This window comes from Silene latifolia, chromosome Y (genome assembly GCF_048544455.1).
Source record: "Silene latifolia isolate original U9 population chromosome Y, ASM4854445v1, whole genome shotgun sequence".
Classification (NCBI taxonomy): Eukaryota; Viridiplantae; Streptophyta; class Magnoliopsida; order Caryophyllales; family Caryophyllaceae; genus Silene; species Silene latifolia.
The window spans coordinates 54,946,290-55,018,378 of NC_133538.1; positions in this window are offsets into that span (position 1 = coordinate 54,946,290).

Consider the following 72,089-nt stretch of genomic DNA (forward strand, 5'->3'; position numbering starts at 1 on the left):
AATAATTATTCACATATTCAATATGTAAACAAATGAGATTAATGAATCCTAACATGTATCTCTAGGTGTTGAAATGTGAATATATTGTCCGCGGTGAGATTGATACTCTGGCCGAGGTATAACGAAATTGAATTTATTTTTCTTGTGGTTACATTAGCAGATTGAAATCGTCTTTTTGCTAGGAGTTTTATGTTAAAATTACTATAGATGAAATAATATATAGGTGATTAAATATGTTGGAAGAAGTTGTGGTGGTAAGAATGACAATTTGACTGAGCTATTTTTGTGTTCCTTACATTAGCTGATTGAGATCGTCTTGTTGCTAGAGGTTTGATGTTAGATTAGTATAGATGAAGTGCAGAGTTTGTTTGCGTCCCTCTCGGAGCTTTCGATCCTAAGCTTGTCAAATAATCAGTTGAAAGTGCCATTTCCAGATTTAATTGTTAAAATACACACTCAATACCATTATACTGTCAAATAACAAGATTTCGGGGTTCTTGCCTGCTCTAGGTACCTTAAGTGGGTTTAAAGTACATGACTTGAGGAGGAACGAGTTGGACTCGGAGCTAACCAGTTTTCGTTGAGGTTTATTCATGCCTTTGCTGAACAATAAACTAATTTAATGGAGAAATACCAAGAAGTTGTAATCGATTGATTCGACTAGAGCACCTAAACTTGTCATTGAATCATCTTAACGGAAGATGACCAATGTTCCTTTTCTCTATGCCTCGTATGTTCCATTTTTTCATTTAGATTTACTTTTGATTGTGTGCAACGGGAATGTTATATATGGCAATAATGTTATCATATAAAGCATATACAATTTGCTATCCAAGTTACCAATTACCATTCGACTAATGTGTAGTGATAATTTTCTCCCATTTGATGCTTATCATCATTAGTTAATAGTAAAATACATATATTGATTTGATTTTGGTCTCCTTATTATCCCAAGAATTAGTTATATTGAACTGAAATGCATATATGCATCAAATAGGTTGGCTGAGTTCTGGAATTTGCATTAGTCTTCATTTTCAAGTTGCAGGATAGTGACTGGTAAAGTTAATTACGGACACCACATGGTCTTGATCAGTAATACCTGTTGTGGGTGTAAAGTTTTGCGACCCAAATTAATAATTGGGCGGCAAGTTAAGGGAATCAAGGAAGAACATAATTGATTCTCATATAGGGTATCTGATAAGAGCAGTTACATGTTATCATTGACTTTCTTTTGAACTTTAAACTTACATTGTTCTTTGCTGCAGGTACACCTACTATGGAACCGTGTTCGTGATGCAAGCATAATACTACTGGCCTACCTGTATAAACTGCGTCAAGACATTTTCCCCCTAAATGTTCTGCTTGTTAAATCTTGTATCGATCTTGATGGAATTTGTTAGAGCTTGTGTCCTCCACAAATTAGTGTGATAACATTTATAAATCTCTTATAGGTTCACAAGGGTATACTTTGTATTTTATCAGTTGATTAACGATTACTTAATAACAGTTGGCTTCCTAGAAAGTTTGACGTTATTATCATACTGATGGTGGTAATCAACTGGTCCCTAAAAGTCACACCTAAAGGATGTGTTTGAGAGATGTGATTATGGAAATGTAATCACATTGATGCCTTATATGACTAAAAGGTTAGTTCATATAATTGACTAAACAGTTAGTCAACGTGTTGATGAGACGATTATTTAATGCCAATTAAATAATATTAGCTGAGACGAATTAACTGTCAATTCGTAAATTGAATAAAATATGTTATATTTAATTAATGTATATAATGTTACCTTGAACGAATTAAGTTGTTAATTCGTAATTAAATGTAACCTGTTATATTTAATTAGCTAATTATAAATATGCGATATTTATAGTTAAAGTATATATTATACGATATTGTCATAATAAATTATAACTGACCGGCATTGATAAGTCGACTGCAAGCTGTTGTGTGTAGACTAATTAATACGGAATAAATTAAATGACAATTTATAATTTACACACTTTGTATACATTTTGTAAAAGACCAAAAATAAGAAGATTTAATCACCTTATTTTTGGTAGGTGAAAAACCGAAAATAAGGAGATAATATCTCTTATTTTCGGTTAGGGTACAAAATAAAAAGGGAAGAAAATATCTCCCCTATATGACTCCTTTCACACGGTTTGGAGAGCAAGTAGAGAGATTATTTTCTAACCTAATTTTTCCTATCATTTCTCTCATAAAAAATCACACACATAAACCCTAATATTTACAGAAAATTGGGGATCTCATTCTAGCAATTTGAGGGGCATTTATCGGAGCATCTTGGGTGCAACTAATAGGCGAATATCATTGCGATATTGTTCTTAGGCCGAATTTGCTAGGACCGAAGGTTGATTCTTCATCCTCTACTATTTTGTTTATGTAATTTTCATTTATGACTAGTTATCATCTTTATAGTTTTGTTATAATCCTTATTATTAAAGGGAAGCATACAGATAATTCCCACAAGTGGTATCAGAGCAAGAACGGTAACGTTGAATGCCACCATTGTCACAAGTCTGGACATTGGAGGAGGAACTGTCCCGTTTACCGTGAGGATATAAAAGCAGGCCGCGTCACTCCTGTTGGTATGTCATCTTATATTCATATGATTGAGATTAACCATGCAAGTTTCGGAACTTGGGTACTTGATACTGGTTGTGGTTCTCATCTGTGTAATCATTTGCAGGGCCTAAAGAACATCACACCTCTCGCAAAGGGTGATGTTGACCTGCGAGTTGGGAATGGAGCACGTGTTGCTGCAGTCTCAAAAGGAACATACGTAATCCAGATCCCTAGTGGGTTTGAGTTATATTTATATAACTGTTACTATGTACCTAGTTTATCTAAGAACATTATTTCTGTTTCCGTACTCGATAAAGACGGATTTGCATTTTCAATAAAGGATAATAGCTGTATTTTCTCTTTCAATGAAATGATTTATGGCAAAGCAGTTTCCATGAATGGAATTTATATCTTAGATCAAACCACGGAAATATTACACGTGAATAATAAGAAATTAAATGTTGGTGACAAAGATCAAACCTATCTATGGCATTGTCGAATGGGACACATAAATGAAAAACGTGTAAAGAAACTCGTCGATAATGGGACTATTCCCGCATTCGATTTTTCTACTTTTGGCACGTGTGAATCATGTCTTATCGGCAAGATGACTCGAATTTCCTTCAAAGGTGTTGGAATGCGCACTAGTGACCTATTAGGACTCATACATACGGATGTTTGTGGACCTATGTCAATTACCGCTAGAGATGGCTATAGATATTTTATCACTTTCACGGACGATTTGAGTAGATACAGATATGTCTACTTGATGAAGCATAAAAGTGAGTCCTTTGAGAAATTCAAGGAATACCAGAATAAGGTTGAAAACCAACTGGGTAGAAAGGTTAAAGCACTTCGTTTAGATCGGGGTAGCGAATATATTTCAAATGAGTTTGATCAACACCTCAAAGACTGTGGAATCGTTTTACAGTTAACTCCACCTGAAACACCTCAATTAAATGATGTGTCCGAACGGAGAAATCGAACATTACTTGATATGGTTCGATCCATGATGAGTCACACGGTAGTACCTGATTCATTATGGGGCTTTGCTCTTTTGTCAGTTGCTCTTATACTTAACCGAAGTCCGACTAAAGCTGTAGACAAGACTCCATATGAAATGTGGAGGGGAATGGTCCCCAACTTGTCCTTTACTCGGGTTTGGGGCTGCGAGGCTTATGTCAAGTGGAGACACGAGGATAAGCTCGGCCCGCGATCGGTCAAGACATACTTTATTGGTTATCCAAAAGGAATGTTTGGTCATTACTTCTATTCGCCTACCGAACATCGAGTTTTTGTTGCGGCTAGTGCGACGTTCTTAGAGAAAGAATTTCTCGAGAACAAGACAAGTAATAGAACCTTCAAGCTATCGGAGATTCCAGAACCAACAACCGAGGAACAGATGGAGGAAGTTGTTCCTCCAACTGATGATAAGGTTAATATTCCTCAGAAACCTAGGAGGTCGGGTAGAGTCTCTAATCCTCCGGACAGATATATTGGTATGGTCGAGGAGAATGACGTTTTGCTCCTAGAGAGTAATGAACCCGCTACCTATAAAGGTGTCATGACCTGTTCCGACTCAAAGCTATGGCTCGAAGCCATGCAATCCGAGATGGAATCCATGGATGAGAATGACGTATGGGATCTTGTTGATTTACCTAATAAGGTAAAACTTCTACAGTGCAATTGGCTTTACAAAATAAAGCGTTCTGTAGACGGGCAACCAGACACCTATAAGGCACGACTAGTGGCAAAAGGTTTCACTCAAGTGCACGGATTGCATTATGATGAAATTTTTGCACCCGTAGTTATGCTGCGTTCCATTCGGATTATCTTAGCGATTGCCGCTTTTCATGACTATGAAATTTGGCAAATGGATGTGAAAATCGCCTTCTTAAACGGTTATTTGGAGGAAGAGTTGTACATGGTGCAACCCGAAGATTTCACAGATCCTGAGAATCCTAAGAAAGTGTGCAAGCTTAAGCGTTCTATTTATGGACTTAAGCAAGTTTCGCGGAGTTGGAATCATCGTTTCGACCAGGTGATAAAAGAGTATGGTTTCACTCGATCGGTCGAGGAACCATGCTTATATATCAACTCGAGTGGGAGCAAGATTGTTTTCTTGATATTGTATGTCGATGACATACTCTTGATTGGGAATGACATTCCTCTCTTATCTTCGGTTAAAGGATGGTTGACGATCCATTTCCAGATGAAAGATCTGGGTGAGGCACAACGCATTTTGGGAATCCGTATCTACCGAGATAGATGACGACGGACGTTATCACTGAGTCAGGAGTCTTATTTGGATAAGATTCTTGAAAGGTTCAGCATGACCAACTCCAAGAAGAGGAACCTTCCAATGACGTCTGGGATTCAGTTGAGCAAGTCTTAGTCACCCACGACGCCTGAAGGAATTGAGCGTATGAGTCGTGTTCCTTATGCATATGCAATAGGATCAATCATGTATGCCATGATATGCACACGTCTTGACGTGGCATATGCATTGAGTATGACGAGTCGGTACCAAAAGAATCCAGGTGAAACACACTGGATAGCTGTTAAAAACATCCTTAAGTACCTACGGAGGACTAAGGATAGGGTATTGACTTATGGAGGAGATACTAAGCTATGCGCAATCCGTTACGCAGATGCTATCTTCCAAACGGATCGAGATGATTCAAAATCTCAGTCCGGGTTTGTCTTCACTCTTAATGGTGTTGCGGTCAGCTGGAAGAGTTCCAAACAGAGTGTTGTAGCAGATTCTACCACTGAATCCGAGACTATGCCGCTTCGGAAGCAGCTAAGGAAGCTATATGGATGCGTCAATTCTTAAAAGGACTTACGATAGTTCCTAGTTCGAATGACCAGATCACCATCTAATGTGACAATAGAGGTGCCATCTTCCAGGCTAAGGAGCCAAAGTCTAGCAACAAGTCTAGACATGTACATCGGAAGGCTCACCTGATCCGTGATTACGTGGAGCAAGAGGAGATAGTGATTGACAAGATAGCTTCGGATGATATCATCGCGGACCCTCTCACTAAACCGTTGAATTATGATAAGCATGAAGGGCACGTTATTTCCATGGGAATTAAACGTGTTCCTGAGTTGTAGTTGTTGATTATGGATTTGATACATTATATTTTTCATATACTATTTATAACTTCATAGTTTTAATATAATATTTTGTTTTTCATGTGGATTGTACTGACAACATTGAACGCCAAAAAGTGAACTGAATTATATTTATTTTGGTCCGTAATCGCCCATATGAGTTGATAACTCTGGCTATTATATTGTACAGTCGATTGATGGTGGGTTCAACGAGCCATAAGTCAATCAGTTGGCTGATCGATCACAAATACGGGTTATAACGATACCTCGTAGGATAATTTTTGTGACAACGTAATGGAGTCCTAAATGTTTAAAAACATTCGGTGCCAGGTCGTGGATTGGACGTCCATTGTGTTCCTAGAGTCGATTCTTTTGACTATCGAATGTCTCTTGAGATTAAGGCAGTTTTTGGGTGACTTTGGTTTCTTTCTCACGGTCGACCGTAACTGGAGGCTAAGTAGATTTTTTCTGGGTCATTTCACACTGTGCTTGTAACTGCAGGATTCGAGTTGAAGAAAATATCCAACCTTTATCAGGTTTAGTTATTTCACAGGGCCACTCGAGGAGTTGTAACTGAAATGCATGGCCATGCTCGAATGATGATTCGTTTATCAGTTAAGTTACTCTCTAGTCGGGGAAACCACTCTTGATACAGATCACTTGTAAAATACGACCTTTGTGAATACGGATTTTGCAAATTGTTTTACATTGAGAGGGAGAAATTTTAGGATATGAGAATCGGTTATCGCACATACAATTGTGAGGACAAGTAGGAGTTTGTTGGAGTTTGTGTCCTCCACAAATTAGTGTGATAACATTTATAAATTTCTTATAGGTTCACAAGGGTATACTTCGTATTTTATCAGTTGATTAACGATTACTTAATAACGGTTGGCTTGCTAGAAAGTTTGACGTTATTATCATACTGATGGCGGTAATCAACTGGTCCCTAAAAGTCACACCTAAAGGATGTGTTTGAGAGATGTGATTATGGAAATGTAATCACAGTGATGCCTTATATGACTAAAAGGTTAGTTCATATAATTGACTAAACAGTTAGTCAACGTGTTGATGAGACGATTATTTAATGCCGATTAAATAATATTAGCTGAGACGAATTAACTGTCAATTCGTAAATTGAATATAATATGTTATATTTAATTAATGTATATAATGTTACCTTGAACGAATTAAGTTGTTAATTCGTAATTAAATGTAACATGTTATATTTAATTAGCAAATTATAAATATGCGATATTTATAGTTAAAGTATATATTATACGATATTGTCATAATAAATTATAACTGACTGGCATTGATAAGTCGACTGCAAGCTGTTGTGTGTAGAGTAATTAATACGGAATAAATTAAATGATAATTTATAATTTACACACTTTGTATACATTTTGTAAAAGAGCAAAAATAAGAAGATTTAATCACCTTATTTTTTGTAGGTGAAAAACCGAAAATAAGGAGATAATATCTCTTATTTTTGGTTAGGGTAAAAAATAAAAAGGGAAGAAAATATCTCCCCTATATGACTCCTTTCACACGGTTTGGAGAGCAAGTAGAGAGATTATTTTCTAACCTAATTTTTCCTATCATTTATCTCATCAAAAATCACACACATAAACCCTAATATTTACAGAAAATTGGGGATCTCATTCTAGCAATTTGAGGGGCATTTCTCGGAGCATCTTGGGTGCAACTAATAGGCGAATATCATTGCGATATTGTTCTTAGGCCGAATTTGCTAGGACCGAAGGTTGATTCTTCATCTTCTACTATTTTGTTTATGTAATTTTCATTTATGACTAGTTATCATCTTTATAATTTCGTTATAATCCTTATTATTAAAGGGAAGCATATAGATAATTCCCACAGAATTTGCATCCACAATAAAGTTTATTTTCAAAAACATTTAGATAAGCACAAATTCTCAGAAGGATGCTTTATGTGTTTGAGAATATACTCAACCTTTGTACTCCCTCCCAGTCTCAATATTGTTCCCATTTGATATGGGCACAATACTTAAGGAAAAGTATTAAAATAGGAGTAAAAGAGTTGTGTGGGGTTGGTGACATGAGATAGGGATGAATTATTAGTAGCTAAATAAAGAATTATGGGGCCAAAATATAAAGGAAAGTAATAAAATAGAAGTTAAAGAATTGTGTGGGGTTTGGTGATAAGAGAGATGAATGAATAAAATAAGAGTAAAAGTTACCAAAAAAGGAAATGTGAACATTAGTTGAATAATCCGTTTCGGGAAAGTGGGAACATTATAGTGACTCGGAGGGAGTATGACATAACTTTAATTTTCGAGAGAGCCTCTCTTTGTTTTACTATAAACTTGGTTTCTGGAATACTCACTTTTTCAATGTTTTCGGCTATAATACATTGAAGCTAAAATAGCGAACAACTTCTACGAAAGATATCACTATTTGCCAGTCCGAAATTTTGTATCAAAACAAGTCTTGTTTTTTAGGATTGTGAGGGCTCTTGTAACGTTTCATGTATCTTCACAAGGTAACAATGACCATTTCCGACGGAGAAGAAAAGGACCAAAAATGAAAACCAAATCTTCAAGTAGCGCAGTAATCTTAAATTAGGGCCAAAAACATATAGCCTAACCCATATCTAGAATAGTTCCGATGTTGGGATTAGTTGTGATTGTTCTGTTAAAGCACTATAGTTAATTGATTACAGGCATTTACAGCTTGAACATCGTCTTAGTATTATTTTGTCTAAATATGCGGGGAGGAAAAAAGGAAAAGGGGTCCATGGTCTACGCTTGATACTCAAAGCACTTACGACTTAAATATACATTCGAAGTAAACATGCCAAAGTGCAAAACCTTTACAATAGAGCCAAATGTTTATCATCGCCCCAAATTACAAGTTCTAAGTGAAAAAATTACCAGTAAATCATGTGCGTACTTATAAGTTAAGAAATTTTTCAGATGATATTTCATGTTCCGAAAAATATATAAGTTAGAATTATTTTTAGATTATGTGAATCATCGTAGGAAGCACTACACAAGTATCCATCACAAAAACAATTTTTCCTACGATATCCACTAATGTGGTACTATAAACGATTCACCGAATTGGGACACCGCGCCCAGTAGGGCGCGGAGCAGCAACTAGTATAAAAAAATGAGTAATTGTGTACCTTAGGATTAGTTCTAGTGAGGATTATAGCTGAAATTGGATCAAAATAACCCATACGTTAGACCCAAAAGTATCAAATTAGAGCAATTCCCAGTTGCTGACTGCAGTTTGAAGTCCAGATTCTTGAATATTCAAGTCAAATTGGGAAAGGGGAAAAAATTAGGGTTTGGTAGATAAAAAATTTTAAAAATTGAAAAGGTTGGGAATTTGGAAGGTAAAAGGTTGGAAGTACAGGGAAGACAGGTGGATTTGGATCGTCTTTGCCTGGTCGAAGCCGACAGCTTCTTTTCCACCCGTTCATCGATATTTTAACGGTTTTCTAACATGTGCTCTTTACAAATTATATTAGTAGAATTTTGTGCTTCGTACCGTCTTTTTTTTTTTAAGAAACATAAGTTAACTAGTTTTCAACCCGTGCAAAATTGCACGGATATATTTTTAATAACATTGTCGTAAATATTTAATATTTAAAATATATTAACCAAAATAGATGAATATTTTATACTCTCTATTTCTCTTATAATGATAATAGATTAAAACACTGCAAAAATGTAGTGTTAAAACATGGTATGAAGTATATTAAATGCAATGTATATAAAACAATATGCATATCATAAAGAAAAATTATATATGACTCAATATATTTATGAGATAATAGCTTCTCTTTTTATTTGTTAAAAAGAAATTTCTAGTATGTTGTTTCTTTAATTTCTTACTCTATTTACGGTTAATTTAAATTTAAATTTAGTATTTAGTATTTTTGTAACAATATTAATTGTTATCAGTTGATGTATTTTTTCTTAATTTATTTTAATTGTTATTGTAATTTATCATTGTAGTAAAAATTTGGACTTAATTTTTAACAGTTGGTGTAACTTATTAGTAAAACTTTATGCTGGATTATTTACGTTTTAAATTATTTATTTTACGTTATTATTCACTAATATTTACGTGTAGAAAATATAAACGTAAACATTACGTCTAAATCTTAAATACAATAGTTTTTCAGCAATTAATTCAAGATATTTTTCTGCGGGTCCCACATTTACTTACAAAAATAAAAATAAAAATATGTATGTGGTGATGTGGCTTAAGGAGAATGCTTGAAATGTTTTTGGTTTTATATAGATAAGATTGTTTGTTTTAATTTAATCTTTTCAAATATGCTTTTTTATTTTGGAGAAATAATAATTTGCACCATTTTCAGACCCACTATTTAATATTTGACGTAAAAGTATTTTTATTGGAATTATATAGCTAATAAATAATGTTGTGTTTATTTAATTAGTCTCCCTTAAGATGAATATAACCATCTTAACATAAAAATGGATCAAATATCATCACACTTCTACTTGAATGATAACATACACTCCCTCCAATTCGCTATAATGTTCCCTTTTTTCCCGAAACGGATTATTCAAGTAATGTTTCTCTTTACTTTTTTGGTAACTTTTACTCTAATTTTATTCATCCCTCCCTCCTATTACCAAACCCCACACAACTATTTTACTCTTATTTTATTAATTTCCTTAATGTTTTGGCCCCACAACTCCTTATTTTTAACTCCTAATAATTCATCTCCCTCTCCTATCAACAAATTTCACATTTGTCCTTTATTCATTTTTCTTAAGTATTGTGCCCATCTCAAATGGGATCATTATGATGAATTGGAGGAAGTATAACTTATTGTCCATATAATTGCGGTGCTCATTAACTTATTGTCCTTATAATTGTACTTTATAGTTTGTATCAAGATAATTTATCATCGGCTACTTTATATCATACTCATCTTACCAATTTGAAGAACACATATCTATTACTTTTTATATTCATCCAATGCATTGAAATATTTACATTTAAAAAGAACGCCATAAACGGATGTAGTATATCTAAGAGCAACTCCAATGGAGAGCTACGACCCCTTGTAGCTTGGCTTTCCGACTCAGCATTTCAAGCAACTCTTCTTTCCGGCTACAAAGCCCTCTAGTGGTAAGCTACAATACTTTGTAGCTTGTATGAGTCCCATAAATTAAATTAATATTTTAACTTTAATTTTTTTTATTTTTACATTAGATCATCCAAAGTATTCAATTTCAAGCATGTAGCTTGTTTAAGCTACATTAGCTTTCAAACATACCTTCATTTTTCTTCTCCAATGGTTGCATTGTAGCTAGATAATTTATATAAATTGCAAGCTAGTCGTAAAAATGTACCATTGGAGTTGCTCTAATCATATACTCTCTCCGTTCCAGTGATATGTTTACACTTCCTTTATTTTCACCTCACAAAATAAAGGAAGTGTAAACATATCACCGGAACAGAGGTTGTACTTCTCTCTAATGTAGTTGTCAATTCCGCTGATGTGTTATCTCAACTTTAATTGTCTGTCTGATATGGCAAGAAATTAGAGCAATTGGAAAAAAATTTGAACAAGTAAATTAACTGAGAAAAAACAAATATTATCTCATAATCAATTGGAATATTCCATATTCCAATGGATATGTAGAGTAAATACGAAATAGAATATAGGGTTATTTAACATGAATACTCCAAACTATTAGGGTTCTTCTTAAAATATTTCAACCTATATTAACTAGCAATATACCCAACTTTTACACTCCTTCCCTTTTAATAGAACTAGTATAACACCTGTGAAAATTCACGGGGTTGTTGATTAATTTGTTTTAAAAATATTATTAACTAAATTTGTAAATGAATGTTACACGGTATCCAATCATCCCCTATTTAAAAGAATAGGTGAAACTCCTATTTTTCTCGCCTAAAAATATTTCCTAAAATAGGCTTTGTATTTTTGGCATATAGTATAGATATGAATCATATGATGAGTTATACATATGCATAATATTTTAAATGTAAATATTTATAAGATTCAGTATTTTACATTTTACAAATTTATCTCCGATTGTCCGGTCTTTTTATGATAAAGAAGTTCTTTGTTTAAAAAAAAAGTACGATAAAATTTCATTCAAATTTTAAGAAGTTGCGGCAAAAAAATATGCTATAAGTAAAAAATTACAAAATAACATCATTATTTTCTCGGTAAAAGAAAAATTTTCATTAAAAATACTCAAATTTATGACTTCTTAAGATTTTAATTTATGTTTTTCAAATCAAAATATAATGAAATGAAACATGAAAAATAAATTGTCAATTTCAAATCTATAAATAATACTCTAAAAAACTAAAAAATTATATATACCGTGCATATATTGCACGGAGTCTATGCTAGTTATAAATATATATATACTTAATTCATTTATATATATGATTTTAGTTCCCTCGCCCGACATAATATGTTTACCTTTTAGATTTTATATTGTATGTAATAAAAATTGTGTTTATTTGTCTAAATCATTCATTTAGCATTTACGATACACATTTTTTACTACTATTATTTTTACTGTTAATATTGTTACTTTTATTCCGTATCATGTCTCAAATTCATTAGCACCGAGTTTTCATAACTTTTCATATATTACCTGTGTATATTTTTTGAAATTTAAGTTTTTAATTTTATATTCGGTCACTTTTTAAGATTCATTAATATATTTCGATATGAAAGATGCTCAAGCTCGATTCACATATGATGTCTGAAAGTCTAAAACCCTGCTTCGTGTTACTCTGCACCGTTAATTGAGGAGGTCGTCGTATGATAGATTATTGAGTTAACATGGGTTTCAATCTTGTACTTCCAATTCCTTGAATGGGCTACTTCGTATATGAGCTTTGTGTTTTTGAGTTGTGGTGATGATCTAATAGTCGGGGGTAAATTCTCTAAGATTCAATTACAGTATGAATAACACGTATATCTAGGGTTTACCCACTGCGCACCAAAGGTAGTGGCTGCGCGTCCCTGTCACTGAAAAAACGATTAATTATTACTTTTATCGGATTTTATTGTTAGAGAAGAAATCATCAAATATCGGATCATATACTTGTATCACAAATTCTTAGATATCAAACCTAGTATTTATACCAATTTAAGAATTAACGGTTATCTTAAGAGTGGTAAGAAAATAAGTTTGATCATGTGATTTATATACAGAGGGCTTGTATGTTTCCGCGGAATGAATTACATTTTCTAAGGAACTTGACATGTAATTTGGTATATAATTGATCCGTCTTAAGCCAGACTTATAAAATATCAAAATTCAAATCTTTCATTTGTGGCCCCACTTGTTGGCTTTTCTATTGGATAATTAAAAATTTACTACCGTTCTTACTAATGTCATTCAAATTGTGAGACAGTGAATAATAAAATACCTATAGAGCTTATATTTGAGTGGCATTAAATAAAATAGTAATGGCGTTATAACCGCTCTTTCTATTCTTGTTTTGCAATTCCTTCTATAGTTCTACCATATTTATGCTTATCATTTTGGTTTGTTTAAAAATTATTATATTGTCATTTTATCATTAGTACAAATTATAATATTAGTACGATATATAATAAATTACCTATGTTAGATGAGAAATTAAATGTGACAAAACCAAGAGAGTGGAAGGTATTGATTAGCTAAAAACTTGTCGTTTCATGTACATTGATACGTGCAATTTATATAGACTTTTTAGCCTCTTATTGCACGCATTTCTATACCTTTTTGTATCGCTTTGTATTGCAAAATGCCACGAATTGGCTACTTTGGTTTGTTTTGTCTTAATTGCAGAAATGGACCCAAAAGTAGCGGAATCGACCCTTATTCGTCCCATTTAGCATGCATTGTAAGGAGATTGGATATGAGATATTATTTTTAAAACAAATTAAACTCGATCGAGAGGATTGCCCAGCAAAAGAACTCGATCGAGTGATTCCAGACACTCGATCGAAATGTCAAAAAGGAGGAATACTCGATCGAGAAGAATGGTGTTCGATCGAGCAGAGTTGATGTTAAAGTCCTCGATCGAGTGATTTCAAATCACTCGATCGAGTGAATGGGCTTATAATACACAAGAAGACTTCTTTTCTTCTTCTATTTTTCATTCTAATTTATTTCTTTCTCTCTTGTGTCATATGTTGTGCGAAAAAACCCCAAATTCTCCCTTAATCTTCCCCTAATACCAAATCAATCACCCACATTATTTTTCTTGTGCATTTTTCGACATTAGCCCCCTAATTTACCCTTTAAATTCGTCCTTGTTGCTTTCAATTCGAGTTTTTGGTTGAAATCCGTCTTTTGCTTGGATTTTTGTCGATTTCTTGCTATTTCTTGTGGGTTAATCATCAAGTAAGTAATTCCCTTTATTCCTTTGTTGGTTAATTGATTTTGTTCGACATAATTAAAGGATTAGGGTTTGGTTTTTTCGAAATTTTTCGAAATAATTGGGGATTCCGTGTTCTCTGTTTAATTGATTGATTTCCCCCTTACTTGATTGATTAGGATGGATAGTAGCACTCTCCCTTCGACTAGTTCGACTGTTGCCCCATCCTTCACTGATACGGTGGTCCCTGCTGTTACCACCGTCACCTCTACTATTAGTACCGCTGTTTTTACGGCTGTCTCTGCTGGTACTACTACTGCCTCTACTGTTTCTGCTAGTACTGCTGCTAGCTCTGTCTCTGCTGCCTCTACTAGTATAGCTGCTGCTACTGCGTCTACCTCTGGTACCGTACCTTCTACGGTGACGACCCCTTCTGCGTCGTCACCAGCTGTCACATCTACTTTCCGGGCTGCCCTAGTACCTATCCACGCTACTCGACGGGCTTCTTCTTTAGGTACTGGAGGGCGTGGACGGGGTTTAGGACGAGGCACACCCGCTGCTGGTCGTGTCACGTTCCGTGCCGATGACTCTCTCGACCCGCATCTTGACTACCCCAAGATACGTTTAGTTAATGCTATGCATCGTACTCGTTTTTATGCTTTAGAGCGCTGTTACTTTGCTTCGACTAAATTTTTGTGTCGAAAATCACTTGAGAAGTTAGGTATTTACAAGCCTGTAGTTGAGATTTTGAACGGGACGAGGATGTCTGGACTGATTACTATGAGTGCCCCGACCTATAAGGAGCTGACCCTCGAGTTTTTCAGCTCCTTCACTTTTTTTGTTGGTGCCTACGCCACTGACCAGGGTAGTTCTTGTGTTTCCTTCTGGTTGTTTAACCGGACTACGACCTGGACCCTAGCCGAGTTTGGTAGTAGGTTAGGTCTTTCCTCTCACGGTGACTCGGACTCTCCTAGGAAGGTCCTACGTATTCTCTAGAGGACCTTGGCACATACTCGTTTTGAGGAACGCAGACTCACTCATGTCCACCTTCCCCCGGCCCGTTACTTTTTGCGTCTCATTGGTGGGATGATCTTTAGGCGTAAAGAACCCAACAACATTAATAATGTTGAGTTGTTTATTCTTGGGAGCTATTTGAATATCGATAGCGAGGGCCCCTTTGTGCTTAACATTTCCTATCTGACTGCTCAGTATTTTCATATTGTGGGGCAGAAGACGGCGGGCCCCATTGTCTGTGGTGGCATAGCCACTTTTCTTGCCCGTTCTATCTTCCCCGACTTCCCTCGTGACTTAGCACATCTTGATAGGGATAGGTACCTCGACATTTCTACCATGCTGTCTATGTTTTGGCTTGCTTCTGACCAACGGATTTGGAAGATTTGTGGTTCCTTGTCCGAGCCCTTACCTTGCACCACCCTACCCCGTCTTGTCCCTTTGCCTACTATTAGGGGTAGGATACCTCCACCTTTGCCTTTCTACCACCTTCCACTCGCTCCACCTACCACTACTTCCGCTGCTAAGAAGCGGAAGAGACCTGAGAGGGATCCACACCGTCTACGGGTGGCCAGACTTCCACGACCACTCCTACACCAATCCCTATTCCCACTCCTGACACTACACAGCCGATCCACCCGGCTAATTTTATTCCTTCTCCACCTTTTGAGGCATCCGGGGTCATTGATCAAGGGCGCCATGATGGTTTGCTTCTCGAGCTTCTTACCAGGCAGGCTCGTATGGAGCGGGACATTGCACTTACCTTGTTCCCTCTATACGAGTATCACATGAGACAAGGACGCCCCGTTCCTAAGGGCTGGCCACACCCTTCTTTCTACCGATACCCGACGGAGGGGTACCAACAGCCAGCCAGCGAGGCAGACACCGCTGAGGAGGAGGAGAGAGTATGAGCTAAGAAGGGGAGGAGGAGGGAGCAGGAGCGTGATCCTGATTTCGTGGTGGTAGAAGAGGAGGAGGAGGGCGACATGTAGCTACTGGTCTACTCACTTCCCCATTTCTCTGGCTGGTTTGGGGAAGTTCGTCATTTTGTATGTATTTCTTGCTCTTTTCTTTATTTTCCGTCTCTTTATTTATTTATTTATTGTTTTTCATTCATTTATTGGTTGTATAGCCCTTTCCCTTTATATATCTGCTGGTGTATGCTGGAGTACAACGAGGGCATTGTCCGTTTTGGTTTGGAGAGGGTAATGCATCCTTTGAGTATGCATTTTGTATTATTTTTGCATTCACGTTTACTTTTTGTTCGCATTGTAATTTTTGCATTGTATTTTATTTCAAAAACACATTATCAAAAATTCAAAAAAAAAACAAATTTCACGTTTCATTTTGCATATAGGTTGAGTCGGAACGGTAGATTTCCATAATGAAATTGCACTTTAACTTGTCATATCACTTAAGCCTTGCATCTAATTGGCAGTTATTGGTTTAGTCGTGCACATATCTACGAGTTAATGTCAAAAATATAGCTGACTGTGTAGACTTGACCTGATAAATTGGCAACCTACTTTACAATTTCTGGGCTTTAGAGCCATATAACTGGTGTCATTCATAACCGGTTCGTGTAGGAATTGAGAGTACTACTCCTTGCATAACATGTTTATCAATTTTGCACGTTTATGAAATTCGTTTGCTTGTCACTTGCATACATTCGGGTTTGTGGTCGGTGTCACATTTAGGGAGGTGCTTACAAATTTCCCTTTCTTTCATTCTAACCCATTAAACTCCACAGGCGAAATATAGCCTTTTGACCCATTAGTTACACCCAAAATTTAGCCTGACAGTCAAGCTAGTTTAATGTAATTTTTGCGGTATATCATTCTGTAGATACCCAGTATCTGCTGAGACTCCAACAAACAGCCGATGATTATCGGACTACAACATGCTTTGGAATCGCAGCGTTTGATCGACAGTTTGTGTACAACTTTACGTCGGAAAACATAAAACGATTTCGAAAATAAAACATTTCAAAAGTACCTGGAGTGTTTAATGCATGACGACGGGGACGCAATGACACTAAATAGAGTCAAAACCGACACCGGACCAAAAACCGACTCAAAATTCAAATCTCGACTCCAACAACAAGTCAAACCGAGTCAAACACAAAAAAACAAACCATTCAAATGCTTCCATGTTAAGATTTTCCGGGATCATGAATGGTCAAGTACCAAACATGTGCATAAAAATCCTAGGATAGAACAAATCATGATTGCATTTGTGTGAAAGCGACAAGACACCTCGAAGACGTGCGACGTGGCTCGCGCCTCTTTGAGCAACCCAGGTGGCCACGTCGCTCAAAACTCACACGACCACTCATTCTCCTATAAATACCCCTCAAATGCCACCATTTGAGAACTTACGGGAGTGTCCTCCCCCTCTTTTCTCCCTTAAAATTCTCGACTCGACTTCCTAAGTCACAATCCGACGCGTGTTTATGACCTACCGATCATAAACACGAGCCTTACACATTGTTTGGTACCGTCATCGTGCATTAAATCGCTTGACTGACCACCTCGACCACTACACCATCACTAAACTTAATAAAACACTCTTTTTACTTACTAAAATGGTTTTAAACCGAGTCTTTTCCGACCAAACGAGTTGATACACTTATGTCGGTTTCTCGCCATAAGCCAAGCATGTAAGTATGAGGGTGTAAAAATATTCTTTTATCATGTTTTTACTTGTTTCATGACTATAACATGCTAAATCATGCATAACATGGTCCAAAACATGGGAAGAATGAGCCAAAACCGGACTTTTTGGTTGAGGCAGAGGCTACTTACATAGCACATAGGCTCGCGCCTAAAGTACCCTGCCCAGCCTTATGTCCAATCCCTGTTTGGTCTCTTCTTTTCCTCTATTTTTCATTTTCATATTTGTTAACGGTTTTTACCATTTCAAATATTTTCAAATCCTTTTTATTTTTACAAGTTTTTAACCATAAAACATTTTTCACCCTTTGTTCTGAATACCATGATGGTTTAATCCGTGTTTCGGTGATAATATTTGGTTAATTACATTTAAAAGGTGTTTTAAAGCCTTTTATTTCATTTCTTTAGAATAGAAAGTGGATCGAAAGGACCTTTCCATATCCGTCTCGCATTAATCTGTCTAAGTTATTTACAGTCGAGTCACTAGACTACCGTAGTGAACCGAACTGCTGACATGACCTTTCTCTATTTAATAGTTTAAATCTATTTTCCTGCTTTTATTGTTCTTTTCCATACTTCTCTTCCTTTAAACCTTTAGTTTAGAAAACAATTCAAACAAACCCCCCATTTGTGACCAAATAGACGGACATCTACAGATATCTTGCCTTCCTGAGGAGATCGACCTGACTTCCCTAGCTATATAGTTAGTTTAGTTAGTTTATTTTTGATAGGTATACGACAGACGTATCAAATTTTGGCGCCGTTGCCGGGAGGCAATTGCCCTATCTGTCTTTGTTTCGTTTATTTTATCCGTCTCAGGGAATTTTTATTCCTTGAGGCAATTCTTCTTTATTTTCTTTCAGTGTTGTTTATGCCCAGGTCAGACAGGTTTGAGTTAGTTTCAGCTGATTCAGAGCCAGAGAGACTATTCAGGCATAGACTCCGTCTGCAAAAAAAATCACGAAAGGAAGACTTGAGTACTTTCGAGACAGAGCTACATCATTCTCTTTTCGCAGAAGACATTCCTATTTCCGCCAATCAACATGTAAATATGCCAAAACTTTCCAGTCATTCGGCACCTAAAGCATCCTCAATTCCAAAGGGTTTCAATCTCCAGACTGAGGATGGGAATACATTCGACATCCGTCCTTCCTACATCAATCTCTTGGAAATAAATCTCTATAGAGGTGTGGCAGGTGAAGACCCGAGGAAGCAGATGGAGGACTTTACAGACTACTGTTCTACTATCCCCGCCACTAAGGGGGTAACTCAAGATAAGATTAAGGAGGTTTTGTTTCCTTTCTCTTTGACCGACTCAGCTAGGGAGTGGCTGACTGATTTGGACCGCACAGCTGCAGGGGTTACAGATTGCGAGTCTTTTGCTCTTGCCTTTTACAAGAGATATTTCCCTCCACAGTGCACCAATCAGGTGAGGGCCAAGATTACCAATTTCAAGCAAGCTCCCGATGAGACTTTGTATGAGGCGTGGTCCCAATTCAAGAAATTGGTGAGGTCTATCCCTCACCATGGTTTATATCTAACCAGTTCTACAATGGGTTGTATGATGACCACAGAGCCATACTTGATGCGTCATCTAATAAGAGATTCCAGGAAAATACCGACGATGATAAGGGATGGGCCCTTATTGAAGAGATGGCGAACCACAGTGCTGAGTATGGAAACCCGAGGGATGGTATTAGAACAGTTCATGCAGTCGATAAGCAGGTTGTGGCTCAGCTGTAAGCCATGAATGCTAGATTTGACAAGTTGGAGTTACATTCTGCTGGGGAGCCTCAGACGGTCTATATGCTTACTAGAGGGGAGACCGTCACATGTGAGAGGTGTGGGAGCAATGATGGTCACACTGCTGTTGGCTGTCTTATGGAGAAGGAACAAGTCCTTGCCTTTCAACAATATAGGCAAGTAGGGGGTTCCTATTACAACAACCAAGGGGCAGTCCATCCCAATTTGAGGTGGACTAGTCAAAATGTGCTCAATCCTACCCCTCCTCCACACCAGTAGCAGCCGTATGTTCCTCCACATAAGAATCAACAAGGCTTTTAGAAGCCTCCTTCCTTCCCTCCTCCCAATCACGGAGCATCATCTTCTGGAGGGGTGATTGAGATTGGTGAGCTGAAGACTATGCTACAATCTTTTACAAAGCAGTGGCAGTTGAGTGATCAACAGAAAGATGCATCCATCAAGGCCCTTAAAACTCAAGTTGCCCAATTATCCGCGAACCAATCTACAAGGAAACCGCGTCATTTACCGTCACAAACTGACAAAAATCCACATGAGACAGTAAATTTAATTAATTTGAGAAGCGGTCGTTCATATGAGGGACCAAAAGTGTTGAAATCAGACCCGAGGAAGGAAATAATAGCTAATGAACAGTGTTCTGTCGAAGGAAATGAGCAGACGGCTAAGAAAGTACTCGATCGACTAGTTTTTGGAGGTCGATCGAGTAGATTTGCTGAAGAAAGTGTTCGATCGAGTGGAATTTCTACTCGATCGAGTAAACAGGAAATGGCGACTGCTCGATCGAGTGATTTTTCTACTCGATCGAGTGATGCTATTGAAGAAACTACTCGATCGAATAGGAATTTTGGTCGATCGAGTAGCATGGACGACGGACAATTTGATCGAGAGCCTGCTAGTGCTCGATTAAGTGAGAAATCGCCTGAAAAACCTCGTTCTAGAGGAAAGAAGCGTCCAAAGGATACAGAGCTTGATCCGGCTAACACGTTAGAAGAGAGAAACAAGGGACTCGAGATACCCATCACGATTCCCTTCCCGAGGCGTCTGCAGAATACTAAAGCTAATCAACAATTCGGCAAATATGCCGAAATCCTGAGAAGCTTGCAGGTCACTGTACCATTCGCCGAACTGCTGACACATGTACCCTCTTACCTTAAATTTATGAAAGAAATTTTATCGCATAAGAGGCATATTATTGATAATGAGATGGTAGCCTTGACTGAGGTAGGGACAGCCCTAGTTCAGAATAAGTTACCTCCCAAACAGTCAGGCCCGGGTAGTTTTTCGATTCCGTGTCATATTGGTACCCACTTAATTGATAACGCGTTATGCGATCTAGGCGCTAGCGTGAGTGTCTTACCGTTGTCTCTAGCTAAGAGACTTGGTTTGACTAAGTTTAATTGCACCAACATGACTGTTCAGATGGCCGACCATAACATATCACGGCCAAGGTGTAATAGAAGACGTGCCTATTAAGATCGGGAGGTTCTTTATTCCCGTTGATTTCGTTGTACTTGACATCCCGAAGATGCACATACCCCTATTATTTTAGGGAGACCATTTTTATCTACTGCCCGTGCAGTAATAGACGTCGGGGGCAAGACATTGACCTTTCAGGTTGGGGACGAGGAGCTGATATTCCATCAGTCTAAGTTCCGGAGGGCTCCCATGCAAGCTCAGCCTTGCAATGCCCTCTCTTCTATTGACCTTATTATTGACACTCCAAATGAAAATTTGGAGTATTGTGTTGCTATTGTTACCCCTCCGCCTCAGTTTGGGAGCAAAAAGGAGGAAAGTTCGTCTGTTTCCCTTGCTGCAGGTACAGATGAAAACAATGAAGAAGCTGTCAAAGGACATTGCGCAATTATTATCAATCAAATTGGGAGTGAAGATGCTAGAGCCGGTGAGAAAGGAGCAAGGGTGAGAAAAGTTCACACATATGTGTATGTGAACTATTCTCCCCCTAAAGATTTCAATGATTCAAGTTCAACCTCATGGAAGCTGAAGAGGTCAATCAATGTTGCTGAGATGACGTCCTCCAGTCAGGAGCCCTCCGAGGGGCTACTGAATTGCTTTGGGAAGTGAGCAGGGAAATGCCCCGTATAACACCTTGTAAAAAAACAATTTTGGATTTTCCGTTGAATTTCTTTTATTGCTTTTAATTAGGACAATTAGATTTTAGACAATTTTTAGCGTAGATTTAAGACTATAGACTGTTACTTTGCCTATTTGGTATTTTAGAATATTTTTACACGTGTTTTTATGGAGGGTTGGGGAATTTTTACGCATGTTCAAAGGAAGAATGACGAATTAAAGAGCTTACACGAGAAAAAGAGCTCGATCGAGTACTTTTTGTACTCGATCGAGTGAAATGTGGTCGATCGAGTGATTCCAGTTCAGTAGATCGAGTAAAGCACAAATGAGGAGTTCTCGATCGAGTAAATTTCTACTCGATCGAGTAAATGGATCCATAAAGTCCTCGATCGAGTAGTTCTAAACCACTCGATCGAGTGAAAATGCAAGAGACTCAGGGAGTTTTTCTTTAACTCCTTTATTTTTTATTCTTATTTCATTCTTCCCCAATTTTTCGACTCTCCTCCTTATTTGCGATACCAAATCCCCCAAATCCCTCATATTTCTTGCCCTCATACCCAATCCATCACCTACATCTTGTTCTTTTCTAATTAATCATTCAAAACCCCTTGTTTCCCCCTTGATTTGTGCTATTTTCACGGTTTATTAGCGGGATTAGGGTTTGCGGTTTTCGATCAAAAAAATCGCCATTTTTGCTTGTTGTTTGAAGATTAATTGCAATTTGTAGGTTATTCTCATTAAGTAAGTAATTCGTCCATCCTCATTGCATTTTAATTTCATTTATTTCGAATTTTTATGAGGTAACTTGGAATTAGGGTTTCGACATTCTTTGTTTAGTCGAATTTTTCGACTTTAACTGTCATTTCTTGCCCTTCTTTGTCTTACTTGATGATCAATCCCCATTCCTCATTGCTTAAACATGTTTAAATTCGAATTTTGCGCGAGATTTGCGTTAAGGGTTCTTTACAGTCGGAATTTTCGACTGTCATACTGTGTTTTCATGCTTTCATGCTTAATTTACCTCAGTTGTTGTTCAATTGCTGTGTTTGATACTTGCTATCCCATCCCTATCGTTGTTTACATGCTTTAATTCGAAAATTTGGAGGAAAATTGGGACTTTCTCGGGCTGAAGTCGAATTTTCTCGACTATTTGGGATTTGTCACGCTGTTTTCACGCTGTTTTCATGCTGATTAGCCTCTGTTTTCTGCTAGTCCATCTTTGTCTCTGTCTGAGACGGTAGTCCCTGCTGTTACTACCGTCTCCTCACCGGCTAGCACTTCTGTGTTTTTGGTTTCAGCTGCCGGTACAGTTTTTACCCCAGCTAGCACTGCTGCTAGCCCCGTTTCGGCTGCCACTTCAGTTACGGCCACCACCACCGCTAGCACAGCTGCTAGTCTTTCTTCGTCAGTGGTGGCCACATACTCTACTCCAGCCGCTGTTTTCACACCTCTGGCGGACTCACCTGCAGTTGCAGCTGCCTTTTGAGCGGCCCTAGTTCCTCGCACCGCCACTGGACGGGCTTCTACTTTGGGTTCTAGAGGCCGGGGCCGAGGTCGTGGACGTTCCCGTTCTACACCATCTCCTGCTACCTCTACTTCTGTCACTCCCTCCACTTCAGCTGCTTCTCCTTCTGGCACGGTTACTGTTAGAGGGGATAACTCCCTCGACTCTCACCCAGACTACCCACAGATAATTTTTATTAGCGCCCTACATCGTAAGAGGTTTTATAACCTCCTAGGCTGCGAGTTTGTACCTTCCCGGTTTTTAGATAAACCGGCACTTGAGAGACTCGGCATCTACGAGTCTGTTTGTGAGCTTCTACGGGGCACGGGGATGGCCGGACTCATCACTATATGCGGCCGTACCTTTCTGGAGCTGAGTCTTGAGTTCCTCAGCTCCTTCACCTTCTCCTCCGGGGCACACGACGCTGTCCCTACTAGTACTTCAGTGTCTTTCCAGTTGTTCAACCGGACTTTTCCGATGACTTTGGTCGCAGACTTGGCCTCTCCTCTACGGACGACGCTACCGCCCCTAGGAGGGTCATCCGTCAGCTTTGGAGGACCTTGGCCCAGACCACCTTTCTCGAGCGAAAGCTCGCACATGTCCACCTCCACCCTGCCCGTTACTCTATTAGGTTGATGGGGAGGACCATCTTCGGCCGAAAGGAGCCGAACAACATCACCAACACCGAGCTCTCCATCTTGGGCGGTTACTTGAACGTTGACTATGAGGGTCCTTTTACCCTCAACATTGCCTACTTGACCGCCCAGTACTTTCAGGCCCAGGGGCTGAAGGAGACGGGATCTATTGCCTGCGGTGGCATAGCCACCATTCTTGCCTGTTCCCTTTTCCCCGTCTGGCCTCGTGACTTGCAGTACCTCGAGGGAGAGAGGTATCTGAGTCTGGATGCCATGCTTTCTCACCATTGGCTGACCCCAGACTACCAGACATGGAAGATAGACGGTTCCTTGTCTGTGGACCTACCTTGTGACACTCTCCCCCGTCTAGCCCCTTTGCCTACTGTCGCTAGGGGCGACCGACTGCCACCTCCACCGGACTACAACCTTCCACTCCGACAACCTCCCACTTTAACCGCCGCCAAGAAGCGGCGTAGACTTGAGACTGGAGAGGGGTCCACACCTTCCGGGAGTGCCCAGCCTTCCACGGCTACTCCCATCCCAACCCCTACCCCCACTCCTACTCCTGCACACACCGACCAGACATAGGCACAACCGGTTTTTCTGGCTACTTTCATACCACCTCCACCCTTTGTGGCGTCTGCGGTCATGGACCAAGGGCGCTGTGATGGTTTGTTGCTTGAGATTGCAGAGCGACAAGCTCGTATGGAGAGGGACTTGGCTCTTACCTTGCACCCTCTGTACGAGTACCAATTGAGGCGACACCGTCCGATCCTAGAGGGTTGGCCACACCCTTCCTTCTACCGGTACCCAGCTGAGGGGTACCCGGAGTCTGCTGAGGAGGAGCAGGAGGAGGACGAGGACGAGGACCCCGCGGTGGCAGCTGAGAGAGCTCGAGCTGAGCAGAGGAGGAGGAGAGAGGAGGAGGAGGATCCGGAGTTCAGGGTGGAGGACATCCGTGACGAGGAGGCAGATGAGTAGCTAGACTAGTCTACTCACTTCCCCGCCGTCGGTGGTTTGGGGAAGTTCGTGTTTTGTATGTATATCTTACTATTTTATTTTTGTCTCCTCTTTATTTTATTGTTTTTATTCTTTATTGGTTGTATATTCCCGTCCCCCTGTATATATATGCTTGTGTATGCCGGAGGACAACGAGGGCGTTGTCCCTTTTGGTTTGGGGAGGGTATTGCATCCTTTTGAGTCTGCATTTACATTTGTTTTGCATTCACGTTTATTTATTTCAGCTTGCATTGTTTATTTATTTCATTAAAAATATCAAAAAACCAAAAAAAATTAGAAAATTTCAAAAAATCTAAAAATATTCACGTTTATCTTTGCATATAGGTTGAGTCGGAACGGTAGATTTTCGTGATGAAACTGCACTATAACTTGTCTTTTTACTTGAGCCTTGCACTTCGGTTGATAGTTATTAGCTTTGTCATACGCATAATCTACGAGTTTCTGTTCAAATTTAGCTGACTGGTTAGACTTGACCTGATAAATTGGCAAACTACTCCATAAATTCTGAGTTTTAGAGCCCATAACTGGTGACATTCATGACCGGTTCATTAGGAATTGAGAGTAGTACTCCTTGCATAGCATGTTCATCATTTTTGCACTTTTATGACATTCAATTTCTTGTCAAATGCACATATTCGGGTTTGCGGTTGGTGTCACATGCAGGGAGGTGCTTGCAATTTTTCCCTTTTCCTTATATTTTTCACCCATTTAGCTCCACAGAAGCCAAAACTTGCCTTTTTGACCCATTAGCTACATCCCAAACTGAGCCTGCCTAGTCAAGCTAGTTTAGTATGTCTTTTGTGGTATGATTTTTCCGTCTGCAGTTTGGCTCGTATTTATTTTTATGGAGTTGGTGTAAATAGAGGAGGGAGAAAAGAAAAAAAAAGAATTGAAAAAAAAAACGTGAAAGAAAGAAAAAGAAAAAAAAAGAATTGAAAAAGAAAAAAACGTGAAAGAAAGGAAAAGAAAAAAAAATGAAAAAAAAATGAAAAATGAAAAAAAAAAGGAAGCTGATTCACGTGAAAAAGAAAGAAAAGAAAAAGTTGAAAAAAAAAGAGTTTCATTTGTTTGATTTGATTCATTTAGACGGTGTTTAAAAAAAGAAAGTTTGTGACCGTCTAACTCCTCCATTCTTATTCCATATTTTTGAGGAGATTGTGTATGAGTTTAGTGAGCTGTGTGCCAAATGAAGGGCACTTGTACTTAGTTTTTCAGTCAGTTGAGATTCGGATGGTTTTATATGGTCCTATTTAGGAACTAGCTTGACGCTTTTACCTCCACATTACCATAACTTGTTTTGCCTTTTCTCACCTGAACCTCACTATCCCCATATTATTTGTAAGCCCTCGGCTGTGACGGACATTATTGGTTGGAGTGTGTGCATTAGTACTTGAATTGTCTTTCATTTTTGTTGCATGCATGCTATGTAGGTCGCAGTTAGGTGAGTGACTGCCTTTTCTTCTCTCTTTTACATTTAACATTCATCCTTTGCTTCATGAGAGAAGAGTGACCACGAGAGAGTCCGATATTGTTGGTCTTGCAAGATCGATAGGTTGGCTATATTTCTGAACAACTTACAACTCGTTTGCGTATTGACTGCTTAGCTATAACTGTTAGCTTTTGTTGCATTAAATTGGTTCAAGTAGACAAGTTAAGCTACCTCTGAGTTTTCATTTCCGTTCCATTAGTTGCATTTTAGTTTACTCGAGGACGAGTAAAGGTTCGGTTTGGGGAGATTTGATACGTGCATATTGTATAGTCTTTTTAGCCTATTTTAGCACGTATTTCTATGAATTTTTGTACTGTTTTTGTAACACCCCGTAAATTTAAAGACCTTTATTATATTTTAAAAGTAATATTTTAATCTATTTTAATTTTATATTAATTTATTTGGAATAAAAATTATTTGATAAAATATAATCTTATTTTATTTTGAAGAAATGTAATTATTTTTGATAGTTTAGAAATGTTTAAAAGTGATTTAAACTATATTTAAACATTTTCCTTTGATAAAATAGATTTCGGATAAAAGTCGTAAAATTGGGATTTTCCCATTTCTTACGTTCGTTGGGTAAACGAGTTTGGATATTGGGCATATGAGTACTTAATCTTTTAGTAAAATCGTGTTTAAGAACTTTAATATTCTCGGAAATCGCGTTCGACGAATATTTCTAATTTCCGTCGAAACGAACCAAAACGTAAACAATTGAAACTCAGCCAAACACCCTACCCCAAACCATGCATCCTCCATCCTCCATGGGTCTTCTCTTCATCTTTCATTTCCTCCATTCTCAATCTATCTTCTCTTTCTCTCAAACACCAAATTCATCTCAAAAATCCTTCTTACAATCCCTAAATCCGCCATAAATCCTTCATTTCTCCACCAAATCTCATAAAAATTATATATTTAGAATCCTCTCTTCAATCCTCATCTACTAGTAAGCTTTATTTTCATTTCCCCCAAATTTGTTTTAAGGCTCATCTTTCTAGGGTTTCGATTTTAAGCTTAATAATTGTGTTTTTATTGTTCTTATAGGTGAAGAATTTGAAGATGAGTTAGGTGACTCATATGTTGTTGAAGATGAAGAGTAATTTTGGGTTTTAGAAGATTTCTCAAGGTATTACTTGTCTCTTTGCTAGCTTAAGGTAACTATTCCGAGTCACTCGACGAATTAATGTCACATTAGTAGTTGTATTTGTTGTTTGTTGTTGTTTGTTGTCGTTTGTTGTTGTTTGTTATTGTTTGTTGTTGTTTGAGACGATCTTGTTGATAAATGAATGAATGGAGTAAGATGAGTATGCTTATGTTTAATTTATGTTATCCATTTGTATATTATTGTTTGGAACAAATTTGGATGAGGAATTATGTGTTGTGACAAGTCCGTGTTTTGGCTGGAACGCGTCAGTACCGGACCAAGACGGTTTCCAATGTTTCCAAAAATATGACAGATTGAACGACATTGAAAAAGTAGGTGGTTTAGCCACTAGAATCACTCAATTCGGAGTCCGTATGAGTAAATGGCGTCGTTTTATCGATTAAAATTCATAGAAAAGTTTACCCTTGTGTGAGACGGTTATTTATGCTATTTTATTATGCAAGACTTTTGTGGAATTATTTATTTTGTAATTTGGAATGTTTTCTTTATGTTGATAGTGTTCACATGATAGAAATTGGAATATTGCACGAGAATGATATTGTAATAAATGTTGTGATTTGGGCCAAAGTAGGCCAAGACTCTGAGCTGTGCCAGATTGACCGAACGAGTTTGGTCAAGCTAGGTTTAAACCGGTCAGCCTCGATTTGACCGATGACCCGTCGCGGGACTAGGGTCGAGGATTTGTCTTTGAGTATGATTGTCTTTTCATATGTTGGTCTTTGGATGAATTGGTTGCCTTATACTTGAGTCTTGTTGCCTCTTTGCCATTTTAGCTTGTTCTCATGGATTATGGTACTACTGGTTAGCTGGAATTTGGATTATTATTGATATTGGAGATATTGTTGGATTGTCAGCTGAATATGCTCTTGCGTAGTCTTTCATATGCTAGGGTGTGTACGATCATTTGTGTGTGCAAGTTTGGACTCTTTGCCCCTCTTATGGTTAATTGGGTGTCCTACTTGTCTTGTGTGGTGTGGGCTAAAGTATTCAAGCTGGGACTAGGTCCTAGGAGAGTATTTCGGCCTTCGTCATAGATAGGCCCTTATAGTCTTTGACGAGTGTATGTTCACAGCTTAATAGCCTTTGTGTCTTAGCTTGGTGGGCTTATATCCAAGTTTGGGCATGACCTCCTGACGTACTCTAAGAAATATGTGGTCAGCTTAAGTACTAGCCAACCCTTTGGTGGACTCCTTAGGGGTACTCATGTGGTGTTATCATGGGTCTTGGATGCGGTAGTTTTCCGCATGTCGCTAGGTCTGCGCAGGTTTAGGACTAGGGTGTTTACCTTACCTCGTGGTATAGACTCGAGTTACAGAGTGACTATTGACTGTACTATAAACTTATGCATGTCTCTAGATATATTATCCTTTCTTGTTTGATGATTCTATGAATCATAGAAGGTGAGATGCAAGCCGGCTATGGTTGATAGAGTTTGGATTCCTGGATGTTATGTGATTCACATGATAGTGTAGTATGAGTCGGTCTAGTATTCACATGCTAGGACTATGTGTTGCTATATTGTTGTTCACATGATAGGCACGATTGTCTAGCATCTATATGCTAAGGCTATGTGTTGTTCGTGTTCATATTCTTATGTTTACATGTTATATTAATTATGATATTTCGTGGCTGGGAGAACTCGGAGTTACTCCCCATTGACTGTGGCTTTCGTATTTGTATAAAATGCGATTGACAGGTATGGTGATGCTTATATGGGGTTCATGGACGAGCTAACGAGCAAAGTAACCTTGGGACCTAGATTGGCTTTATTTTATTGTGACCCTTAAACACTTTTTATGTCATATACTTTTTAGGGACATATGTCTCCCTTTTTCATATTTGGGTTGTATAACTTTGTTTCGCGACTTTAGCGATGTTTTATTCATGAGATTTATTTGGGACCTTGCATGTTTGACACCTTCCCATTTGGATATTTTTATAACAGGTTCGGGTTTTAAAAATTACAGGTTTTTACTCAAATGAACCTATTACAAACATATCCATGCAGTTTTTATCTAGAATTATATGTTTACTTTTCCGCAATGAATGAGGGTGTCACAGTTGGTATCAGAGCATATTTGCTCCCGACGCACGTTTATACACCCCAATATAAATAACTTGACCTTAAAATAATAAACTTGAGAGATGGGTAGGATGGGTAGACTTAAGGACCTAAGGTGGTAGTCTGTAGTGTGTTTGCTCTTTGTTAGGTTCTAACATGTTTGTTGATTGCCATGTAATATTTGTTGTGCCTTGTATCAATAACCGTAAACCTACCAATGTGAAGATCAAGATTTGGTGCCTATTGCCGAGGACTGAAGATTTGTTTACTTTTGAAGAATGCTCCTAGTTCCTCGAAGATGTTTCTCATTCTTTGTGTACCTTGTCTTATTCTTTATCTCTTGGTGCTTATTCTCCTTCTAAACTCTCTTTTCTCTTTCCTTGAAAGTTACTCTTGTACCCTCCTAACTTGTCCTTTGTTCCTTGCTTATCCTACCTTAACTCCTTTTTGATAGTACTCTTTCTTTTGAGGAACGTTGCCCTTGGTTTGGAAAATTCGACTTTTGAGGAGATTGTTTGTGGTTAACCCATAACCCTGGTTTTAAGAGGTTGTGATGTTGGAAAGACTTAGGTGGAATTGAGTGGTGGAATCGAAGGTGTAAGATTGAGAGAGTAAGTAAGTTGAATTTACGATTGGCTTTCGTAATCACTTTGGATTACTACTTGAGGCATGGAATGAGAGTGAGACTAAGCTATATTGTTGGGAAATCTTAGCACTTGTTTTAGTAACTAGAAAGGATAATGGTATGGTTGACGCCAATTGTTAAGTTGAGGACATAGTTTTAATTTATGGTGTTAAAATGTGGGAATTTAGAGATTGGAATTAGGACCCTTGATTGAAGATTTTACTATTTTGAGAAACCCATGGTTGATACTAGTTGGATATGAGTATAACTTTGTTGGAACTTTGACCTTGATCTTGTGGAAGTTGTTTGTGGATGTTTGAGGATTTGGAGTGGTGAAATCACACTTATAGTGGAGTACCCTGTTTCAGGGAATAGATTAGGATGAAGTAACATGAGCATTTTGAGGAAATCCTTGGGAGTGATGTGGTTATAAGTTTTGTTGCTAAGAAGTTTCCGGAACCGCTTAGGTTGATGATGTTGTTTGAGATTTGAGTACCTGGCGTTTCCTTGTTGTCTAATTTTCCTTCTTCTTACACCATAAGCATTACCGTTCATACCTCCTTTCCTCGCTTCATCTTGCTCATGATCTCGAATTAGCCGCCGTGGTACATGCCTTGAAGACATGGAGGCATTACCTTATTGGAGTTCATTGCCACATTTATACCGATCATAAGAGTTTGAGGTGTATCTTTACCCAGAAAGAATTGAATATGAGGCAAAGAAGATGTCTAGAGTTGGTGAATGATTATGATGCCGAGTTGATTTATCATGAAGGGAAAGCAAATGTGGTGGCCGATGCTTTGAGTAGGAAGACTAGTCACTCTTTGAGCACTATCCGTGTGTCACTTGATGAACTTACCATGGAATTTCAAAAGTTAGGGATAAGCCTTGTTGGGAAGGGTTTTGACTATCTTAGTGCATGCCTTGAGTGCAGAACCCGACTTTTACCGTGAGATCCGTACTTGCCTACCTGAGGATGCTACTTTCAAGTCCATTCAAGAAAAAATCCAACTTGGGCAAGCTAAGGATTGTGTGGTGGATAGTGATGGATACCTTTGTTACCAAGGTAGGATGTATGTTCCGAGAGTAGCCGAGTTGAGGAAGAAGATCCTTGATGAAGCTCACCTTTCTCCTTACTCTATTCATCCTGGTGGTGACAAGATGTAAAAAGACTTGAGATTACAGTTTTGGTGGTATAGGATGAAGATTGATGTCCTAGAGTATGTTAGCAAGTGTCTTACCTGTCAGAAAGTGAAGATTGAGCATCAGAAACCCGGGGGTTTGCTACAACCTTTGGATGTTCCCCTTTGGAAATGGGAGTCCATCTCCATGGACTTTGTGATGGCTTTACCTAAGACTGCTAGCGGAAAAGATGCGGTTTGGGTGGTTGTAGATCGATTGACCAAATGTTCTAGGTTTATACCTATCAAGGAGACATGGAAATTAGATGTCCTAGCTGGTACCTACGTGAAAGAGATAGTACGCTACCATGGAGTGCCTAAGGATATAGTTTCAGATCGTGACCCTAGATTCTGTTACCGTTTCTGGACTGTTTTGCAAGAAGCCATGGGTAGTAAGCTACTGATGAGTACCGCTTTTCATGCCGCTACAGATGGGCAGACTAAGAGGACTATCAAGACTTTAGAGGACCTCCTCCGTGCTTGTGCTTTAGACTTCCACACTTCTTGGGAGAAATGTTTACCTCTTGTCGAATTCTCCTACAACAATAGCTATCATTCCTCTATCAAAATGTCACCTTATGAGGCTTTGTACGGTAGGAAGTGCCGTAGTCCTGTTTGTTGGGATCAAGTCCAAGATGCACATGTGTTGGGACCCGATTTGGTGATCGAGACCATCAATCGAGTTCGAGATCATTCGAGAGCGTATGAAAACCGCTCAAGACCGACAGAAATCTTATGCCGATGTCCGTCCTCGACCACTTACCTTTGAGGTTGATGATCGAGTGTTCCTTAAGGTATCACCTATGAAAGGGGTGAAACGGTTTGGTGTGAAAGGAAAGCTGAGTCCCAAATACATTGGACCTTTCCGTGTGCATGAGAAGATTGGCCCCGTTGCTTACCGTTTGGAGTTGCCCCCGAATTTGAGCAAGGTTCATAATGACTTCCATGTATCTCAGTTGAGGAAGTACATTAGTGATCCGAGCCATGTTATTCAAGAAGAAATCCTAGATTTGGAACCCAACTTGGCTTTGGAAGAAAGGCCGATCCGAATCCTCGAAAGGGCAAACAAGCAACTTAGAAACAAAGTGGTGCCCCTAGTTCGTATACTTTGGCGTTGTGGAAATGTCGAAGAAGAAACTTGGGAGCCTGAATCTTCTATGTTAGCTAAATATCCCGAACTTTTCTCGTGAAGTAATTCTCTTTCCTTTATCTAATTCTTGTGAGTTTTAGCTATCCTTTCGAGTGTTCCTCTCCTTCTCTTAAATACTCTCCGCGTTAGTAGTCCTTGCTTAGTTGTTTAAAAGTCGTAGTTAGAATTTGGTCATAGCTAGAGGAGTTATTATCCTTTTTATAGAGTTTCGAACTAAAGATTTTGGAAAATGTTTTAATGTTTTCCAATGGTTTTAACGTCAATGAGTGGTAAAGCACGTTATTGGAGACGTCCGATAATTGGTTTTCTCATTTGTTGGTGTAAAAATATACATTTTTATGTCTTTGATTTGGAATGTTGATGTTCTTGAACGGCCGACGAGGATATTCCGTTCCATTGAAAAGACACTTATATTTCATACATTCATATTCTGAAGATTTTGTTTACTTGATTTTAAAGAGATAGACCTACATATATACAATGTTCCTTCTTCTATGTTTCGGGGACGAAACTTCTTAAAAGGAGGGATGATTGTAACACCCCGTAAATTTGAAGACCTTTTTATATTTTAAAAGTAACATTTTAATCTATTTTAATTTTATATTAATTTATTTGGAATAAAATATATTTGATAAAATATAATCTTATTTTATTTTGAAGAAATGTAATTATTTTTGATAGTTTAGAAATGTTTAAAAGTGATTTAAACTATATTTAAACATTTTCCTTTGATAAAATAGATTTCGGATAAAAGTCGTAAAATTGGGATTTTCCCATTTTTTACGGTCGTTGGCTAAACGAGTTTGGATATTGGGCATATGAGTACTTAATCTTTTAGTAAAATCGTGTTTAAGAACTTTAATATTCTCGGAAATCGCGTTCGACGAATATTTCTAATTTCTGTCGAAACGAACCAAAACGTAAACAATTGAAACTCACCCAAACACCCTACCCCAAACCATGCACCCTCCATCCTCCATGGGTCTCCTCTTAATCTTTCATTTCCTCCATTCTCAATCTATCTCCTCTTTCTCTCAAACACCAAATTCATCTCAAAAATCCTCCTTACAATCCCTAAATCCACCATAAATCCTTCATTTCTCCACCAAATCTCATAAATATTATATATTTGGAATCCTCTCTTCAATCCTCATCTACTAGTAAGCTTTATTTTCATTTCCCCCAATTTTATTTTAAGGCTCATCTTTCTAGGGTTTCGATTTTAAGCTTAATAATTGTGTTTTTGTTGTTCTTATAGGTGAAGAATTTGAAGATGAGTTAGGTGACTCATATGTTGTTGAAGATGAAGAGTAATTTTGGGTTTTAGAAGCTTTCTCAAGTTATTACTTGTCTCTTTGCTAGCTTAAGGTAACTATTCCGAGTCACTCGACGAATTAATGTCACATTAGTAGTTGTATTTGTTGTTTGTTGTTGTTTGAGACGATCTTGTTGATAAATGAATGAATGGAATAAGATGAGTATGCTTATGTTTAATTTATGTTACCCATTTGTGTATTAATGTTTGGAACAAATTTGGATGAGGAATTATGTGTTGTGACAAGTCCATGTTTTGGCTGGAACGCGTCAGTACCAGACCGAGACTGTTTCCAATGTTTCCAAAAATATGACAGATTGAACGGCATCGAAATATTAGGTGGTTTAGCCACTTGAATCACTCAATTCGGAGTCCGTATGAGTAAATGGCGTCGTTTTATCGATTAAAATTCATAGAAAAGTTTACCCTTGTGTGAGACGGTTATTTATGCTATTTTATTATGCAAGAATTTTGTGGAATTATTTATTTTGTAAGTTGGAATGTTTTCTTTATGTTGATAGTGTTCACATGATAGAAATTGGAATATTGCACGAGAATGATATTGTAATGAATGTTGTGATTTGGGCCAAAGTAGGCCAAGACTCTGAGCTGGGCCAGATTGACCAAACGAGTTTGGTCAAGCTAGGTTTAAACCGGTCAGCCTCGATTTGACCGATGACCCGTCGCGGGACTAGGGTCGATGATTTGTCTTTGAGTATGATTGTCTTTTCTAATGTTGGTTGTTGGATGAATTGGTTGCCTTATACTTGAGTCTTGTTGCCTCTTTGCCATTTTAGCTTGTTCTCGTGGATTATGGTACTGCTGGTTAGCTGGAATTTGGATTATTATTGATATTGGAGATATTGTTGGATTGTCAGCTAAATATGCTCTTGCGTAGTCTTTCATATGCTAGGGTGTGTATGATCATTTGTGTGTGCAAGTTTGTACTCTTTGCCCCTCTTATGGTTAATTGGGTGTCCTACTTGTCTTGTGTGGTGTGGGCTAAAGTATTCAAGCTGGGACTAGGTCCTAGGTGAGTATTTCGCCCTTCGTCATAGATAGGCTCTTATAGTCTTTGACGAGTGTATTGTCACAGCTTAATAGCCTTTGTGTCTTAGCTTGGTGGGCTTATATCCAAGTTTGGGCATGACCTTCTGACGTACTCTTAGAAGTATGTGGTCAGCTTAAGTACTAGCCAACCCTTTGGTGGACTCCTTAGGGGTACTCATATGGTGTTATCATGGGTCTTGGATGCGGTAGTTTTCCGCATGTCGCTAGGTCTGCGCAGGTTTAGGACTAGGGTGTTTACCTTACCTCGTGGTATAGACTCGAGTTACAGAGTGACTATTGACTGTACTAGGAACTTATGCCTGTCTCTAGATATATTATCCTTTCTTGTTTGATGATTCTATGAATCATAGAAGGTGAGATGCAAGCCGGCTATGGTTGATAGAGTTTGGATTCCTGGATGTTATGTGATTCACATGATAGTGTAGTATGAGTCGGTCTAGTATTCACATGCTAGGACTATGTGTTGCTATATTGTTGTTCACATGATAGGCACGATTGTCTAGCATCTATATGCTAAGGCTATGTGTTTTTCGTATTCATATTCTTATGTTTACATGTTATATTAATTATGACATTTCGTGGCTGTGAGAACTCGGAGTTACTCCCCACTGACTGTGGCTTTCGTATTTGTATAAAATGCGATTGACAGGTATGGCGATGCTTATATGGGGTTCATGGACGAGCTAGCGAGCAAAGTAACCTTGGGACCTAGATTGGCTTTATTTTATTGTGACCCTTAAACACTTTTTATGTCATATACTTTTTAGGGACATATGTCTCCCTTTTTCATATTTGGGTTGTATAACTTTGTTTCGCGACTTTAGCGATGTTTTATTCATGAGATTTATTTGGGACCTTGCATGTTTGACACCTTCCCATTTGGATATTTTTATAACAGGTTCAGGTTTTAAAAATTATAGGTTTTTACCCAAATAAACCTATAACAAATATATCCATGCAGTTTTTATCTAGAATTATGTGTTTACTTTTCCGCAATGAATGAGGGTGTCACAGTTTATATAGTATTATGCCCCGAATTGGCTACTTTGGTTCGTTTTGTCCGTTTTGTAGAAATGAACGCGAAAGTAGTGGAATCGTACCCTTTTTTTGTCCTTTTTGCATGCATTTAGAGGAGACGGGATTTTTCCAGAGTGAGATACTGCATTGGGAAGCGTGAAGGCACGGTTTACGAGGCAGTCGGGCGTGGATTTGAGCTGTATTAAAGACAGAAGACTCGATCGAGTAGTTTTCCCATTCGATCGAGTAGTTTTCATGGCCCCAGTTGGTCGATCGAGTACTTTTCTACTCGATCCAGAAGTGCTATAAAGAGGGGTTACTCAATCGAGTAACTATTCTACTCGATTGAGTAGATTATCTTGAGTTTTGCTCGATCGAGTGGTTTTATTCCACTCGATCGAGTGGTTTCTGCTGGCGTGGGCTTTAATTAGCCCGTGAACTTATTTTATCTTATGGACTTAGTTGTTTTTCTATTTAAGCATTACGTTACTAGGTTATTGGCATCTAATTTTCTATTATCAAGTTTATCTATCATTCAAGACTGCGTACTATTCTCTCCTTCACTGTAATTTTACTTTGGGATTTATTTCACTCGGATTTGATTGTTCTTTACGCCGGATTCGCACGATTGTAATCTCTTTCACCTTTCTTAATAATAAACTTCATTTCATTTGCTTTAATTCTTCGTTTTGCTTTATTTACTTCTTGCCCTAATTTACTTTTTATGCAATTTAATCATCGTTTTAATATGTTGAATGCTGGTTATTTATCTGCTGTTAGTCTTGATAATATTAATAGCAATATGAGTAGCTAAACTTCTTTCATGTTGGGATTAGGGGATCTACGGTAGAAATGTGACGATGTAGTAAATAGGTGAGATGAATTAATTGTGAGATTCTGTCCCCATAGCAATTTAATTGTATTTTACCGACTTAGTTGAGTGCACGCTTCTGAGTCATCCCTTTAATCTGGCTAAAATTAATCCTAAATCGAAAGATTGGACTAAATAGGCCTGCTATGAACAGTAGACTACCCTGACGAGGATGAAAGTTTAGTTAGTGGTAATTTAGGATAGAAAGTGGACCGAAAGGACCTTTCCATATCTGTCTCGCATTAATCTGTCTAAGTTGTTTACATTCGAGTCACTAGACTACCGTAGTGAACCGAACTCCTGACATGACCTTTCTCTATTTGATAGTTTAAATCTATTTTCCTGCTTTTACTGCTCTTTTCCATACTTCTCTTCCTTTAAACCTTTAGTTTAGAAAACAATTCAAACAAACCCCCCATTTGTGACCAAATAGACGGACTTCTACATATATCTTGCCTCCCTGAGGAGATCGACCCGACTTCCCTAGCTATATAGTTAGTTTAGTTAGTTTATTTTTGATAGGTATACGACAGATGTATCAGGTAGTATTTCTTAAGTTGGTCTAGGTTGGTTGGGTTTGTAAAATCTTCCCCGTCTAGGTCACTCATTCTCACTGCACCCCCCGAAAGTATTTTCTTGACCAGATATGGCCCGGCCCAGTTGGGTTTGAATTTTCCCCTCGGATCGACGGGTAGCGGTGCACGAACCGACATGACGACCATGTCGCCTTCCTGGATGTTCCTGGGTTTGATCTTCTTGTTGAATGCCCATTGTATACGTCGTTGGTATAGCTGGACGTTGTGCAACGCGTTGAGTCGCCGTTCGTCTAGAAGAGTGAGTTGCTCGTACCTTCGATAGGTCCATTCCGCCTCAGGGACTTGACTCTCCAGTAGGATGCGTAGAGAAGGGACCTCTAACTCTACTGGTTGAACCGCCTCCATGCCATATGCTAGGTAGAAGGGTGTGGCGCCTGTCAGTGTTCAGATGGAGGTTCGGTATCCCCAGAGTGCGAATGGGAGTTTGCTCGGCCAATCGCGGTAGTTGTCTTGCATTTTTTTGATAATGGTGACAAGGGTTTTGTTAGCTGCCTCGACCGCTCCGTTGGTTTGGGGACGGTAGGGGGATGATCGATGTCGTTTGATTTTGTATTTGTCGAGCAAGGCCTGAGTTTCCGCCCGGAAGTGAGAGCCTTGATCGCTGATGATTTCATGGGGTACCCCATATCGGCAGATGATGTTGTTCTGGATGAACTTGGCCACTTGTTTGGCGGTCAAGATTGTACATGACTGCGCTTCCACCCATTTGGTGAAGTATTCGATGGCGACGAGGACGGAACAATGCCCCTTGGTGCCTACCGGGTTGACTTTCCCGATGATGTCGATGCCCCAGGTTGAGAAAGGCCAAGGTGAGGTCATTTTATATGAAAGGGATGGCGGTATGTGTTGTATGTTGGCAAAGATTTGGCAATTGTGGCAATGTTTGACGTAGTTACGGCAATCAGCTTCCATGGTGGTCCAGTAGTAACCTAGCCGCATGTTTTTCCGGGTAAGCATCATTGCGCTCATGTGAGGGCCACATTCTCCATCGTGGACCTCTCCCATGACTTTTTTGGCTTTGTGATGGTCAATGCAAAGGAGGAGAATTCCTTAGGGTGTTCTTTTGTAGAGTTGATTTTGGTTTATCACGAATTATGATGCAAGTAAACGGATGGCTCTTTGTCCTCTTGGGTCAGAGATGGGAGGGAATTCGTTTTTGGTTTTGTAGTTGAGGATGGCTTGGTACCAAGGTTCATGGTGGCTTTCCTCGTCGTCGTTGATGGCGCAAATGTGAGCTGGCTCGCTCCTTCTCTCGACACATAGGGGCATCGATGTCATGTCGTCAGGTATGTTGACGAGCGCGGCAAGTTTTGTCAGGGCATCAGCAAATTGAGTTTCCTCTCGTGGCAAGTGGAAATAGTCAATTTGGTCGAAGAACTCAACCTTTTGATTGATCTTTGCTCGGTAGGGAGCTAAACTGTCACTTCGGATTTTCCATGTCCCAGACACCTAATTGATGATGAGCGAGGAATCACCATGGACCCTCAATCTCTTGATGCCAAGTGGGATGGCTGCTTGTAGGCCGATGAGGCATGCTTCATATTCAGCGGCATTGTTGGTGACGGCGAAGTCCAGTTTGACCGAGATCGGAACATGTTCTCCCTCTGGCGATATTAGAAGGATTCCTACCCCAAAGCCTCTTAGATTAGATGCACCGTCGAAGTATAGGTCCCATGCGTCGGAGTTGGCACAAAGGATGTCTTCTTCAGGAAGTGACCATGTGTCAGTCGTTAGATCCTCGTTGACGGGATTCTCTGCCAGGAAATCGGCGACTGCTCTTCCCTTGATAACATTGAGGGGTACAAACTTGAGATCAAACTCGGACAGCATGAGTGTCCACCTAGACAGCCTTCCGTTTATTACGGGTTTTTCGAAGATATATTTAACTGGGTCCATCTTGGAGTAGATGTGGACCGTGTAGTTGAGCATGTAATGCCGCAGCTTCTTTGTTGACCATACTAGGGCAAGGCATGTCTTTTTCAGTTGGGTGTACCTTGTCTCGTACTCGATGAACTTTTTGCTGATGTAGTAGATGGCTCGTTCTTCGCCGTCGACTGTTTGTGCTAGCATAGCTCCCATTGGCGTGTTGGTAACAGTCAGGTATAGGGATAGAGGAGTCCCCGGTTGAGGTGGCATGAGGACAGGAGGTTTGGATAGGATTCCTTTATCCTGTCAAAGGCCTTTTGACAATCGTCGTCCCAATCGGTGTGATCGGAGGCGCGGAGTTTCTTGAATATTGGTTCAAAAATCATGGTGAGCTTGGCAATGAAGCGGCTGATGTATTGGACCTGACCGAGAAATCCTCGAATCTCCTTCTCGTTCCTAGGCTGAGGCATTTGTTGAAGGGCTTCGATTTTGGTTGGATCAATCTCAATGCCTCTTTTGCTGACGACATGTCCCAAGAGTTTTCCAGAGGTGACCCCGAATGCACACTTCTGAGGATTTAGTCTCATGTTATACTTCCGCAGACGAGCGAAGAATTTTCGAAGGGAGTTGATGTGGCTGTCCCGTTCTCTTGATTTGACAATCATGTCATCGACATACACCTCTTCCACTTTGTGCATCATATCATGTAGGAGAGTGGTAGCGGTTCTTTGATAAGTAGCCCCAGAATGTCAACATGTGGCAAAGGGAAGTCGTCCTTTGGACTTGCCTTGTTCAGATCTCTGAAGTCGACGCAAACCCGAATTCTAATGTCTTTCTTTGGTACGGGCACAATGTTGGCCACCCAATCAGAGTATTCAGACACTTTGATCAAACCAGCCTTGAACTATTTATCCTCTTCTTCCTTGATTTTTAGGGCCAATTCAGGACGCATCCGGCGTAGCTTCTGCTTCACAGGTTTAGCTTCGGGCTTAATGGGTATCCGGTGCTCTGCAATTTCCTTGTCAATCCCAGGCATGTCTCTGTAGGACCAGGCGAATACGTCCTTGTATTCGTGGAGGAGGTCAATGAATTGTTGTCTTTCCGAGGGGTCCAGGGTTGTCCCTATCCTAAGTTCTTGAGGTGTGTTGTCGGTTCCTACGTTAATAGGTTCGGTCTCCTCAATGATGGGGGTTCTGGTTTCCCGTTTTTCAAGTTCTTTGGCTAAGTGAGGTGGGTAGTCACTCAAGTCAAATTCCTCATTGTCATTCAGAATTGCATTGCAGTTAAATTGAGACGAGTCATAAGCAAACTTAACGTTCATTAAGTTAACACGAGCGAAAAGCTCGGGGAGGACAGACATCTCATGGTCGGTCAGAGGCGACGCAGCAGAGGAGGTGGCCCCTGGAACAGGCTCCAGGTTGTCACCTTTCATGGGAGTGGGGGTGACCCTAGTAGACTCAGCCTCTGAATCGGCCACGACCTTGTGATAAAATAGTGGGAAGGGGACCTTGACTGGAACATCAGGAGTGTTAGGAGCTATGACAAACTCTGACTCCGACTCAGATTCAGATTCAGATTCTTCTCCACTTCACTCTTTGAACATAGGGCCTTCTCCAGTTGTGATCTTGAGAATGCGGCCTTGGCGATCTGTCCACTTGACGGTCTTCCTCCAGCCTTGTGTAGCTTTCTCCAGGTCAGTGTCGGAGATCAAGGCCGTTGGGTCAAACTGATTGTCCTTCAGGGCGATATTGATGATGTCCTCATAGTCAAGGTGCTTGATGTTATCTTCTCCAAAGAGTAGAGTGACAAACATCCATCGAGGCATGACGACGGCTTAGACTCGCTTGATGCGGTTTTGGTGTTGTCGGGGATGAAGTAGCAGTCCTGGAAGACATCCACACCCGGGTATCTGGCCTTGGCCACAGAGTCATAGATCGGCTCCGGAAAGCCATGGTAGAGCTCTGATTCTCCCTCGGGGACAAAGTATCCATTGAGGGTCAGATGATAGGGACGGAGGATAACTCCGTGCTACTTGCGTTTTCGAAATAGGAGGTTCATCTCCTGGATATCTTCATCGGTAGGCTCATATCCCATTCGGAAGGGAATGTTGGGGACCTTAGCCTGTTTCAAGGGAGTGTGAGATCCCTGAAAAAATCTCCTTTTTGAAATATGAGTAATAAGTGGAGTCGCCAGTAGGTTTTATAAAAAACATACAAAAACAAATTTAACGGAAAAGTCCCCTTTGATCCCTGGAATGGGGACTGATCCGTCACTCCGGCCTGAACCAAAGATTGCGGATTCGGGGGTAAAGGTACGATCAGGGAAGGTGTTAGGCACCCGGATCGCCCATCAAACTGACGGCCTCTACTATTTATTTGTAATATTATATATTTGACGAAATTTAACGAAAGAAAGGTTAATTATACAATTTTATACAAATTATTTACAAACAACGAAAGCTAAATTACGATAATATAAGAAAGAATAGATATGACACCCTCAGGCCTACCTGGATACGGCGTTTCAACAATTAGCTTACTCGAACGGACTTTAGGGCGTCTTTATGCTCAAAATAGGATGGGTGTATGTATGTGAGGGTATTTTGGGAAGGTAGTATTTTGTATGGAATAGTATTTCTGAAAAGGTAGTATATTTTTATGAATTTTCTGTGTGTTGAATAAGGGAGGAAAGGGGAGTATTTATACTAGTTAAGACGGAGTATTTGACCATATTGGAAACTTTTTGTATGATAGAATTTTTATACGGACGTGTATCTTGTTGCCTTTGGAATTGTAGTACGTCTAGCATTGTTACTACCAATAACTCTAGGACGCTTATTCATATCCCATGCCACATCAAATACTTAAATCTTTCCGTAGCTCCTTCGGACATGTGCCGTATGTTGCGTGTTACTGAAATTGGGCCTTCATATTACAAAAAGAGGGCCATGCAACGTAAACAAGTTGGACACAATTTTATGGCCTTATTTGCTTTACTAATTTTCAACATATCTAGTATAGCCCATTGTATATAAGGTGGGTTGCCTTTAAATTATTATCCAAGAGGGCCCAATTAAATGTCACCGCTAAATGAATGTGTTCATGCCGTTAATATAAAAAATAGTACTCCCATAATCAATTAAGTGGATTAAAAATGTGGTAAATTATCGAAATGGATTGGTAATAAAATGGTTGGTTTTGGGGTCAATTTTGAGCATGAATAACCTTATGTCAAATTCAAGTAAGTTTCATTCCGAATTAAATAAGGGCCTCATCATCGGGTGTTCGCAAGGCCGGTAGACATTTTGAGGTGTCTCTGAAGCCCCCACTTTGACCGAATCTGAGTAAGACGAAGGTCAAAGTAGTCCGGTCGGGACAGATAAAGGATAAGAAACATACCTGGGCCTCTTATTTTACCTGTCTGACGTAGCTGGATCTGGATATAGAGGATCATAAAACTTTGTTTTATGACTGGACTGGAAGCTGGCATGACAAAACTTTATTTCGCCGGTCTGGAATCTGTATCTAGTATAGCTAAACTTTGTTTAGCTTAAAGGTGAGATCGTGAAATCTAATTTCCCGAACTCGGTTGCGTATCAGGGCCCGCCGACCAAGGGATGTTTCTTAGTTTTGCAGGTGAACAAAACGTGAAATTGTTTAGCCGCAGTGAACGAAGTTGATCGGTTAGTTTCGCAGTGAACGAAATCGATTGCTTTGCGAGAACAAAGCTGGATTATTCCGCAGGTGAACGGAATGAGATTGCTTAGCTTCGCAGGTGAACGAAACCGGATTAGAACACAAAATTTGATTTTATGAACTAGGACGCGTGTCAGAGCCCGCCGACCAAGGAATTCAAAATTTTATTTTGAAAAAGGATTGCGTGAAAAAGGATTGCGTATTTCGCAAAAAGGATAAGTTCAGAAAATTTTATTTTACGAACTCAAATGCATGTCAGGGCCTGCCGACCAAAGAATTTGAATATTTCATTTTAAAAAAGATTTAAAAATCGTAAAAATTTATTTTACGGAGTGGAATTGGATTACAAAAAGTTTAGTGTACAATTTGATTTTACAAGAGCGGGTTTCAAAACCGAGTCGAATAAGAGATATACACTAAACACTTAAACATGCCTTACGTCAAAAACGGGTGAGAAATTAAAGTAGATGACTTTGTTCACTTAAAGCTGGTGTGTCCTTTGAATGCTCCACAAAGTTCAGGAAAGAAGAAAAATAAAAAAAAAAAATCCCCTTTTGCTTTCCCATACACTCAGACCACCGATCAAGATTTCATACTACCTCTTCAAAAGGGGGTTTTTTAATTCCCTCATCAAAGAAAACCCAATTCAACGCTAACTTGTTTCTGGATCGAGTTTTTGTAACTCGCCTACTGTTACTCAGAGAATTAAAATTCGTCATTAATCGCGCCCGGAGCTAAAAGCAAGCTATTCCGCCGTAGCCATTGTTCTAGCTGATTCGCGACAAGATGATCGATGTCGGAGTACCGTCGAACCTTTGGCTCCTGATATGGGATGAAATCGATGCGGTTCGTACCATCATAGCTGTCATTTGATATCCAGAGTTCCAATCGGCAACCGCAGAACTGATGGCGGAGCACCGTGTCGAAGTAAGTGCTTCTCTTTATTTTTTTGTCGATTGATTTTGACTTTGAATTTATGTTCTCTAAATGATTGCTGAAATGTACTATCCTGATTTGGGACAACAGCTGTTGGCGATCGGATGACTGATGAAAGAGCCCCGTCGAATTTGTGATGATTTTTTTTTTTACCGGATTTCCATTCTTGCTTTCAAGCTCGACATCATATCGTAAGTATTCTGTCTCTTTATTGACTGACATTAAATTCATGCTCTCTTTTTTTTGTTTCGGGTTTTCACTGATCAAGTCGTATGCTTGATAATATGATTGAACTGATAATTTTACTGGTCTCGCGGATCAAGTCGTGTGCTCGACTCAACGATGGCGCAATTGTGACATTAATGCCAAGTTTACCATTTTTTTACTCGTCTTATGAATCAAGGTGTGTGCTTGACTGATAATATGATCGAATCAAATTATGCTTTTTTTTTTTATCTCCTAAATCAAGTGATGTGCTTGATAATAAGACTGAACTGATAGTGCCATTACGACATTAATGCAAATAATATGATGCAGAAAGACACAAATAGTATATGCTAATGATGCAAAGGATACATGTTGATGCACTTTCGACAATGAAGACCACACTAAACAATTAATGACGCATTTGTTTATAAAATAAAAAAAACTAGATAAATTTGTGTTACATCTCCTTTACTAGTTCTGTTAAATAAAAATGAAAGACGGTGCTGTTGAGCACGATCCAGGACAGGGATGGAGTATTTGAATTCAGATTTTTCTTAGAAAAGTTCAGCTTATCGACTTCTACTAGAATTCTTAAATCTTAGTAACTATTCCTATTCTGCACCTGACAAGGATGGGTATCTGGTAACTCCGTATTTAATACGGATAAAGATTTCTACTAGCCCCCAGTTTTCTTCTCTTTAAATAGCACTCTCTCTTTAAACTTCTCCACCTCAAAATTTCCTCTTTACTCACAATGTCTCAAAATTTTGAAAACGCTCTAAAATTATGGCTTGACAACCTCACGAAGGATGAAAAGGACTACGTCATTGGTGTTCAGCTAGGACCCTTGCTGCTATCACTGAAACAAGTTAAGATCTCCTGGGAATTTTTACGCGCTGCTGCTTTATTTTGGGATCCCCAAGTTCACGTATTCCGCTTTGGGGATCGTGAGATATGTCCTATGACGGAGGAATTTAGTGCCATCCTAGGATCATCTGTTCAATCTTCTCCCGCGCTTCCTAGTCTCGATGATGACTTAAGAAAAGACTTCAAAGATTATCTGGGCATTACTACTCGTGTTGATGAATTTTTGAACGGACGTAGGGTAAATCTCTCCGTCCGATCGCGCACTTCACTTCCCCTAGCTATCCCAGGATCGTGATTGACTTCCGTTATAAAAAACGGGCATTGGTGTTATGCCTGCTCAACCGTTATCTATTTGTAAGCCCTTCCAATGTTTACGGACACGGCGCCTTCTAAGAGTAGTAAAGCACATGCGCAACGACCGTTCACCTATGCCTCGGTCTTAGCCGAAACTCTTCATTGCTTAGATACCTTACGACATAATCCGGAAGCGCATTCCGCGGTAGCCCCCGTTACTTCGTAATTTCTTATGTCATTCACACAACTCACATATTTTCCTACTTCTGATTCCTTTTTTTTTTTTTTCCGACCTAGTGTGGGTCATTTTATTTCTCTTTATTTTCTGACCTGGTGTGGGTCATTTTATGCCGATAAATCTTTGTCCTAGGTATGGCTACAAGAGCGTATGCGACTAATTGAACGACCTCTCGATCCCAAATCTTATCAACCTCATAGCTTTGCCGCGTACAAAGAGTTGTGAAAGGGGAGCACCACTTAGCTATTGGAGGGAATGGATGAACAAAGTGGGTTTCCAATTCGTTGGACTATATCATGGTGGCACATCCCCGCTATGACGGCCCCGCGATCTTCTATAGCATTCTCGAGACTACCTGGCCTTACTCACTCCTCTTTCATATTTCCTTCTCGCTTGTTTACGACAATTCGGGCGAAAAACAACGAGTACCTTCTTTGATACTATTTCTCCCGGAATTTCTCCGATGACCCATTCTTATTTGCGAATCGGTACCAATACTTTGGAATGCACGTAGGTTCTGACTATACAAAAGGTTCCTGACTCAACCTACATAAGCAATCATTATAAGGTTTGGATGACATCACACTCTATAGAGGAACGTGAATCAGCTCGTCAAGCGGAACGTAGGTTGCAAATTGATGCTATTGAGGTGGGAGAAGGACCTGACCTGACTCAGACAAACTCTAAGACTCAAGACTCGAGTAGAGGACACAAAAGTGGAGGTAGTAGAAGTCTGGTTTGGAAAAGAAAGAAGGATCGAATGACCCTGGATGATCGAATGAAGCTAGAAAGAAGAGTACAATGGCTAACGAACCTAAGAAGTGACAATAAGTGGAATCTAGAGCCTTATAAATGTAGTTGTAGCTTATTAGGATTGAAATAAAGGGATGGATTATGAACTCTACGAACCTCAAAGTTTGTGTAGGAATTTTTTTTTTGTTTTGAGTGCCATGATAACTCTAGATATAGAATAAGAGGAACGATTGTTAGTTTTCTCCGATTAGTTGCCACTTTTTTTCTGAAAACTCCTAATTGGGAGCAATATATATTGATAACAAAACTTGCTACAGATTCTAATATATATTTTTTTTTGAACCTGTTACTTTTTTTTTTTTTTTTTTTTTTTTTTTTTCGACCTGGGAGGGGTCTTTTCTCTTTTGTTTAATAATATATATTTTTTTGGACCTGGTAGGGGTCTCCGTTCGATTTTTTTTTTTTTTTTTTTTTTTTTTGACCGTTGCTGCGTTTTTTTATTTTACTCTTTTACTTAACATTAATTAATTTTTTTTTTTTTTTTTTTTTTTGAGACCTGGGAGGGGTCTTTTTTTTTTTGGTATACTTACACATGATATTTCTTCAACTGATCAAGATTGGTTAATTGACTGAACTCAACCCCTTCTATGTCCATCGGGTTGACACGCCCTCCTTTTAAAATCTTTTAATTATGTAAGGGCCGCCCATTTGGTTTGAACTTGCCTCTCGGGTCTCTGACCGGTGCCCGTATTTCTTTAAGAACTAAATCTCCATCTTTTAAGTTCCTTGCCCTGACCTTTTTATTAAAAGAACGAGAAATCCTTCTTTGGTATAACTGAACTTGGTTAAGAGCTGCTAGTCTTTTCTCATCTATTAATAGCAATTCTTCATATCGAGCTTGTACCCAATCTACTTCCGGTATTTGGCTTTCCAATGCGATTCTAAGAGAGGGAATTTCAAGTTCTATAGGAAGTACTGCCTCCATCCCGTAGACTAGTGAATATGGTGTTGCACCGGTTGGTGTTCTAACCGACGTACGATATCCCCATAAGGCGAAAGGCAACTTTGCAGGCCAATCATGATACTTTTCTGTCATTTTTTCAATTATAGTTTTCACATTTTTATTCGCCGCTTCCACTGCCCCATTCATTTGTGGTCTATACGTAGACGACTTACGCTGCTGGATCTTGTAATGCGTTAGTAAGGCAGCCACATCTTTCTTAAAATGGGAACCATGATCACTAATCAACTCATGAGGGACACCATACCTACAAATTATATTTTCGGTGATGAACTTGGCAACATGTTTAGAAGTCAAGGTAGCATAAGACGCTGCCTCAACCCACTTAGTAAAGTAGTCGATTGCTACTAATATAAATTCATGTCCTCCGGTTCCTTTGGGAGTGATTTTGCCAATTATATCTATGCCCCATATCGAAAATGGCCAAGGTGATGCCAAATTGTACAGCAATGAAGGTGGTACATGCTGTGCATTGGCATAAATCTGGCATTTATGACACTTCTTAACGTACTGAGTACAATCATGTTCCTGTGTCGACCAAAAATATCCTATCCGCATTATCTTTTTTGCTAACATTCGACCGTTCATGTGCGGTCCGCAAGTACCATTATGCACTTCTTCCATAATTCTTTGAGCTTCCTTTTCATCCACGCATAAAAGGAGTACCCCTTGCTGAGATTTCTTGTATAACTTTCCTTGACTAAGAATAAATTGTGCTGCAAACCTTTTGATAGCGCGCTGCGTCCTCACATCAGAATCTGGCGGAAAGCCTCTTCCTAAATGGTAGTTCAATACGTCTATGAACCATGGTGCGTCATCACCAGCTACTGTATCATCAAGGGCCATACAGTATGCTGGTTCCTCTCTTCTTTCAATGCATAATGGGATATTTTCTAATTCATTTGGAATATTGATCATCGACGCCAATTTGGCTAGAGCATCTGCAAATTGGTTTTCATCTCGGGATAAATAAATGAACTTCGGATCGTCAAAATGCTTGAGAATGGTTTCTAGGTATGTTTGGTAAAGTGCCAGGCCCTCACTTTTGACTTTCCATTTTCCCAAAATCTGATTTATAACGAGTGACGAATCTCCATATACTCTTAAGTTTTTAATCCCCAAGGCTGCTGCCGCTCGAAGTCCTAATATACATGCTTCATATTCTGCTTCATTATTTGTGACGCTAAAATCCAATTTGACTGAAAGAGGGGTGTGTGCCCCATCCGGTGAAATCAAAAGTACACCTATGCCATATCCCTTCTGATTGGATGCGCCATCGAAAAATAACTGCCAATATTCGTCATCAGTAACAAATATTTCCTCGTCAGGGAAGTCGTATGCCTCCTGTTTGTCTTCTAAAATGGGAAAATCAGCTAGGTAATCAGAAATTGCCTTTCCCTTAATCGATTTAAGGGCCATAAATGTAAGATCGAACTCAGCAAGCATCATGGTCCATCTCGCTATTCTGCCGCTAAGAACTGGCTTTTCAAAGAGATATTTGAGAGGGTTCATTCGTGATATGACATGAATTGTGTGGGTCAACATGTAGTGTCTTAGTTTCTTAGTGGCCCACACTAATGCTAGACAAGATTTCTCGATTGGAGAATAATTGGCTTCGTATTCCAGGAATTTTTTGCTCAGGTAGTAAATTGCTTTTTCTTGACCATCCTGAACTTGTGCTAACATTGCACCCATTGATGTCTCGGTTACTGTCAAGTATAAAAGAAGTGGTAGTCCAGGTCTTGGGGGGACCAGAATTGGTGGGTTTTCCAAGTATTTTTTTACTTTTTCAAATGCTTGCTGACATTGTTCATCCCATTCAAGGGATGCCCCTTTCTTTAGTTTCTTAAAAAGTGGTTCACACACCATGGTAAGCTTGGATATAAAACGACTAATGTATTGTAAATCGCCCCAAAAATGCCCGAACTTGCTTCTCTGTTTTTGGTGGTGGCATATTTCTAATTGCCTTGATCTTGGATGGATCAGCCTCAATGCCTCTATTACTAACAACATATCCTAAAAGCTTCCCAGAGGTAACCCCGAAAGCACATTTTTGCGGGTTGAGTCGAACATTATATTTTCGGAGCCTATCAAAGAATTTTTGTAATGCGGTTGTATGACTTTCCCTATCCAATGACTTTACTATCATATCATCTACATAGACCTCGACCTCCTTGTGCATCATGTCATGCAATAGCGTTGTAGCGGTCCTTTGGTAAGTGGCTCCCGCATTTTTAAGTCCAAACGGCATAACCGTATAACAATACGTTCCCCATTCAGTGAGGAATGTAGTTTTCTCCATATCTTCCTCGGCCATTTTAATTTGATTATACCCCGCGTAACCATCCATAAAAGAAAGTAGAGCGTGACCAGCCGTGTTATCCACTAAAATGTCAATATGGGGTAGTGGAAAATTGTCTTTTGGACTTGCTTTATTAAGGTCCCTATAGTCAACACACATTCTGACCTTTCCGTCTTTTTTGGGTACCGGAACAACATTTGCCACCCACTCTGGGTAGTTAGCTACTCTTATAAAACCTGCATCTAATTGCTTTTGTATTTCCTCTTTTATTTTTAATGCCCATTGCGATTTCATCCTTCTAAGTCTCTGTTTTATGGGTTTTGCAGCAGGATACAGTGGGATAGCATGTTCAGCAATTTCTCTGTCTATGCCGGGCATATCTTTATAAGACCAGGCAAACACGTCGCGATATTCTGTGAGTACCTTAATCAAACTTGTTCGTTCTTCTGAGTTTAGTGATAACCCAATCTTTATTTCTTTCTTTTCTTGATCTGTGCCTATGTTTATTAATTCCGTTTCCTCGATTATTGATGTTTTATTTTCCTGATGTGTTAATTTTTTTATTATATCTTTTGGCAACTCATCTTCATCGGAAACTAAACAATCAGAATAAGATATGGGAGAGGTAGGAGAACCAGACAAGTAATTGAAAGCTATTTTATTATCCTTGGAAAGAAGTACATTAAGGAGTAGATCACTAGACTCGGAAGTTGAACTTGAATTAGAATTAATAGGGAACTCCCGACTCAAAGATGAAAAGAAATAGGGTTAAACCCCGACTCATTTAGGACACTAGACTTGATAATACTAGACTCGATAGAGGTATGGAAGGGTGAAAACCCCTGCTTGCGCTCTGACTGACTCTCTGTCTCAGACTCGGTTTCAGATTCGGGTTCGGACCCGGCTTCCTCAAACATAGGCCCTTCTCCCACACTGATTTTGATACTCTTTCCATTAGCTGTAGTCCACTTCCAGGTTTTACGCCATCCATGCTCCATGTTATTGTTGCAATGGGTTGTGATTAGCTTAGAAGGGTCAAAGTTGCTGTCTTGAAGTGCCATGACAAAATGGTCTGAGTGTTTTATGGGTGCCTGTCCAAAGAGTAAACCAAAGGCATTATTATTTGTTTTTGGAATCCAATCTTCGGTTGGCATTTTTAATGGGAGGGGAAGTGCCTCCTCATAAAAGTAACAGTCCTCAAATATTTCAAATCCGGGAACTTTCTGTTTTGTCTTTTCGACAAAGAATGGTTCTGGAAAGTTAAAATATGGAAAATAATCACCTTCTTTGACAAATTGTCCATTTAATGTGTGTGGATATGCACCTATTGTTTGATTTGTAGGTCTATTGTCTCTCTTAGCAGCTTTTTCCTTCATTCTTTTTGTCAATGCTTCTCTTATTTCTTTCTTGGATGGCTGAAACCCTAAACCGAAGAGGTCGTGTTTGATTCGGTTAAGCGAAGGGTCGGATGCCCTTTTGGGAGTCTTACCAAGTGTTGTCCCATGCACGTAGCCGCTTTTCATTATTAAGTTCACGAGTATTTGCATAATAGGGGATAATTTTTTTATCAATGGGTTGTGACTCGTCTTCTATGAAAGCGACCTCTTCGTTGAAACCCCATAGGTCTACGTCATCTTCACCATGGTTAACTTGCACATCTTTGGATTGGGTGTGATTTCAACTCCGCAGGTGATGCATCTAGAGTAATTACTGAACCTTGAATTATCATTTTGACTTTTTGATGCAGAGATGAAGATACGGCATTAAGCTCATGAAGCCACGGCCTTCCCGGAAGAAGGTTATATGAGGCGGTATGTCGATCACCGAAACGTGACTTTCTTTTCTATGGGTCCAAAGAGTTATATTAGTTGTTAACAGCCCCAATACGTCTCTACGTGTGTTGTCATATGCACGAACAATCCGATTAGTCTTCTTAAAGTCTTTTTTCTTCAAAGCCTAAAGCTTGGGTCTGTTCTCGAGTGGGCATAGGTTTACTGCCGATCCATTATCAACTAGTGAGAGGGGCACATATTTTTTGTTGCATAGTGTAGTTAGGTGGAGTGCCTTATTATGCTTTATACCCTCTCGGGGTAAATCTTTATCGAGAATGTGACCACGGGCGCCTCTCGTCCGTTGTCAAATAACGGCCAATTCAAATGAGTAGTTTCGGATGGGACACTCATACTTGTCAATGCATTTAGAATAGCTTGTCCGTGATCCAAATGAGTTGCATAATAAGTCCCAAACAAGAATGTCGCTTTTAATTTCTTGAATAACTTAATGAGAGCATCATCTTCCTGTGCATTTTTATTTTCCCCTTCTTTATTTTGCATGGCCTGGATGGGCTTGCGTCGGGAGGCTTATAGTGCCTACCGAGCGAGTCGATGTTGTACATTATTTTGGTCGGGTTCATTATCGTGTTGTCTTCACTTTCATTGTGTCCGCCCAAATGTCACGGGACTCATGTTCTTCATCACCCCAAATATCATGAGTCGTATCATCATCTTCCCATTCATCTTCCTCATCACTCACCCATAAACCCATAACATCGATATAAACCGAGTCGGTCGAAGATAAACGGAGTCATCACCGAGATGGCGAACGTCTCCGAGTGGATTTTTATTATTATTTGGCTTTCGAGCTGCTTTGGGTAACGGGATAGTGCGATTATCAATCAAATTTTGGATAGCATTCCTTAAGGTGAAGCAATAATCCGTATCATGCCCTTTGCCTCTGTGATATTTGCAATATTCATTTTCTCTCCATTTTGGACTTTTGTTGGCTGGATCTGGAGTGGGTCCTATAGGTTTTATATATCCTTCCTTAATTAATCGGTCGAGTGCTCGTGATAAGCTCATCCATAGATCAGTGAACTCCCTCCTTGGTTTTTGTTCCACAGTATTCACTATATCCCCTCCTTTAGAAGTTGAAGCAAAATTTTTCTTATCTTTAAAGCAAACTTTGGTCTGATTTTTGGCAGTAGACTCGACAACATCATCCTCTATTTGTATACCAATCTTGTTTAGCCGAGCAAAGGATTCAATGCCTGCATATCGCAGGTGTGACTTATAAGGTTCCCGTAAATTTTTCACAAAAATATCCACCTGTTCGGCTTCGGGCGGTCTTTCAATCATTTTTGCGACTTTATTCCTCCATCGGGCTAAGAAATCAGAAACCTTCTTTCTCGCTTTGTTTCGTAACTTCTAAATCCCGCCTTGTGATCAATAAGTCTGCATTGCTGGAGTATTGTGTCAGAAATTCCTTTTTTATGTCTTCCCAGTTAGATACACGTGTAGGATCTAGGGAGAAAAACCAACTCCGGGCTACATCTTCTAGAGTGGAAGGAAAAATAGCCGGAAAAACTGATGCATCTACTTCTTTTAAGGCCATTGCTTGCACAAAACTCCTGAGGTGGTGAGCTGGATGCTCGGTACCCTTGAATTTTGGTAGGTCAGCGGTCGTAAATTTAGGAGGTAGTCTGCCTCGCATGTTCGGCATGTTACATTCAACATCGAGTAGGTCAGCGTACTTAGTGTTTCTTTTGATAAGTTTCTCCATGTCCTTGAGCTTTTTGGTTAGGTCATCCTCACCACTACCGTCATCCTTGATTTTGTCTTCTATGGATGACAATCGGTCGGTCAAAATGGATAGAGCATTCTTAAGGTCTTTGACTGATTCTTCGAGCGACATGGTGACTGGCGGTTGGGTTACAAGTACGGCTTGCGGTATACTAATTAGTCTCCCTGTACCTTTCTCTCGTCCCCAAGCTGGAGTGACTACTAAGTTTGGGTCTTTTTTACGCCCCCCTATCCTGGATCATGACATAGTAGCCTTTAGAAAATAAATTTTATTTCTATTATAACAGGACTAGAATGGAGTACATTGAATGTACATGTATCTAATACTAGCTAAGACCTGAATGTTTTACATGCTCACTGGATTATTACCTATTAGTGCACTGGAATGGTACTATATGTGCTAGTATTGTTTTTGACGCGCAACTGACGGACTGAACTAATTTTTTTTATTACCTGACAGGACCGACGGACCGACATACTGGACTAATGGAATGCAAGACCGATTAAGGCGATCGATGAATGGATATGCCTGTGTACGTCCTATGATGCCTCCCTAAGTGTTTAAATTATGTGTGCATGCAAGACTGATGAATGTAATAGCTAATGAGGGTAGGAAGACTTATGCAAGCAGATGCAAGGGACCTGCGGTGACAGCCTACTAACGATGCGATATGCAGATGTTAGGACATGGTTTAGCGTACACGTGATGCTTTTTATATCTACATGTTGAAACCTAAGTATGTAAGGACTCATTCCAAGGTTTTAGTGTATATGTACGTTGCGACGGACTGAGGTTATTGTTAGCTGAGACGCACCTGTGTGTACATGTTAAACCTTTTTTTTCTTTATTTTTTTTTGCTAATTATTAATACAGGTAAGATTATAACAAACAGGACATGCATAACATTACCTAACAAAGGTTCTACGGGATCTATGGTTAGGTTTGTGGGTAGGAAATTGGGTACTCACAACATTAAAATACCCGAGGGTATCTCTCGCTTTTGTGCTCCCCCAGTCATATGGACCAGACGAGTTGCCAAAACGCGACGTCATGAGGTGGAAAATATGTGTAAGGCTTAGTCGGTCGAATGGACCTTCTAAGTATACAACATACTTTACCGAGGGTGAATAGGGTAGCTTAAATGGCGTAATATTGGCTAACGGGGAGCCTACACCTTTTTTGTCTTTTCAATAAACATGCGTATAATAATACAATTGACAAAAAAATACGATAAAAGTAAGCATAAGATTCCATACATGAGGAATAAAGTGGTAAAACAGCATGAGCATTGGATTTTACGTGTAAACAAACAGTACTACTAAACAATCCTATCCTTGCTTAGGTTGAAACACGCAGAAGTCAGATCCGTGGAAATTTTCAAATAAGTGGTACGTGCATATGACATACATACATGGTTACATGATAGGAAACGAATTACATAGTAAATCGTCTTCCACACAAGTCAAATATATAATTATACAAATAAATTTCAAGTCTTACCCACTTATTAAGTCCCCAGCGGAGTCGCCACTGTGAGATCCCTGAAAAAATCTCCTTTTTGAAATATGAGTAATAAGTGGAGTCGCCAGTAGGTTTTATAAAAAACATACAAAAACAAATTTAACGGAAAAGTCCCCTTTGATCCCTGGAATGGGGACTGATCCGTCACTCCGGCCTGAACCAAAGATTGCGGATTCGGGGGTAAAGGTACGATCAGGGAAGGTGTTAGGCACCCGGATCGCCCATCAAACTGACGGCCTCTACTATTTATTTGTAATATTATATATTTGACGAAATTTAACGAAAGAAAGGTTAATTATACAATTTTATACAAATTATTTACAAACAACGAAAGCTAAATTACGATAATATAAGAAAGAATAGATATGACACCCTCAGGCCTACCTGGATACGGCGTTTCAACAATTAGCTTACTCGAACGGACTTTAGGGCGTCTTTATGCTCAAAATAGGATGGGTGTATGTATGTGAGGGTATTTTGGGAAGGTAGTATTTTGTATGGAATAGTATTTACGAAAAGGTAGTATATTTTTATGAATTTTCTGTGTGTTGAATAAGGGAGGAAAGGGGAGTATTTATACTAGTTAAGACGGAGTATTTGACCATATTGGAAACTTTTTGTATGATAGAATTTTTATACGGACGTGTATCTTGTTGCCTTTGGAATTGTAGTACGTCTAGCATTGTTACTACCAATAACTCTAGGACGCTTATTCATATCCCATGCCACATCAAATACTTAAATCTTTCCGTAGCTCCTTCCTGGACATGTGCCGTATGTTGCGTGTTCTTGAAATTGGGCCTTCATATTACAAAAAGAGGGCCATGCAACGTAAACAAGTTGGACACAATTTTATGGCCTTATTTGCTTTACTAATTTTCAACATATCTAGTATAGCCCATTGTATATAAGGTGGGTTGCCTTTAAATTATTATCCAGTAGGCCCAATTAAATGTCAGCTGCTAAATGAATGTGTTCATGCCGTTAATATAAAAAATAGTACTCCCATAATCAATTAAGTGGATTAAAAATGTGGTAAATTATCGAAATGGATTGGTAATAAAATGGTTGGTTTTGGGGTCAATTTTGAGCATGAATAACCTTATGTCAAATTCAAGTAAGTTTCATTCCGAATTAAATAAGGGCCTCATCATCGGGTGTTCGCAAGGCCGGTAGACATTTTGAGGTGTCTACAGGGAGGTAAGGGGTTTTCAGTGGATTGAGGGGGAAACCCGGGAAGTAACCCTGGCGCATCATGATGCGGTTGACTGTGAGGTTGGAAAACAGGTCACAATCAAAGGGTGTTGAATCATCAGTTATGGCATTCACAGCTTGGAATCCCCACATTTTATTATCATCTTCCTCAATGGTCTGGGAGGCTATTCCCTTTCTCATGACAGCTTTGATCGAGGAAGCAGGAATTGTGATTGTTTTCCCGTTGAAGGGGACCCTGATTTTATGATGGAGAGTCGAGGTAACCGCCTTGACGGCGTGAATCCAGGGACATTCCAGGAGCATATTGAAAGAGGCGTCGATGTCGACCACCTGAAAACTGGTTTGCCTTTCCAGCGGTCCGGTTGCGACAGTCAGAGTGATGAGCCCCGCGACCTTGCGACGAGTGCCGTCGTAGGCGCGTACTCCTTGGTTTGTCGGGACCAAATCAGCTTCCTTAATACCCAGCTTATGAGCAGTCTTGAGGGGAATGACATTGACCGCGGATCCATCATCCGCAAGGACCATGGGCACATTCTTCTTGAGACATTATACGGTAATGTACGGGGCAAGGTTATGATTGGCTCCGAAGGGAGGGATATCCTCGTCAGAGAAGACGACTTAGTTGTTCAAGTCAGGTGCGTCCCTTGCCATATGTGCGACTATTTCTTTAGGGGAAGAGGTTGAGGGCACAGTTAGTTTTCTCAAGGCCTGTAGCAAAGCATGTCGATGTTCAAAGGATGTTGCGATCAGTTGCCAGATCGAGATCTCAGCTTTTGCCTTCTGAAGCTGTTTGAGGATTAAATTCTCAATAGCCTTTGGTTGAGTGTCTACTTCTGGGACAACTTGGTCGTTTGTTGTTGGAACGACCGTTGGATTATTCGGGTTCTGATAGGGGCGTCCGGACCGGGTAAGGTGGCCGATCTCTTTTGCCTGTTTCTCTTTCTCTGGGACAAGGTAGACATCTTCAACGTCGTCTCTCCAGATGCCGTTGATTTCAGGATCTCGAAGGCACCTTGGAGGGGTATTTCTTGGTGGGCAGTTTTTGTGAAGAATATTTTTGTGAGGATAATTTTTGTGAGGGTAGTTTTTGTGGGTTTGATTATTGTGAGGATAATTGTTGTGAGGATGATTATTGTGAGGTGCATGCCAGAATGGTTGAGGGAGTAATCCGTCCTGGTGAGGGTAGTTTTGGGCGCTCGGGGGACTCTCCGTCGGGCGTGGTGGTGGAGGATTAAAGATAAGCCGGTGGTAGGCATTGTCAAGTCGGGTAATCCTCTCGGAGAGGCTGGCTATGGCTTCCTCAACCTGTTGGAACATGGTGAGCATAGTGGCGGCACTGAAACAAATACCCCGTCTGAGGGATCTTTCTCCAAGGCATTCAACTCATCATCAACTGGCAGGATGAGGTGAGAGCAGTCCAGAGTTGGCTAATCGTTGGAGATGGCGTGGATTACCAAAGGATTAGTTTTGTTGTTTGGCTTAGTCGGCGGGGGTAAAGGCAATTCCCCTTTCTCAATCATGTCTCGGATGATGTGTTTGAGTTTGAAGCAGGTCTCTGTATCATGCCCTTTCCCTTGATGGTACTGACAATAGGCATTGGGGTTCCAGAAGCGGGATTTCTTAGCATCGGTTGGATCCGGGGTGGGTCCGATTAGTTGTAACTTTCCCTGGTCCATGAGCCTCTTCAGAGCACTTACGTAAGTTGACCCTATATTAGTGAACACTCTATGGGGGCGCTCAGCTCTCTTTGCAGATGGTTCAACGGGTTGACCTCATCGATCTTGTTTGTTTGGCCGTAAGGGCGAGACCCGGTTGAGGTGGATCCTTGGTAGCCTCTGCCAGTAGTCTTGTCCAAGACACCCTTCCGGAGGTCATCTTCAATGCGTGTCCCCAGAATATGCAGATCTTGGAAGGTCTTAATATTTTGGTACCTCAGTAAGTTGGCATACACTAGGCGGAGATTGTTGACGAACTTTTCCACCAACGTTGATTCACTTGGCTTGTTGACCAGCTGAGTACTTACCCTCCTCCAACGGGTGAAGAACTCGGTGAATCACTCCTTGTCGTTCTGGGTTAGGACCTCAAGGGTACGGGTATTAGCTTGGATTTCAACATTGTTGGCGTATTGCATAGCAAAATCAACTGCAACCTCATCCCAGGTAGTAAGGTTTTTCGGATCAAGGGAGTAGTACCACTGACGAGGGATCGGTTCCAAAGAGGACGGAAAGATCCGGGTGAAAACATCCTGTTTGACCCCTTTAATGGCCATATAGTCTTTGAAGGCACGGATATGATTGAGCGGGTCCTCCACTACTTTGAACTTAGGTACATCAGTCAGGGTAACGTTGTCAGGTAATTGATCCCCAACAGGTTCGAACCTTCGGTTGTTCGCAAGATGGATATTGTTACCCCGGGCTAGGAGCTGTTCTTCCAAGAACTTTAGCCTCTTCTTAGTTTCAGTCAGAGGTGGAGTATTATGTTCTCCAGTTTTCTTGTTTTCCAGGGCGTCGATATGGGTCTCAACGCGATCCAGGGTGACCTTAAGAGCAGTGAGCAGGCTGGCTAGCTGATCAGTCGTGACATCTCTGTTGTTATCATTGTTGTTGTTGTTGACAGACGAAGTTGAAGACGGGGCCATGTCTCTGAGGCAGAAAAACGGCTCACAATACAACTCAATCTGACACGGTTCAAAGACTGAACATTGACAACACAAGGACGAGATAAAGATCAGACTAAAAAAGACGAGGGTGATCGTGTGTGGTCCCTCGGTGCTGACTCGATTTATGACGTGACGGTGTTGACCGAACTTTTAACACGTGTCCAGCATAGCGGCGCGACGCCATTAGATGGGTCTCGTGGTGAGATGACTCATAAGTAAAGACCTATAAGTACGTTTGCTTCGACTCGATAGACACGAGGCAAAATTGGAATGGTGGACTGAAGTTTTCGAAAATAAAAATTTTCAAAAAGATTCATTTGTCACTTTGCGGACGGCTTCCGTAGATAGAGATCTCCGTAAGTCAGTTAGTTGAAAGGGTTGTCTTAAATTTATTTGCAAAAGACGGTTTTGAGTTTGAATCGGCTCGGAAAACAATGTATTGTTTCCCAAGACGGTTTTGAAATTCAAAATTGTATGTTTTAAAAATCGAGTTTGAAATGTTTTAAGAGGTCTCGGGGACGGTGCATGGTCCTCGGGATCTCGAAAGTGTCTCGAGAAAAGCGTGTGTGCTTTTCTCGGGTTTTGAAAGAGCCATTGTCGGCGCGAAACGGGTTAAAATCCGTGTCTAGACTCGGCGATTATAACGGCGTAAAAAGGTGATTTGAAATGGTTGTAGAAAACCGAGTTTGAAAATCGTCATTACGATGGCCTTGAAAGGCGTGTTGAAATGGTTATAAAAACCGAGTTCGAAAATCGTCATTACGACGGCCTAGAAAGGCGTGTTAAAATGGTTATAAAAACCGAGTTTGAAAATTGTCATTATGACGGCCTAGAAAGGCATGTTGAAATGGTTATAAAAAACCGAGTTTGAAAATCGTCATTATGACGGCCTAGAAAGGCGCGTTGAAATGGTTATAAAAACCTAGTTTGAAAATCGTCATTACGACGACCTAGAAAGGTGTGCAACGGTCGGCAAAAGACCGAGGTTTGAATCGGCCATTATAACGGCGCAAAAAGTTGTTTTTGAAAGTTTGAAAATGACACGGAAGGACTTATGATCAAGTAGCACATAAGCACTCACAGTTCATTATATTATGCATTATGCTGACACGGGTTTTGGCTTAGAAGGGTGGGATACACACCAAGCAATCAAACCCCGATTTGCGAGAGGGATACCAATCCAAACAAAATGTGTAAGGAGGGTGCCCTAGCCTCGTGCTTGAAAGTGATGAAAGCTCTTTGACGAAACAGAAATGTGTAACGTCAATGGTATGCTTGACTCAATCGGGATTCGAAACGCGGGGATGAGAAAAACTCACGCCGACGAGAGGAGCCAATTGGTCGACAAAGGGTTAGATTGTGGGCCCGGATAAGGAACCCGACCGTGACCGTAATATCAATTAATGCATTCCAACCAAGACCTCGTTCGAGTCTCACCATCTAGGGATCACATAGACGTAAGTGTCCTAGTTTTCCCCAACGGAGTCGCCAATCTATTGACATGGCCCACCTACAGGCCCCGGTTCGATATGCGGGCATGCAGCGGTCTTTTAAAAGCCACGCTCGGCGGCGTAAAAATGCTTTCGACCGGATCGTTTTAGATCGGTCGGTTTCGTCTCGGTAGGGGTCTCGAAATGATCAGAGATGTTTGGAGTCGCCACCAAGCATTTATGGGATGCTTGTAACCCGTTCGATATCGACTTTATACCTCGGTCAAATCGAAGCACAAAGCAGCGTTTGTCATAGGTACTAAAGATAGGTAATCGTCCCTCTTTAGCATCCTATCTCTAGAATGACTCTCGTACGCCCTGGATAAGATCGTCCACAATCCAAAGTTTCTGAGTAAGAGGTGAAGGTACGTATTGGGAAGCCCTTTAATCAGACACCCAATCCCGTCTATGGTAGCGGCCTCTACTGATCGATCTTCGTTGGTTGAATGGAGAAGTTGATAAAACGGTTTAAATGCATGAATGTGGATCCAATAATTTAAACCTAACTTGTGAGAGCTTTATAAGTGGGTTGATTTAATCCAAGTATCAAGTATAAGGTGTCGAGTTAGATTTATGGTTGATTTGCATGCGAGACGGGAATTAAACATCCATTTACCGTATTAGGTTTATGGTGCATAACGTGATCCATTTGTCTTGGTAAAGCATTTTGCAAATATGATTTTGAATAAGCCAATAGTCATCTGATCCATCCTATATCCGGGTTAACCAGAGTCGGGATCGTCCTAGACTAATGCTGGAAAGGGAACAGGCCCTGTACCAGACGGCTACATGAGGCGCGAGCCAGCCGGCGGTGTAAAAGGGCCTCCTCTGGTTTTGAAAATGAGAATTGCAAGGCCTGTTTTAGGCGCGGGTCAACCTACGGTGATATGCCGTGTTCTGAACTTTAAAAAAAACATTTATAAAACGTATTAAAAAATGGGTATTTGATCCGATTTGATTTGAAAGGGTCGTTTAGACCGCATTTGTTGATTTGAGGAACGAGACTCGAATAATCATCATTATTTTGATAATATTCGGTGTCGGGTTCGACTTTGACAAACTTGACATGAATAGTTTTGAAAATAATTATGAACTAATTGTTTTAAGTTCATTTGAGTGTAATTAGTCAATACTCATCATCGTACACGGGTTAAAATTCGGCATGGTATGTAGAACCAAGGATGACTTTGTGTCGGTGACTAATATGCTTGTTTTGAAGATGTAAAGAAATGATGAAAGGCTTTAAAATACCTCCCAAAAATGAAATAAAAGGCTTTAAAATACCTTTTAAATGTTATTAACCAAATATTATCACCGAGACACGGATTTAACCGTCATGGTATGAGGAACCAAGGGTGAAAAAATGCTTTATGGTTAAAACACATAAAATAAAATAAAAAGGTTCGAAAATATTTGAAATAGTAAAAACCGATTGTAAATATGAAAATGAATTAAAGGGAAATGACATGAACAAACATGGTTGAGTTCTGACCTGGACACCCCATTGAGGCGCGGGCAAGCCGGCCAACCAAGGGGCTTCTGTCTCAGGCCAAAAATCTGTTTTAGTCCGTTTATTCCATGTTTTGGTTCATGTTATGCATGTTTTAGCATGTTATAGACATGAAACAAATAAAAACATGATAAAAGAAGGATTTTTACACCCTCATACTTACATGTTTGGTTATGGCGAGAAACCGACGTAAGTGTAACAACTCGTTTGGTCGGAAAAGACTCGGTTTAAAACCATTTTAGTAAGTAAAAAGAGTGTTTTAAGATTAGTGACGGTGTAGTGGTCGAAGTGGTCGGTCAAATGATTTAATGCACGATGACGGTACCAAACAATGTGTAAGGCTTGTATTTACGATCGGTAGGTCGTAAATACGCGTCCGATTGTGACTTAAGAAGTCGAGTCGAGAATTTTAAGGGAGAAAAGAGGGGGCGGACACTCGCGTAAGTTCTCAAATGGGGGCATTTGAGGGGTATTTATAGGGAAATGAGTGGTTTTGTGAGTTTTGAGCGACGTGGCCACCTAGGCTGCTCAAAGAGGTGCGAGCCACGTCGCGGTTCTTCGAGTTGTCCTGTCACTTTCACACAAGAGCAATCATGATTTGTTATATCCTAGGTTTTGGATGAACATGTTTGATATTTGACTATGTAAGATTCCGGGAAACCTTAACATAGAAGATTTGAAATGGTTTGTTTTTTTTGTGGTTGACCCGGTTTGACTCGTTGTTGGAGTCGGGATTTGAATTTTTGAGTCGGTTTTTGGTCCGGTGTCGGTTTTGACTCTAGTTAGTGTCATTGCGACCCCGTCGTCGTGCATTAAACACTCCAGGTATTTTTGAAATGTTTTATTTTCGAAATCGTTTTAAGGTTTCTGACGTAAAGTTGTACACAAACTAGCGATCAAACTCGCGATTCCGAAGCATGTTATAGTCCGATAATCATCGGGTGTTTGTTGGAGTCTCAGCAGATACTGGGTATCTACAATCGCCAATAGGCTCGCGCCTCTTCTGGGTGCCGGATGCAGGGTCTGTTCCCCTTCTAGCATTAATCAAGGCCTTCAAAGACTATATGACCATTAAAGGGGTTAAACAGGAACTTTTCACCCGGATCTTTCCATCATCCTTGGAACCGATCCCTCGCCAATGGTACTACTCCCTTGACCCGAAGAACCTCACTACCTGGGATGAGGTTGCAGTTGAATTTGCTAAGCAATATGCCGACAATGTTGAAATCCAAGCCAATGCCCGTAATATTGAGGTCCTAACCCAAAACGACAAGGAGGGATTCACCGAGTTCTTAACCCGTTAGAGGAGGGTAAGCACTCAGTTGGTCAGCAAACCGAGTGAGTCAACCTTGGTGGAAAAGTTTGTCAACAATCTCCGCTTGGTATATGCGAACTTATTGAGGTACCAAAACATCAAGACGTTCCAGGATCTACAAATCCTTGGGACACGCATTGAAGACGACCTCCGCAAGGGTGTCCTAGCCAAAACCACCGGTAGTGGCTACCAGGGATCCACATCAACTGGATCTCACCCCTATGGTCAGACGAACAAGATTGATGAGGTCAACCTCCTTGAACCAACTGCCAAGAGAGCTGAGCGCCCCCATAGAGTGTTCACCAATATAGGGTCAACTTATGCAAGCGCCCTGAAAAGGCTTATCGACCAAAGGATGTTACAACCGATCGGACCCACCCCGGATCCGTCTGATGCTAAGAAATCCCACTTCTGGAACCCTGATGCCTACTGTCAGTACCACCAAGGGAAAGGTCATGACACGGAAACCTGCTTCAAGCTCAAACACATCATCCAAGACATGATCGAGAAACAAGAATTGCCTTTGCCTCCACAGACTAAATCGAACAACAAAACAAACCCTTTGGGAATCCATGCTATCTTTAATAATGAGCCGACCTTGGACTGCTCACACCTCATCCTGCCAATTGATGACGATGTGAATGCCTTGGAGAGGGATGCCTCGGACGGGGTATTTGTGTTCAGTGCCGCAATCATGCTTGCCATGTTCCAAGAGGATTACTCGACTTGACGATGCTTACCGCCGACTGATTTTCAATCCTCCAACACCGCGCCCAAGGGAAAGTCCCCCAGGCACCCAAAACTACCCTCACCAGGATGGATTACTCCCCGACCATTCTGGCATGCACCTCACATTAAACACCCTCACAATAATCACCCCCACAATAATCAACCTCATAAAAATTTCCCTCACAAAAACTACCCTCACAAAAACTACCAACCGAGGAGTATCCCCCCAAGGTACCCTCAAGATCCCGAAATCAATGGCATCTGGAGAGATGATGCCAAAGATGTCTATATTGTCCGAGGGAAAGAGAAACAGGCGAAAGAGATCGGTCATTTTACCCGGTCCGGACGCCACTATCAAAACCTAACAGTCGTTCACACAACGAGCGACCAGGTTGTCCCAGACGTGGACACTCAACCCAAGGCTCCCGAGAATTCGATCTTCAAACAGCTGCATAAGGAAAAAGCCGAAATTTCAATTTGGCAACTGATTGCCACGTCCTGCGAACATCGACAAGCTCTACTATAAGCCTTGGGAAAACTGACCGTGCCCTCTACCTCCTCCCCGGAAGAAGTGGTGGCACATATGACAAGGGATGTCCCTGATCTGAGCAACCCGGTCATCTTCTCTGATAGAGATATCCCTCCCTTCTAAGCCAACCACAACCTTGCCCTGTACATGACAGTACAATACCTCAAAAAGAATGTGCCTATGGTCCTTGTGGATGACGGATCCGTGCTGAATGTCATTCCCCTAAAAAAGGCTCACAAACTAGGTATTAATGAAGCTAACCTGGTCCCAACCAATCAAGGAGTACGCGCTTATGACGACACTCGTCGTAAGGTTGCATGGCTTATCACTCTAGCCGTCGCAACCGGACCACTGGAAAGGCAAACCAATTTTCAGGTAGTCGACATCGACGCCTCCTTCAACATGCTTCTGGGACGTCCCTGGGTTCACGCCGTCAAGGCGGTTACTTCTACCCTTCATCAGAAAATCAGGGTCCCCTTCAACGGGAAAACGATCACGATTCCTGCTTCCCCAATCAAAGCTGTCATGAAAAAGGGAATAACTTCCCAAGCCATTGAGGAGGATGACAACTGTGGGGATTTCAAGTTGTGAATTCCCTAACTGATGAATAAACACCCTCTGATTGTGACTCGTTCGCCAACCTCACAGTCAACCGCATTCTCATGCGCCAGGGTTACTTCCCTGGTCTACCTCTTAATCCGCTAAAGAACACCTTACCTCCCTTGAAGCAGGCTAAGGTCCCCAACATCCCCTTTGGGCTGGGTTATGAACCTACCAGCGAGGATATCCAGGAGATGAACCTCCTAGTTCGGAAGCGCAAGAAGCACGGAGTTATCCTCCGTCCCTATCATTTGACCCTCAATGGATACTTTATCCCCGAAGGAGAGTCCGAACTCTACCATGGCTTCCCTGAGCCGATCTATGACTCTGTGGCCAAGGTCAGACACTCGGGTGTAGAAGTCTTCCAGGACTGCTACTTCAACCCCAACAACACTGAAGCTGCATCAACCGAGTCTAAGTCGTCCCCATGCCTCGACGGACAAGCGGTCACTCTCCTCTTTGGAGAGGATAACATCAAGCACCTCGAATATGAGGACATCATCAACATTGCTCTGAGGGACAACCAGTTTGACCCCACCCCGTTGATATCTTACACTGACATGGAGAAAGCTACCTAAGGCTGGAGGAAAACTGTCAAGTGGACTGATCACCAAGGCCGCATTCTCAAGATCACAACTGGAGAAGGCCTTATGTTCAAAGAGGGAAGTGAATAAGAATCTGAGTCTAAGTCGGAGTCAGAGTCAGAGTCTGTCATAGCTCCTAACGCTCATGATGTCCCAGTCAAGGTCCTCTTCCCGCCGTTTTATCACAAGCTTGTGGTTGCTTTAGAGGCTGAGTCTACTAGGGTCATCCCCACTCCCATGGAAGGTGACAACCTGGAGCCTGTTCCAGGGGCCACCTCCTCTGCTGTGTCGCCTCTGACTGACTATAAGATGTCTGTCCTCTCCGAGCTTTTCGCTCATGTCAACTTAATGAACGCTAAGTTTTCTTATGGCTCGTCTCAATTTAACTGTATTGTAACTCTGAATGACTAAGAGGAATTTGACTTGAGTGACTACCCACCTCACCTAGCCAAAGAACATGACAAATGGGAAACCAGGACCCCCATCATTGAGGAGACCGAACCAATTGACGTAGGGACCGACAACACACCTCAAGAACTTAGGATAGGGACAACCCTTGACCCCTCGGAAAGACAACAGTTCATTGACCTCCTCCACGAATACAAGGACGTATTCGCCTGGTCCTACAAAGATATGCCTGGGATCGACTGGGAAATTACAGAGCACCGGATACCCATTAAACCCGGAGTTAAACCCGTGAGGCAAAAGCTGCGTCGGATGCGTCCTAAATGGGCCTTGAAAATCAAAGAAAAAGTGGATAAACAGTTCAAGGCCGGGTTCATCAAAGTGTCTGAGTACTCTGACTGGGTAGCCAACATTGTTCCTGTACCAAAGAAAGACGGGAGGATTCGGGTTTGCATCGACTTCAGGGATCTGAACAAGGCGAGTCCAAAGGACGACTTCCCTTTGTCACATGTTGACATTCTGGTGGATAATACCGCCGAGCATGCTCTCCTATCATTCATGGATGGGTATGTGTGGTACAACCAGATCAAAATGGCTGAGGAAGACATGCACAAGACTGCATTCACTACACAGTGGGGTACATATTACTATACGGTCATGCCCTTCGGCCTCATCAATGTCGGAGCTACCTATCAAAGAACTGCTACCACTCTCCTACATGATATGATGCACAAGGAGGTAGAGGTATATGTTGATGACATGATTGTCAAATCAAGAGAACGGGACGGCCACATCAGCACCCTCCGGAAATTCTTCGCTCGTCTGCGCAAGTATAACATGAGACTAAATCCTCAGAAATATGCATTCGGGGTCACCTCCGGAAAACTCCTAGGACACGTCATTAGCAAGAGAGGCATTGAGATTGATCCAACCAAAATCAAAGCCCTTCAGCAAATGCCTCGGCCTAAGAACGAGAAGGAGGTTCGGGGATTTCTCGGTCAGGTTCAATACATTAGCCAGTTCATAGCCAAGCTCACCATGATTTGTGAACCAATCTTCAAGAAGCTTCGCGCCTCCGATCACACCGATTCGGACGACGCCTGTCAAAAGGCCTTCGACAGGATAAAGGAAATCTTATCCAAACCTCCTATCCTCATGCCACCTCAACAAGGGATTCCCTTATCCCTATACCTGACTGTCACAGACACAGCCATGGGAGCAATGCTAGCACAAACAGTCGACGGTGAAGAACGAGCCATCTAATACATAAGCAAAAAGTTCATCGATTATGAGGCGAGGTACACCCAACTAGAAAAGACATGCCTTGCCCTAGTATGGTCAACAAAGAAGATGCGGCATTACATGCTCAACTATACGGTCCACATCTATTCCAAAATGGAGCCGGTCAAATACATCTTCGAGAAACCCGTACTAAACAGAAGGCTGTCTAGGTGGACACTAATACGTGCATTTTATATAGTCTTTTTAAGCCTCTTTATGCATGTATTTCTATGCTATTCTCGTAGTTTTATGCTACGAAATGCCCCGAATATTCTACTTTGGTTTATTTTGCTTTATTTACATGAATGGACCCGAAAGTGGTGTAATCAAACCTTTTATCGTCCACTTCTCTTGCATTTAAAGGATGATTGGATTTGGAGCGGGAAATACTGCTGTTACTGGATGCGTGAAGTGATTTCGGAAGCTAAATCACCAAGTCAATGCTGAAATTAATGAAACAAGTAGCCGGCTGAGTCAGTCACTCGATCGAAGGTTTTTATGGTCGATCGAGTAGTTTTGGATAGCAGAAGACTTCGATCGAGTGAAATCCATGCTCGATCGAATTGCGCATAATTGGAGTTCCCCGATCGAGTGGGTTTTCTACTCGATCGAGTGGTTTTTGCTAGATTCTGCTCGATCGAGCAGTTTTAAATGGCTCGATCGAGTATTTATCTAATGGGCTCGGGCTTTTTTAGTTTTATTTCGTTTTTAGGTCAAATAATTATCTTTCCTATAAGTAGGAAAGACGACAGGACCACTGGATATATCACTTCATACATTACTTTTCTTTCCCTTACTGTTGAACATTGCTTTTCTCCATATTTTTCCGGATCTTAATCTGTAATATTCTCTTACTCTTACTCTCTTTAATTTACGATGCTTATTATTCCTTTATCTTTCGCTCATGCCTTATTTATTAGTATGCGTAGCTAATTCTCCTGCTAGGATTTAGGGGATTCAATGAATTATTGTTAGTTGCTAATTAGGTTTACGGATCTTTCGTTGTTATCATGTCTTTGTTGTTAATCACTGCATTTAACTATAAATAGCTACTTGAATCGATGCACTTAGCTAATTAACCTTGGTAAGCCTTGACCTAGACCGGAAGGTTGGAAGGGGTAAGAACTGCAGTAAACATTAGAATGCCTTAGTGAGGGCGGAAGCTAAGCTAATAGCGTTTTAGGGTGAATTGAGACCGGAAGGAGATATTCGCTACCCCTTAGACTGATACACGTGACTGATCTGTGACCTTAGCTGCAATTATCGACTTTCATTAATGACCTGATAATCCTAGTTCCCTTTCTCTATTGTTAATCCCTCTTACCCTTTTCTCTTGCCTTAATCTCTTTTAGCTTAGTTTAAACAATTTAAACCCCCCAATTGTGACCTTAGATAGACTAGAATTAACAAATAGATAGTGACCGCCTCCCTGTGAAGAGCGACCCTACTTGCTGCTAACTTCTGTTAGTTGTATCTAGGTATTTATTTTGGTAACTGACGACGGTATCAGACACTCATGTTGTCCGAATTTGATCTCAAGTTTGTACCCCTCAAAGTTATCAAGGGAAGGGCAGTCGCCGATTTCCTGGCAGAAAATCCCGTCAACGAGGATCCAACGACCGACACATGGTCACTTCCTGACGAAGACATCCTATGTGCCGACTCCGACGCATGGGACCTATACTTCGATGGCGCATCTAATATGAGAGGCTTCGGGGTAGGAATCCTTCTAATATCGCCAGAAGGAGAACATGTTCCGATCTCGGTCAAGCTAGACTTCGCCGTCACCAACAATGCCGCTGAATATGAAGCATGCCTCATCGGCCTACAAGCAACCAAAACACTTGGCATCAAAAGACTAAGGGTCCACGGCGATTCCTCACTCATCATCAATCAGGTGTCCGGATCATGGAAATTCCAAAGTGACAGCTAAGCTCCCTACCGAGCAAAAATCAATCAAGAGGCCAACTTCTTCGACCAAGTCGACTACTTCCACTTGCCACGAGAGGAAAATCAATTTGCCGATGCCCTAGAGAAACTTGCCGCGCTCGTCAATATACCTGACGACGTGACATCGTGCCAACTCACATTTACGCCATTAACAGCGACGAGGAAAGCCATGTCGAACCTTGGTACCAAGCCATCCTCAACTACAAAACCAAAAACGAATTCCGTCCCAACTCTGATCCAAGAGGACAAAGAGCCATCCGTTTACTTGCATCACAATTCGTGATCAACCAAGATCAACTATACAAAAGAACACCCCAGGGGATTCTCCTTTACATTGACCATCACAAATCCAAAAAAGTCATGGCAGAGGTCCACGACGGAGAATGTAGCACTCACATGAGCGCAATGATGCTTACCCGAAAAATCATGCGGTTAGGTTACTACCTCATAGCGACTTATACAATGAGCTCACTAAGTATCCCTTCCATACCTTCGAAGATGTGTAGGCCAAAACTCTTGCTTTTATCAGGCTGGAAGAAGACAAGAGCTACAAAGTCGGATAATCCAGTGGACTAAAGGACTATGAAAAGAGCAATAGGAAAAGAAACAAAGGAAACAATTAGAGACCTACTCCATATTCCAGACCGGACCATTCAGAAGTTAACCTGGCAGATGAATATCAAGGTAAGGCTAAAGTTTTCCCACCTATTTCTGAGCATAAATTCAGTGTTGATATTGCAGGATTAATCTAGAGGCTTGACAACATGGGACCAGTAGTCAGATGGCCCAGAAAGGTGGAAAATCCTAACCCTAGGAGAGATAACTCCAAATGGTGCGAATTCCACATGGACGTTGGACACACAACGGATGTTTGCTTTACCCTGAGGAAAGAAGTGGCTTACGTGCTGAAATCTGGATACCTAAAAGACCTGATCAAGACGAAGGGCAGGAATGCAGACTATGGCAAAGAGAACCCGGAGCATAAGCAGGATCGCAACCTTCCTCCACCACCTCCGATCTATGAAGTAAAGTTCATATCCGGTGGATCAAAAATCTGCGGCCTGACCAGTTCAGCAGCAAAAAAGATAGCTAGCACATCAAGGATTGCATCGCCCTGTAAACCGGATCACCTCCCAACAATCACTTTCAGTGATTGTGACCTGGTAGGCATCCCTGATGTTCATCATGATCGCCTAGTAATTTCTATGCAGATTGGAACCGCCACAGTAAGAAGGATCCTAGTAGATGGAGGCGGCTCAAGGGACTTGATCATGCTTGATGATGCGTGCATTTTATATAGGTATTTCGTACTTCATTTGCACGCATTTCTATGCATTTTGTTCAATGTTTAGCTACAAATGTCCCCCGAATAGGTTACTTTGGTTTGTCTTATATTATTTACAGGTATGAACTAGAAATGAGCATAATCAACCCTAAAACATGTCCCTATGCACGCATTTAGTATATGAGTTGATTCGGAGCTTGGAAACTACTAATTGTGATGCGCAAAGAAGTACGATTGCTAGGCGAGCAAAGGAAGAACTTCAAATTACTAGTGCCTACTTTGAAGAGCCATATATCAAGTTCTACAACTGATGTTTATGTGATTACACTTGGATATGAAGGCTTGTCCTCTTAGCTTTCCAACGCCACTGGAAACGCTCTCTTTGCCCAACTAACGAAGAAATGGCAGCCGTTTGAAGTTCAGTGCGCGAAGCAGGAATTATGCGCTGGAAACCACTCGATCGAGTAGATAGTGTTCGATCGAGTAGTTTAAAGTGCTCGATCGAATTGCTTATTTTAGATAGTGTTCGATCAAGTAGTTTTTCTACTCGATCGAGAGGTTTTAGCTTGGAATTGTTCGATCGAGTGATATAAAGTTGCTCGATCGAGTGATTAGCTTATATACATGGGATTTTTATTCCGTGTTAGGTTTATTTTATGTTAGTAATGACTTCCCTATATAAAGGAAGTCGGGATTAGGTCATAAACACACTTTTATATCTCTTATCAAGTCTTTCATACTGTTTTACTCCGAATCACTGTAATTCTCTCTATACTCTCTCTTTAATTTGCGATGTTTTGTATTTCTTTACCTTTCGCTCTTGCTTTATTTATCATTATGCGTAGCTAATTTTCCTACTAGGATTTAGGGGATTCAATGAATTATTGTTAGTTGGTAAGTAGGTTTACAGATCTTTCTTTGCTATCATGTGTTTGTTGTTAATCACTGTAATTAGCTGCTTGAATTGATGCATTTAACTAATTTATTTGGTAAGCCTTAACCTAGACCGGAAGGTTGGAAGGAGTGAGACCTGCAGTGAATATTAGGATGCTTTAGTGAGGGCGGAAGCTAAGCTAATAGCGTTTTAGGGTGAATAGAGACCAGAAGGAGATATTCGCTGCCTCTTAGACTGATACACGCGACCGATCTGTGACCTTAGCTTTAATTAACTAACATCCGTTGATGACCTGACAGTCCTAGTCCTCTCTCTTTTATTGTTAATCTCTCTCATTCTTTTCTCTCTTCCTTTAATCTCATTTTGTTTAGTTTATTCAACTCAAACCCCCATCTTGTGACCTTAGGCAGACCGAATTGACAAGTAGATAGTGACCGCCTCCCTGTGGAGATCGACTCTACTTACCGCTGACTTCTGTTAGTGGTACTTAGGTATTTATTTTTTGTACTGAAACTACGGTATCAAATTTTGGCGGCGTTGCCGGGGAGGCAACTATTTTATCTGCTTGTCTTATTTTTGTCTGTCTTTAGCCTCAAGGGATTTATTCCTTGAGGCAGTTCTTATCTTTTTTCTTAGTGTTATTTTGATAGGTCCTACAGGTCCTACCTAGACAGTTCTAGGTAAAAGATCCTCAAAGGGAAGGCTTGAGTACCTTTGATCTTCCACCTATGTTCCATCCTCTGGCGCAGCGGGTGGCTTACTGCGAGAGATGTGGTGCTGGGCACAATTCCGCTAATTTCTTGGCGGGGAACGATGAGGTCTATGTGTTTAAGCATCGTAGACAAGCTAGTCGTCCCACTGCAAATGTACCGCCACATCCACCTTATCAACGAGGCTATCAAGAGTTTCCATTTGTTTGGCCACCGCAACAACAAGCTACTCTTCCTCCTGATAAACAGACAAAAGAGATTGCTGAACTAAAATCTTTGGTGAAGGCGCTTGCACTCCAATTGCAGGAATA